Source organism: Balaenoptera musculus, chromosome 5, assembly GCF_009873245.2.
Source record: "Balaenoptera musculus isolate JJ_BM4_2016_0621 chromosome 5, mBalMus1.pri.v3, whole genome shotgun sequence".
NCBI lineage: Eukaryota > Metazoa > Chordata > Mammalia > Artiodactyla > Balaenopteridae > Balaenoptera > Balaenoptera musculus.
Window position 1 is genome coordinate 130,308,496 of NC_045789.1, and position 72,089 is coordinate 130,380,584.

Below are 72,089 nucleotides of genomic sequence, written 5' to 3' on the forward strand. Positions count from 1 at the left end.
GCCCTACACTGATAATTACTGACTTGTCTCTGGGTAAGTGTCTGAATCTACTCAGCTTTCAATCTTCTCCTCTATACCTGAAGAATTCGGATTAGATAAAAGGATTTTAGTTTAAAAGGGAAAGGGGTGTGGTATTTCACAAAGTCCAATAAGTAAAACAAAACAGGAAAACTTGCTTGCCTCTTGGGCTCTCACTTCCACTGTCCCTGCCCATCCTCCACCCCTCCCCCACTTGTCTGTGGGTAACCTTCAGGAAACCCTGGATGCACCTTGTGAAAGTCTCTGGAAGGAATGGTTTCAATGGACTGCTGTAATGCCTAACTTTCTTATTCTCCATGAGATGCCACAGTATGGCTATCGATCGTCATCGTCAATTTAACGTTTATTGTTTTGCTACATCATTCATAATTGTATTATTGTTCTCATGAATATAACGCATTTAGAGTAGATAGCAGGCATAAAGAATAGCAATTTTGTACTTAACATTCTCAGAGATAGCTATCACACCTCAGGACATTAAATCAAGAAAGTATTGCATTTTTACCACTTAGCAGTCAAATCATATTTGCCTGTAACTTTAAAAACAGAAAACGTAAAGAGACAGAATAAAAATTTCTCTGTCTTTGGTTTGAGATATAATTCTAAAAATCCTTTCAGCTTTAAAATTCTGATTTTAATACTAAATCAACTGGTCAGTGAATACTCTTTCTAATGTATCTTTATTTAATAACATTAAAAAGAAACAAACTTCTTAACAATGTTTCAAAATAAACCTGATACTTACAATACTTCACAAGAGCCCTCTCTTATCTAAGGGAGTTTATTTGATGTTCTTATATTAACAACAAAAAGGAAGGAGGAGTTTAAAATGGGGCTAAAATGACAAAAAGTTTAAATATAAAATTGTTAACCAATTGAAATATCTTCTATATACTTGCAATAAAACATGGAATTTAGCTGTGTATACTGCCACCTATAATTCACTGAAATATAACACATTCTTCTCAGATAGAAGGAAACGCACAGATGTTCCTGAACACAATAAAAATTCTACAGGGGCTGTGTAACCATCAGCAATTTAATACAGCAGCACCATATTAAAATGATGTCCTTAAATGCCATAGCCTTTATTTTTTCCTTTATCCATTTTATTCATAATTATTAAAGTTGAAATAAAACTCTAACAGCAATAACATTTCTGCCTTTACATCTAAAGCTCACCTTCATATGTGGGCAAAATTTAAGAGCACAGAAATAAATAGAGGAGTCCTTGTTACAGTCTCTGATCTGAGAATCAGATCTCATGTTCCCATGCATGTCTTTATTTTAAACATAAAAACAGTACATAAGTTATGAGAATGCCAGCTAAACCCAAACGACTCACTTTAAGGAGGAAGAAAAGGAGCAGTTTTTTAAAGGGGCATTCATTTTAAAATTGTAAATAAATTTTCTCATCTCAACAGAGCTTATTTCAGATGTGCTTTTAAAAAAGAATCAGGATAACGAATAATAGATTTTAAAAATAAATCATATGTTCTAGGTTGATATCTACTGACTTTCTACCTTTCTGAGATAAACACAATCTTAAAATATTTTAATTCTAGAAGAAATACAGTGATCAAATAAGGAACAATATACTAAAACATAAATTAGAAACAAAAAACTTTTAGAAAAATCCTAATGTGAACTTCAGTAAGAAACAACCATAAAACAACCAGTAACTTAGGTTTTTTTTTTTCCAATCAGAAGAGATTATCAAAACTATCTACACATGTTAGAAACAAGTCAGCATTCCAAAAGGACTCTCCACTTGGAATCCGAAAAACAGGTCTCACTATTTAAGGACTCACCAACTGAAAGAAGCCTCTTCCTAGAGTTTCTAGAACCTCAATACCGAAAATTAGGACTATTTTTTTATCCTGCTAGTGAAGATTATACAGAAAGGCTAACAATCCTAATTCCCCCTCTTCCCACACCAATGTCAAAAGGGACTCACCTTGCAATAACATAGATGTCCAAAACTTTCAAGCCTGGATTTCCCCTTCTAGACTCTCCATCTGTTGCCACCATCAGCAGTTTCAGCTGACGGATGCTACCTAGCAGTAGGTCCCGGGTACTCTCCACTGGACGAGCTTCCCATTTCTGCCGTCCCTCAGATACTTGTTAGGGGATTTTTTTTTTTTTTTTTCTGCTTTCTGGAGTAGACCTGAACAACACAACGTTAAGGTCTTTTAAGAAACCTATCTGGATGGGTGTAAATATTCGACATGTGCAAGTATCTTAAATGGAAAAGGAAGTTATGAAAAGGATAGTCTCACCAACGTGCCCTCAGGAAAATAGAACATAAGTACTGAGAGACCGATTTCCCATAAATGCCTGATTTGCATAAGGCGGAAACATCTCCTGGCCAATGAACAGCCGCCATCAATCCCACTCCATCCTCAGGCCAATGAATTTACAGCTTGGACTCCGGCAGGACTCCCACTCTTTGCGCTCCTTGCTCGTAAATGCGTCCCGCTTCAGACCCTCAACAGACATCCCTGTAGGTTGCTGCGGTTTGTGTTTTCCAATTGTAATCCTTTGCTATTCCCAAATGAACTCAATTCCTGGTAATTCAAGCTTGCCACAGTTTACCTCTTTATTTAGGCTGCCAAGTACTATTACAGATCTAGTTATTCCATGGTTTTATATTTTGAGTTAATGCTCAAATCCATCTGGAGTTCATTTTTGTATGTTGTATAAGATGAAAAACTTTAACCTTTCCTTTCACAACAGACATGGAACTTTTCCCCTGTAAATCAAGCAAACATATAGGGTCCTTCAACTTTGATCTATCCTGTTTCACTGATATGTTAATATATTTTCTTATACGACAAACATGGTTTTAACTACTCTGCTCATTTTTTTCTTACGTGTGTGAACCTGTGTGTGTACCTTATATTTATACTTAAACCCTTTCATTCTGGTCAACTAATCCCGGTTTTATTAGCCTGTGAAAAACCTCTCAGATTACTCTTAATCCTGCATGTATAAAATAATTACTAGCCTAATTACAGAATTATTTCTAAACTCCATAATATCTAAACCACAAACAATACAGGTCTGTTAGTTATGAAAAAGGAAACTGGGGAATAAGAAAAGAAAAATATATGTATACTATGGTGATCAACAGTCCTTTTTTGGAACTGATATTCCTTCATTTCAGGAAACTGAAGAACAGAGAAACCAGAAGCAAGATGGTGTCCCCAGCCTTCCCTGGTGGCAAAGTGGTTGAGAATCCACCTGCCAATGCAGGAGACACGGGTTCGAGCCCTGGTCCTGGAAGATCCCACATTCCGCGGAGCAACTAAGCCCATGCTCCACAACTACTGAGCCTGTGCTCTATGAGACCACGAGCCACAACTACTGAGCCTGTGTGCCACAACTACTGAAGCCCATGCACCTAGAGCCCATGCTCCGAAATAAGGGAAGCCACCGCATTGAGAAGCCCGCGCACCGCAACTAAGAGTAGCCTCCGCTCGCCACAACTAGAGAAAGCCCGCACGCAGCAACGAAGAACCAACACAGCCAAAAATAAATAAATAAATAAATTTATTAAAAAAAAAAAAAAGACAGTGTCCCCTCTGGCTGAAAATTCAGAACATTGCTTTGACTCTATCAAGTCAATCAACCTTTCTTTTTAACTTAACCCTGAAACACTTCTAAATTATATCTCCTGATTCTACCTAAGGCAGCAAATGCCCTCCCATATCAGCCATATTTACTTTTAACATCTAACATTCTAATCGCAGAAGACTCCTTCTTAGCTTGTCATTCTGACCTCATAAAAGGAATAAAACAATTCAGAATACTGGCCATTGTACTTACTCTGGTCATAGTTATACAGTCAACATAGTATATATGAAATAAGATGAAAACTAGAAAACAAAGAACATTATAATATGGTACATCACTTTTGAATAGTAGCAGTTCAGAGAGAGAAGGAATGCATTTCATGAGTTGTAAGTGAGAGATCAAGTGTTTTGAACACACTTGTAATGTACAGTGGATTTTCCATTTTAAGTAAGGTTTCTTTGAAATAACCAACTTAAAAGACCTTTCTCAAATACAGATTATTAAAAGTATAGCCTTTGGAATTGAGTATAATATCTTAGACATATTTTTAAGATGAATAATAGTGGAAAGTTAAAAAGTCAAGCATTCATTCATTTAGTCAGCATGTCTTTATTAAGCATTGATTATGCAGCCAACAAATCTATCAAAAGTGTGACTGTTCACCTGAATGTTTGTTAGGTTCCTTGGGCTTAAGCAATACTTCTCTCCCTTATTCTGCCCAGCAGAATGAAAACATGTTCTTGTTGTATTAGATACTTGGTTAGGTAGTCTAATCAGACAAGATTCTAAAAATATTTTGAGAAAAGCAGCTATCATCACTTCACCATTAAATTAGAAGCAGCAGCCAAGATTCTCAAGTATATATGCTAATGAACAAGCAATGATATTAGGTTTTATCACACTTCTAAGGCTGAGCATTGGCCATTAGCCCAATCCATACCAAAAGTATTACTCAGGTGTGAATGCTAAATGAGGATCTCACCCATCTCTGCTGACCTTAAATCTGACCAAGTTCTTGCGGGTGAGGATGGGGAGTAATAAATCCAATGAAACAAAATTGAAGCTGCCTGGCATCATAGATTTAAGTAACTAGGTCCAAAGTCAGGATATTGGCCTGTAATTGAAAAGCTTAATTTGCTGTTCTTATGATCTCCGTAGAAAAGCTTTTTGCTATCACTATTTTCACTTCTTTACTGTGCAAGTTCCTTTAACCTGCTTCAGATATTTCTTTCTGCTAATCTGTAGTACTATTGCCCTTAAAATCGTTAACACAAACTGCCCTTTTCTGGACATCTTTGCTTAATTAAATGTTTTTATTCTAGTCTTTTCTTTACTCCCCATGCACTCAGCATTCATAGTCATTATATGTTTAAATGTATTTTCCATGCTGTTTAATGCAGTTATTAAAACATTTTTATGCATATTCTTTATCAAATTGAGGATGAATTCTGGAGAAATATATCCATGATTTACCTTGTTTTCCATTCTTTCAGTATCCCTACAGCTGTGCTCCTATCACACGAGCACCAATGCATGTTTTTGTTTCTAAAAGTATAAGAAGCTACCAAGGAGAATACTAATAACAGCAATGCTAGACAGAAGTATAGCAAAGAGGAGAATGCTGAAGAGAAAGTCAAATACATTTGAGGCTTGAGGCTCAGAACTGGTCATTCTAATAAATTCATTCTACTTTAAGTGATTTTCACCAATTCGTTTTTAATTTTGAGAATTTTAGTACTCATCAGCATGAACACAGTAGTAGGTACTAAGACTCTATGTCAAGGAATTGGAGGAAAAATCATGAATATGTCAAATAAGAGTCCTTTAATCCTAAAATTTTGATAAATATAGAAATTAAAAAATGGTATTTTACAATGAAACACCATGTTTTCATCAAAATGATTTTATAAATCTACACATAAGTTTTATCATATAAATTAAAACTTACAGAAAATTTAAACTTACCTAGAAGAAAATAAAAGTGTTAAAGCAACATGATTATGAAGAAAAGCTCATTGATTTTTATGTTTTGATGCTTAATTAAAATTTAGTTAGATTGGTCTTCTTCATTTATTATTTGCATTCTCTTTAAAATGATAATCTCCTGCAAAATAAGGACAGTGTAAAGTTGTCCTCAAAGTAAATACTTTAGTTTGTGTTTCATGAAGAAAATAAAACCACCAGGAAAATCAATACTAATTATTCTCAATAAATATCTTAGTTAAGGACTATCTCATTCAAAAAAATCTTGCTATGATAATAGTTAATATTTATTGAAAGTCTACTATGGGCTGAGAATTTTACATGTATCATTTCAGTTTAAGCCTCACAATGACTCAAGAAGGTAAATATATCATCATATTCTAACAGATGTTTAGAGTGTTTAACACACTTTGACAGTGTTTCAAAGGAGTTAAGTAATTTGGCCAAGTTCAAATATTTGGAGAAGCAGGGATTTGAGCCCAATTTGGTTTAATTCTTCATAATTTAATGTATCATCACCTGCCACAGTTGGGTGCCTTCAGAAATGAGTAAGATATAGAACCTACCTTACAGGGCCTACATTACACATATTCTGAATAATTGGGCACACTTCTAGAAGAAATATGATATTTTTCTTCTGTCAGTACTTATTACCAAAACAATAATACATATTTTACTTACAATAAGTAAATACGATTCCATAATCACCTTCCTTTGGTTATTTCTTTCCATATTTAAAAATGTTTTTAAGTCATTTCCTTTCATTTCCTGCTGGCACAAGATTGTCACATAAATTTAATTGTTTAATTTGCAGCGATTTCAAATTAAAACAATTTTTCAGAGCAACATTGAAGAAATTAGTATAAAATGATGGTAGAAATTTTGCTTAACAAAACACTGTTTCCCTTTTAAAGACAAGTTCAGAAATATATTAAAAAAACACTAATATTTGCTTTGTGTAAAATGGGTACACTTCTTAGTTCTTCCTAGCTGTTAACAATCTCTAATAAACTAAATGAACAGGCCAACACTTCTTGGGCCATTGATCAACATGGTGTGTTTCAGGAACGGATAAAGCAGAGGTGCCTTCCTTTTGGACATGTTTGTTTTATCAATTTCCATTTTCAGTCATTAAAATCCCTATGATTCCCATGCCAGTCACTTCAGCATGAGAAAGAGATGGATGGTTTGTAATCTCTTTCACTTGTAAGAAAATGTATTCAAGTTTTGGTTTCCTAATAAAACCTCAAAAGAAAAAAAAAAACCCTCCTCAAATATATTCATGAATTCCTTCATGGCTCAACTCAATAAGGTACCAGCCATTTTGACTAGCATAAAATCAGTACTTCTGTTAGTACAAAAACTGGATGAACTCCATTTTAATCTCTAAATTAATTCATTTTTTGTTTTATCTCCTAAGTAAATTCAATCAGATAGGCTAGGAAAACATCATGGTGTAGTAAAACGAGAGTCAACCTGAGCATCAAAAGGCCTGGATCCGAATTTTGTATTAATTTGGTGAGATATTTAAATTCTGAACATCCTAGTATCCTTACCTATAATGTTGGGATGATATTACCTGTAGACATGGGGGAAAATACCACAACTTATCTAAGAATGCTTGGCATATACTAGCTGTTTAAAAACCATGAGTCACTTTCACCTAAAAAACCCCAAGAAACTGCAATCAAATAAAGCATTTTACAGTATAGCATTGCCAAGTCTATTTAAATAAGACATCATAGAAATCAAGTTTCGTATAGAAAGAGTTACAGTAACTAGCCAAACTGAGAGAGATACCTTTTTTTAACTGAAGTATCTGCTTTACTATTTGTTCTGTTTACTATTGTAATTCTAATTACTAATGTAATTCTCACTCTACGTTTCATATTCTTTCCGTGGTGCCTGTCTCCAATAACGTTTTTCAAACCCTTCAGAAAATAATGCTATGACTTGTAACCCTAATCACAATTTGAGTAATCTCATTCTGTATTCATAAAATCAAGGGGCTTCCCCTTAAGAAAACAATTTATACTTTCCAGACAAACACTACTATTATGTTGACTGTATCACTGTCAAATAAGAAGCAAACTCCCCGGGGAAGAAAAAAGAGACATTTCTAGACATCTTTTCTCTTACTCATATAAACTTAATCAGGGCTTGCAATTAATTTTTGAAATTGTTCTATATCGACCTTAATGTTTAAAGCTTCATTTCTACCTCTGGGCCCCATCAGTAAAACCCATACATCATCCCTGTTAGCAAAGCAGCTGGCTTTTTAAATGTGATGTCTTGTAGTTCTTATTTACAATCCTAATCACATCATTGATTTCAGTAATCTTCAGTAAGAGTAATTATTAATGCTGTCAAAAGCAGAGGCTGGGATTCAATTTTTTCTTTTTTTTTTTTTAATAAACCTGGATCATTAAGATTAAGCCTAATAATGTGACTCTAGAGGCCTCTGGGTAATTAGAAGTTTCCTCTGGTTGAGTATGTAATACAGTAAGGACAACGTCTTCACTTAAAATTCTACACACACCCAAAATATTTAGTTATATAAGCCACAAATGATTAAATAAAAATGCTAGGAGTAGTCACTCATCATAACACAGAAGTAACTAAATTTTTTTTCAGACAGGCACCACACAAAATTTTATCTGATGGAGTATTTTTCTGTAATTTAAGACGGCCATAGATCTATTTTGTCTACTAATGCCAAAAAAACTAAGGCACGTGACATTTTTACTCACTCAGGTGTGTCTTTAACACACTAAGGATTAAACAATGCTCTAAAACAAAAGACAGGATAAACCAATATGAAGAGGATAAGAGACATTTTGGAGAAATCAGATATTTCACTATCCAAAGCAACTTTTAAGAAAAGGATAAGATGAGGTAATGCATTTTGATTTTCAGAAAAAGAGGTCATGATGTAATAAAGATTGTCATTCTGTATCAGATCTCTTCATTTACATTTTGAAAGAAGGTGTGGAACAAAACATAAGTTTCCAAAGGACTACCTATTTGTCACTAAAAGACACAATATGTGAGGGAGCCGACAAGAATGTTACTGTGCTCAATGTTGATCACCCACCCCATACTCAGGAAAAATATATGTATTTGGAACCAGTATCAAACACCGTTGCCTAATTTAAAAATACTCCTGGACTTCTTACTGATCAATATCTCTTATAGAAAGGATAGGAGTATAGCATCTGAACTGAAACAGTATTATTAGAAAATGATATCGTGAGCATTTAGGATGTATAATTCATGTTGCTTTCATTTGCTCAGACCATTGTAAAAATCCATAAATCATTTTCTTGTTCATGTATTGCTTAAGTGCAATTTGTCATTTTGCATTAAAGGGCTGCTTCAGCTCATCAGTGCTTTTAATTCACTGTTTAGAGTTTAACAAAATGCTGGCCCTGTCTGATAACCGAAAAGACACTGAAATGTGAAGCCACACCAATATTAACAAGGTTAAACAAAATGGAGAAGAACGGTTCTACTTCGAATATCAAGTAACACTTACGAGCTAGTATTCTCAGCCCGCGAAACGTGGGTTGGTTTGTTCTGTTGGGTCCAAAGGATTAGAACACAGTAACAAAAGAGTTACCTGAATGTTTACAATAGCATGTATATGCTATAAATCTTTTCCAGAAACTCTAGTCAACACTCACTCTACTGTAGATGAACAAGAACGACCAGTGTGGCATTGGCTCCAAAGCCTTGCCTTCCCACCTCTTAAGTTAGGTTACATTACTACAAATAAACTGATTTCATGGTTACCCATTCGAGATGCAATACACTCCAGATACTTTGCATTTGCTCTCTGCACTGTGCTTGCTGGGAATGACAAGTGCCAGAAACCACCCAGCTCAACCCTGGCAGGGGCCTGGCATTTGAAAGACTCCTTATTGACAATTAAAATTTTTTTTCTTGCATTTCTTAAAAAAATTTTTTTTTCCTCTCAAAGCTCTGGGCACACTGCAATAATAAGAGGATTTAGAAACAAATTGCTTTCAAGTCAAATTAAATCACTGCAAACACTCATTCATCCAAACGCTGGTTAACAAACTTGTTTCCCTCCCGCCTTTTCCAGAAAAGGGTAGGGAAGAAAGCAGCCCGGTTAGCTGCTTTCCAAGTTTGTAACTATGTACATAAAACGCGACGGTGAGATCCTTAGCGCCGCCCTCCCCATTCGGCTGCCCTTAGAGGACAATGAAATAGACGAGGGTACATAATCACTCACACACCTACCAGGATTTTTTATGAAAATTGATTTTGATAACCCCCCTCCAAATAATAATAGCCACTTTCCCCATCTGCTTTAGGATACGATTTGTCTGGGCCCAGATGGTTGGCGCTCCTGGAGGGGGCGTGGGGTGGGGGGAGGGTTATGTTAGGAATTGGTTCTCCCGGCCGGTTTCAATAATTGGGGGGGAGGGGGTCGAAGGACGCTGCATTGCACTATATTCTGCACTTCAAAGAGGTCGTCCACCCCCCCCGCCGAAGCTGTTATGTATGTAATCACGGCCTCACTAAATTCTGGGGTCCGCCGAGTGAAAAAGGAGGGGGGGGGAATCTGCTGGATTGACACAGCAAGGAAAAAAGTACACGGGTTTCATTTCAAAAGCATTTTTAAAAGGCAGATTTAAAGTGTGGTTTTATTTCGTGGGTGACGGGGTGGGGGTGCTGTTTAAGGTTCCAGAGTAAGGAGGCAAGTAAGGCAGTAAGGGTGCTGATGCCAATGTCTGAATCTTGGCCCGGGACAAAATGCTCCTGCAATTGCCCTTGGCCAGAGCTACCCAGACGGAGGCGGACGGCCAGGCTCGCGTCTGCTCTCCCAGGCGGAAGACCCCGTCGTCACCCCGCCGATACCACGGCGCCTCGGAGACTAGAAGTCAGAGGCGAGACCTCTAGAGGACCCCGGCCGGCGTCGCCGGCGCGAATGCAGGCCTCTGCGACCCAAGAAATCCTGAAGAGCCCCCAACAGGCCAGCCCTGTCGACTGAGAGCTCCAAAGCGAAATTCTCCGGCTTGCCCTGTGCTGCTTTCGCCGCTAGGAGACGCCTGTAACCCACGTTTGCGGCGAGAGTTCCCCTTTCAAACACAACTAAAAAAAAAAAAAAAAAATGCAGCTCAAGTGTTAACAGTGGATGTAGTGATTATTTACAGGCAAATCTGGCCATCTCTCCACGTTCTCATCTCCACCTCGGGAAGCTCTCTGGCTCTCAGCGAACGTCCGAAGTCGGCTCAAACTTCATCTACATCTTGAGAGCACAAACCGTCTCCCGCAAACAATTTCCGGCTCTGCATTGTCATTCAGCCGCATGTCTCTCACACGCAAACACGCGCGCTCACGGGCACACACACAAGTGTTTCCGTATGTACAAATGAAATATTAGAAAATTACCGTCATTTAAAAAATGCTCCAGGATTCTGATGAGTCAGCTTGAAGACCTCAAAACATGTCATTTCAATCCTGCAGATCTAAAGAAAAAACAGGGAGGGGGAGGGGTAGAAAATACAGATGCAACGCCGTTATTAATATTCAGATACACTATAATCTCCTTTTCATTGATCCACAGGTCCTTTTATAAACTGACGCTCCATTCGCAGCCGCAGACGTGATGCTAAAATCATTTCAACTGCAGCGGTTTTCGCTTGGCTTTGGCCAATCGTCAATTTACTGCAGCTGGAAAAGGATTAGCCATTTTTGCTGGCATCCTTTCCTTCTAACCGCTCAAAGGCAGGACCCATCTCCATGAAAGAGCCAAGGGGGGCGGGGGGCTAGGGCAGCAGGCACGCGCTCGCGGGACTCGCAGGGGCATGCCTCAGTCTATAATCACGCCCATGGCCACTCGCCCTCCTTAATTCCCCGCCAGGAGGGAATGGCAACGTACCTCGGGGTCGGGGAAACGACTCTCCTTTTCCCGCAGGTTGTGGCGGTGTTGCTCTCAGGTCATTCATTACCAGGAAGCCCCAAGGGACCTTCCCATCCTGTGGCATAAGAAGGAAACTGAACAAGGGCTGCTTGCGTTTGAATAAACAACCCCTTACAGCCCACTAATTAACACACAATTATGTTTCGTGGTTGTTTTTTTTAATCTTTTCTTGGAGAATTAACATTCAATCCACTCTCTCGCATTGAAGAGTTCGCGCTCTATTTCAACTTCACAGGAACTGGGTGCGTTTCCGCGTCGCTTTGCCCCCGCGCCTCGGGAGTGAGCCCTCGGAGCTCGTCAAGCGCATCCTTCGGGACCCGGGAGGAGGTGTGGAGGGTGCCCCGTTGGGGCTTACACAGAGCTGTGCGCTGGACCAGGAAGGATGGATGCGAGCACCGTGAATGTGCAAGCGCGTTCGCAGATACCCGCAGCGGCACACACTCTGGCCCCGCGTGTGCAGCGACCCAGCCCATGCACCCACCCCCGCCTCCGCCCGCGCCCGCGCTCGCCGCCGCCCAGCTGCCCTCATCCAGCGGTCTTGCCCCAAGCTGGGCAAGAATCGGTGCTCCGGTCTAGCAGAGGGCGGCGGGGGGAGCTCTCCAATTGTCAGAATAAGCAGAAAAAAGCCTGTGCGCGCCGCCGCGGCGTCGCACTTGGCCGGGGGGACGCGCAGGGATATCCGCGGCGCCTTGCAGCGAACAAGCCAGAGGCCCGCGAGGCCGGCGTTAGGCGGACGGGCTCCAAAGCGGAGCTCAGACGAAACTCCTCAGTCATTGATCAAAGCGTTCACAGCTCAAACCGGGTCCCCAAGCGCATTAATCTATTTGGTAAGAATATTGTGGATGTACGTTTAGGAAGGGAAGAGGTAAGTCTAACGCGGCCGCACGTCTATAGGAGCCGCCAGCCCTCAACCCTGGGCTTGAATCCCGCGGCTTTTTCAGGACCCACCTAAGCTTCACCCCTTCCTACACGGCCCCTTCAGACCCTCACACTTAGTTTGACACAGGCCTTATCGTATCTGTTTTTTAAAAGTCCTGCCAATCTCCACCAGAGTCCCTTAATTAGGTAACCCCTGCCAATTAGTGGCCCCTCTGCAACTTTTTCCTGTTCTCGGTGACTTATTTCCACAATCAGTAGCAAGGAAAATACCTTAAAGGAAAAAGAATGTTAGCGTCATTGGAAACCCCGCTCCTGGGAGAGGATACCGCTGCTGCTATTATGTTTTCGCATTTGCTGATGCAAACCGGGGAACCTCTCTATTCCCTCGCCATTACCTGCGGCCGGGGACTGGGAACTTTCCGTGGCAGAGTCCCAGCTAGCGCCTCGGGACCTGCCGGGCTGTGGTCGCTCTCACACTCACACTCACCCCGGCAGCCCGGGCGCGGGTTGCATCCCGCCCGGCCCGGTTGCTTGCGTGACGCGCCTGCTTGACGGTCAGGTTGGCCAATTAGCGGTGGCTCGGTGGGTGGTGCTCCTCAGCGATTGGTTGGCAGAATGAGGGCGCTGCGCAAAAACAGAGAAGCGGAGCGCTCGGAGCTCAGAAACTGCCAGCCGAGATCGCAGGCTCTGGGGCTGAGGCAGGAGGAGGGAAGGACTGGAAAGAAGAGAGACAGGTTAGAGGGAAGAAGAGGCTTGGGAAGGAAACAGCAAAAAAGAAACTGCTCATCACACAGAGAGGCAAACGACGGTGGAGATGAGGACAGAGAGAGACAAGACTATGAAAGCCAAAAAATACAAATAGAGCGAAAGAGGAAAAAATGCCAAGAAGAACATCCATCCGGAGAAATGAAGAGAATGAAAGTTTTATGCTGCAGAACCGTTCTATGCTTTTTCGGCACAAAATTCTCTCGCTGTTTTTAAGCTCTTTTGCATTTGCCAGCCGTTGACATTAAGAGGCATGTTCAGCGGTGCCAACAGCATCTCCTCTTCCTTCTCCTCTTCCTCTTCATCTTCCTCCTCCTCCTTTTCCTCCTCCTCCTTCTCCCATCAGCAAGAAGACAAACCGAGGACAGTCTTGAAATATCGAAATTTCCTCCTTGGGCTTAGCCAGCACCGCGTTGCGCCAAGACTGTCGGAATAAAGGACGCTGGCTATTGTATTCGTTTATTAATTGGTCGGTGGGAAGATTACAGATGAGGAAAGGGGACGCCTGTCACCCTTCCTGCGCTAAGATTGAAAAATTAGGCTGAACTGGGGGAAACCCTAAAATGAAGCAAAAGGAATTAGATTTTTAAGGACAGAAAGCCACAAGACACCCACCCCCCCCCCCCACACACACAGCGCACTTTTATTTGTATTTTTTATTTGGGATTTTTTTTTTTTCGTGGTGGCTGGGGAGGTGTTTGGGTGGCTGGCTGGCTGCGGGAAGCTGCTTCCTTTCCCTTTGGAGATGATTGTGCTATTATTCTTCGCCTTGCTCTGGATGGTGGAAGGAGTCTTTTCCCAGCTTCACTACACGGTGCAGGAGGAGCAGGAACATGGCACTTTCGTGGGGAATATCGCTGAAGATCTGGGCTTAGACATTACAAAACTTTCGGCTCGCGGGTTTCAAACGGCGCCCAACTCTCGGACCCCTTACTTGGACCTCAACCTGGAGACCGGGGTGTTGTACGTGAATGAGAAGATTGACCGCGAGCAAATCTGCAAGCAGAGCCCCTCCTGCGTCCTGCACCTGGAGGTCTTCCTGGAAAACCCCCTGGAGCTGTTCCGGGTGGAGATCGAGGTGTTGGACATCAATGACAACCCCCCCTCCTTCCCGGAGCCGGACCTGACCGTGGAGATCTCTGAGAGCGCCACGCCGGGCACCCGCTTCCCCTTGGAGAGCGCATTCGACCCAGACGTGGGCACCAACTCCTTGCGCGACTACGAGATCACCCCCAACAGCTACTTCTCCCTGGACGTGCAGACCCAGGGGGATGGCAACCGATTCGCCGAGCTGGTGCTGGAGAAGCCGCTGGACCGAGAGCAGCAAGCGGTGCACCGCTACGTGCTGACCGCGGTGGACGGGGGAGGAGGAGGGGGAGGAGGAGAAGGCGGAGGGGGCGGCGCGGGAGGGGGCCTGCTCCCCCAGCAGCAGCGCACCGGCACGGCCCTACTCACCATCCGAGTGCTGGACTCCAACGACAATGTGCCCGCCTTCGACCAACCCGTCTACACTGTGTCCCTCCCAGAGAACTCGCCGCCGGGCACGCTCGTGATCCAGCTTAACGCCACAGACCCAGATGAGGGCCAGAATGGCGAGGTCGTGTACTCCTTCAGCAGCCACATTTCGCCCCGGGCGCGGGAGCTCTTCGGACTCTCTCCTCGCACTGGCCGACTGGAGGTGAGCGGCGAGCTGGACTACGAAGAGAGCCCGGTGTACCAAGTGTACGTGCAAGCCAAGGACCTGGGCCCCAACGCCGTGCCCGCGCACTGCAAGGTGATAGTGAGAGTGCTGGATGCCAACGACAACGCGCCGGAGATCAGCTTCAGCACCGTGAAGGAGGCGGTGAGCGAGGGCGCGGCGCCCGGCACGGTGGTGGCCTTGTTCAGCGTGACCGACCGCGACTCAGAGGAGAATGGGCAGGTGCAGTGCGAGCTGCTGGGGGACGTGCCGTTCCGCCTCAAGTCTTCCTTCAAAAACTACTATACCATCGTGACCGAGGCCCCTCTGGACCGAGAGGCGGGGGACTCCTACACCCTGACCGTGGTGGCTCGGGACCGGGGCGAGCCTGCGCTCTCCACCAGTAAGTCGATCCAGGTGCAAGTGTCCGATGTGAACGACAACGCACCACGATTCAGCCAGCCGGTCTACGACGTGTATGTGACCGAAAACAATGTGCCGGGCGCCTACATCTACGCGGTGAGCGCCACAGACCGTGACGAGGGCGCCAACGCCCAGCTAGCCTACTCTATCCTCGAGTGCCAGATCCAGGGCATGAGCGTCTTCACTTACGTGTCCATCAACTCCGAGAACGGCTACTTGTACGCCCTGCGCTCCTTCGACTACGAGCAGCTCAAGGACTTCAGCTTCCAGGTGGAAGCCCGGGACGCCGGCAGCCCCCAGGCGCTGGCTGGCAACGCCACCGTCAACATCCTCATCGTGGATCAGAACGACAACGCCCCTGCCATAGTGGCGCCCCTTCCGGGGCGCAACGGGACTCCGGCGCGCGAGGTGCTGCCCCGCTCGGCGGAGCCCGGTTACCTGCTGACCCGCGTAGCCGCGGTGGACGCGGACGACGGCGAGAACGCCCGGCTCACCTACAGCATTGTGCGGGGTAACGAAATGAACCTCTTCCGCATGGACTGGCGCACCGGGGAGCTCCGCACGGCGCGCCGGGTGCCGGCCAAGCGCGACCCCCAGCGGCCTTACGAGCTGGTGATCGAGGTGCGCGACCACGGGCAACCTCCCCTGTCCTCCACCGCCACCCTGGTGGTGCAGCTGGTGGATGGCGCTGTCGAGCCCCAGGGCGGGGGCGGGGGCGGGGGCGGGGGGTCAGGGGAGCACCAGCGCCCCAGCCGCTCCGGCGGCGGGGAGACCTCGCTGGACCTCACCCTCATCCTCATCATCGCGCTGGGCTCGGTGTCCTTCATCTTCCTGCTGGCCATGATCGTGCTTGCCGTGCGTTGCCAAAAAGAGAAGAAGCTCAACATCTACACGTGTCTGGCCAGCGACTGCTGCCTCTGCTGCTGCTGCTGCAGCGGTGGCGGCTCGACCTGCTGCGGCCGCCAAGCCCGGGCGCGCAAGAAGAAACTCAGCAAGTCGGACATCATGCTGGTGCAAAGCTCCAACGTACCCAGTAACCCGGCCCAAGTGCCGGTGGAGGAGTCCGGGAGCTTTGGCTCCCATCACCACAACCAGAATTACTGCTACCAGGTCTGCCTGACCCCCGAGTCCGCCAAGACCGACCTGATGTTCCTTAAACCCTGCAGCCCTTCGCGGAGTACGGACACTGAGCACAACCCTTGCGGGGCCATCGTCACCGGCTACACAGACCAGCAGCCCGACATCATCTCCAACGGAAGCATTTTGTCCAACGAGGTAAGGCTGAAGCGCCAGGACCACCATCTCTCATCTCCTCCATCTGAAAGCCTCCTCTAGCCCGGCCCTTGTATCTCTGGTGCACTGTGTATTTATTTTTAGGATATTAGCTCACTTGTATCTTTGTGGAGGCAGGAATGGGGAGTCACCTCTCCCACCCTTTCGTGTGTAACTTAAACTTCGTGTTGTCCCTAATTTTCTCGCTCCACCCCTCCACGTTTATTTTCATTCCCCTCCTTTGGTGCTTTGCCACCTTGGACCTTCCCTCTTCCCTCAGGCATCTTTCCTTTAAAATCCTAACCCCCCCTCTCAGTCTTTTCCCTTCTTAGAAATCTGGGGGTAAAGGGGAAAGTGGGCGGGGGGAGAGGAAAATGCGGTGGAGGGACCTTCTGGCGCTGGCAAAGGTTTTATTTTTCTCTTTGCATTTGTCCCAGGCGTTAATAAAGTTCATTGTTTTGCTTTGTTTATCGATGCTTTCAGTCGCGTGTAAAAGTAAGCTATAGATTGTTTAACTTTGCACAGTTGTCTAAACTCGAATGCATGTTTTAGTGAATGAGTTATCAGATCTTTGTCCTTTGAACTCGGGTTGCAAAAAAGCCTTCAGTTCTGCTCTAAACAGCATTTACAGACGCTCTTGAAGCCGAACGCCCACACAGTGTGAATTTGAATGAAGTTGCTTTGGCACAAACCCCTGTAAGAGTAAAGTTACGAAAGGCTTAAACAATTGTTGTCTTGAGTATATCTTTTAGGTAATAATTACCTTCTTGCCACCGTTTTGGATAAATCACTGCTGTTGGCTTTCTTCATCCAAGAATTTGGCTTGTCAATTCCGATTTCTTTTTATAAGATGGAGAAGTAGTGAAGTCGAAAGGAGGGAGGGAGGGGGAGAACGGAGTTGATTTCTGTAAAAGAAAGTTTGGACCGGAAAAGGCGTGTGGGTGCTGGAGGCGGGGAGGAGAATGCAGGGGGTGTTTGCAGGGGGAAAGGAATTAGGGCCAGGAGGGAAGGGAGGATTATGAACTCCTTTCTTGGCAGGTTATTTCATTTATTTTGAGTCTTAGATATTATTAATTGACTTTCATGAGTATTTGTACAGCTCATTTGTATCTTAAGCACATTTTGAAAATAAACAACAAAATAATTCCATAAAATATCCAAACTTTTTGCTTATTGAGCGTGCTGTTTTTCTTGTGTCAACCGGTATGCACCTAAACACTTTTTTAGGCCACTGAAAAAGAAAGACTGCAGCATATATAACTAGGTTGACCCTATTGGAGACAATAGTTTATGAGCCCCAGCTATGAGGTCATTTGCATTCTCTCCTTAAAACACACACACACACACACACACACACACACTTAAAATTGGCCTTTTATCTCTGCATTTTTTTTAACCTTTACTGAAAATCTAGATTGATGTGTCTCTGCATATCTTCTTGCCTTTACCCAGCAATCACTAGTCTGAGGTTTTAGGGCAGCTTAGAAATTCATAAAAATGTACACAATTACTTAAGCTAGAATTAGTTCCTAACTTCAAAAGCAGACTGTTAGTTAAACCCTTAGCATTCAAATGCTCTTGATTTATTTATTTTTTTTCTAGACTAAACACCAGCGAGCAGAGCTCAGCTATCTAGTTGACAGACCTCGCCGAGTTAACAGGTATGGACTCCTTTTTTTTTTCCTAGCTTGGTGTATGGACAAATTACTACCTACTAAAAGTAGGAATTAGATATATTATTCAATATCAAAATAGAAAATGATAAAGTATTTCCAATTAGGGCAGGACATAAATACTGATTACGTTAGGTTTCCTAGACAATAAACTTTAAAAATATTGGTGTGTTTCACTTACATACAACCACTAAGTATACTTGAATATTTTGTCAGTTTACACTCCTACACTGCTTCTGATAATCTTCCTAGCCATTCCAGGTATATACATATATATATCTTCTATGAAAATGATATAAACATATGCTTAGTTCCAATCACAGAATAATGGCTCAACTTTACATGCCTTAAGGGCTCCAACTAACTGCTAATGTTTAATTTTAGAGAGTTAGGCTTAAGGTTATGAAAACTAGCTTTTAGCAGAAATAAAGCCACCTGAGAGCTCTAGGCATCTGCAGCACCATCAGTGACCATGTGGTGGCAGAAGAATGTTTTCTGTGTTTCTTCACCTTTTTTATTCTAATATTCACATTTTTGTACTTCTAGTTCTGCATTCCAGGAAGCCGACATAGTAAGCTCTAAGGACAGTGGCCATGGAGACAGTGAACAGGGAGATAGTGATCACGATGCCACCAACCGCGGCCAGTCAGCTGGTAAGTGTGATCAAAGGGCAATGCTGACTTTTATAGTGTTTTTCAAAAATCAATCCTGAAAGGATGATGTTTAGGTAATTTTTAGTGTTAGTAAATCTACAGAAGAATGGTGCCATCCTATGTCGACAATTGTATACTCGAAGAGGATTGTAATATTTAATGTTCCTTCAGAGAATGAAAGTTAGAAATTCATTGTGGAATATGTTAGACTATGAAACCTTTCTTTTTTTATGTAATGTTCTTTCCTGGAATTATATTGCATACAAAAGCCATAGATTTCTCACCGGGTCCAGTCCTCAGTCTTCAGTCAATTACGATATTATTAGACTTGCTTACGGATGAGGTAACTGAAGATGAATGAAGTTGGTTGACCTGCACAAGTTCACAAGAGGATGAGTGGATGATCGGGGACCAGAATCCAAATTTCTCCATTTCCAGAGCAATGCATTTTACATGTCAACGAATATTGAATGAGAGAAGGAATGGTGATTAAAATCATGAATAGGTTGAAAGCAGGATTTCCAGTCCCGGGTTCTTAGGCTTCAGGACTCTAGTTAACATTTGATAATGTGTATTTTCTGAAGCATCCTAGGTTTCCTCATATTTTCAATGGATCCATGTTCAAAAGTTGAACTCTAGGTATATTTGTATGCGGGCTTAATGGTATTCACGGATGGGGGTTGCAATGTGATATGTATTTTTTACTTTGTTTTTCTTTATCTTACTTTACTTTTTCTATATAAATTTACCCTTTAAGTTTTATAGGATCCTGATAACTCTAATTACTAATAATTAAAGAAAACACTTAAAAGAAATAAAATATGTACCTTAAAATAATGAAAACAATTTCACAAGGTTTGGGTTTTCTTTCCACTTAATTTGCATTTCAACTATGAAGGGGGCATGTGGATTTTGTTTTGTTTTGTTTTTCTTTTTCAATTGAGTTTTGTGTTTATCCGACACATAAAGAAAGGCAAAGGCAAGCTAACTTTTGTAACTTCTAAAATGCCCATCATTGGACTGTCTCGAGGTCCAACTTCATTCACTTGAGCTTTGAGCTTTATTTTGGTTAGTGATTAAGTGCAGGGTGATAGGGTTCTCATTTTCAAGGTACCATTGATCCTCGAGAGCACCCATTCCTTAACACGCTCCCTGGGCCTCTGAACGGTGCTGAGGCAGTGTGTCAAAGGGCAGTATCAGCCCCACGGTCGCCTGGCAGCAGTGGTGGCCGCAAGCCTCTCACTTGGCTTATGTGTGCCGTGTCTGAGGCTGCCTTAGCCTTGGGAAACGCAGGCAGGAGGAGGGGAAAGAAAGGCTGCTCAAGGGTCTCTTTATATTGCTGCAAGTCATTAATATGCAGACCTAATGAGACTTGAGAACTGCCAAGAATCCCCGGAGGTCCCTGCCCCTTGCGGGCCTTCACGCTAAGTGAACAGAGCATCTATTTAGTGTCTGGGAACCTGACAACAAACCAGATCTTGCCAGAAGTTTATATTTGAGTACAAAGTCCCTTTCATTTTTGGCCTATATATGACATATGATTTATTGTTATCTTTTAGAAGGTATATGTTTAGAATTGCTCATTCCTATTCCTTTTTCAGAGTTTCTAATTTAACAGTCCGCCTTTTAAAACTTTTGAAACAAAATGTTTAATATTAAAAAAAAAAGAAGAGTATCCACTGCTGCATGTTTCCTTGGGTGCGTTTTATTCCTTTCCCACTCCCCCCTACTTTGTTTTTTTAGTTTTTTGGGGTTTTTTCTGTAGCACTCCAATCTCAATGAACATTTCAATTAGTTTAGTCCCCTCAGACATAATGAGCCACAATAACCTAACCGAAGAAAGAGAAATGAATAAACATCTGCAAAAAGTGTTCAATTTGGAACATGGATGGGAATATTCTTATCAGTGCGCCTTCCCACTAGCTCTTTTATTTCACAGGCGCTCAATGTTGCCATTTTGGTAATGTTTCTTTTAAATTATTTGAGATGTCAAAACATTAAAAGGAAATTTTAAATGCTAAATTGTATTTGGAAAACATATTTAAAAGCAGGCAGTTTTTCTTATCAAAATGGCAAATTCTTTTTTCTATCTTTAAGTTCTTAAACATGTAAAAGTATTACAGAATTAACAATCTACTTCATTAGGAGTTATAAAGCTGCCACCACATGCTGGGCACAATGATAGCTGTTTTCGAATTGTAATAACACACTCATATTTAGAAGTAATTATACCTCTGTGTGCTGAATTTAAGTCAGATTTAATATGTCTAATTTTATTGTAAAAATGATTTTGAAGTGTTTACCTTGTAAAGTATAAAACGCTAAATGAAGAGACTTAAGATGCATATACTTAATGACTTTTTCCTCTCCATTCTTTGTTGTGTACTATAAACTTTACACCAAGTAGCTACAGTATTTCCAAAAAGTTAAGCCTATTTCAGGTAAATAAGTACATCTGCTTTATTTCCTTCTAAAACCAGGTATTGATGATCTTCCAATTTTGTAATATTTAGAGAATATTCTTCATAGCACATATATTTCCAGGTTTAGAATATGAAAAACTTTTGTGCTAATAAGCAGATCCCACTGAGCTAGGTTATAAAGGGGGAAAGTTAGACTATCAGGGAAAAACAGCACTGAAAAGAAATAGATTCTGAATTCTTTAGTTTGTACCTCATTTCATATTACATTATATACACTGTTTAGCTTAGTGCTTCACCTGTTTAAACTTCCTAAGTTTTTATTTATTCCCACTTTCTTTTTCTATGTTAACATTAGCTTGTATTTATTTATTTGGATATTCCTTCTATTTATTCTTCTATGAATAGTTTTCCTTTTTGTTCTTTCTCCTCCCTCCCCCCCTTGCTTTTCTCCTTTCTAAGCCATTTGCAGTCACCAATCTTGTTCATAGAAGGGCTTTAAACACGGAGGCAGCTGCACAGAGAATCACATAAGCTTTTTCAGTTTTCCACTGCACCTGGCTCCATGTGTGAAATTCTTCGGCTTGACCACTGCTCTGTGGCACTTACTTTCTATAGCCTTGTCAAGGTGCTTTCCGTTTTTTTCAGTGCACTATTGATGTATTGGTTAGATATGGCAGAAGTCCAAGGAGATGTGGTAAACGCTTACATAAACCATCCCAAGGGGAGAAACTGATTAATCACAGCTTAAATAGCAAAAAAAAAAAAAAAAGATAAAAAAACAATAAAATGAACTTAAAACCAATATATTTTCAATTTTATAATACCATTAGATTAAACGATAGAATTTTTGTCTAATTTAAATACTGATACAACATTTTTAGTTGTATATTCTTAAACAGTTTAATATTATTGGAGGTAGATCTAAGGCAATCTATTTAATTGTGGGAAATTTTTTTCCATTTATTAAATACTTACAACGTGCATACTAGGATTAATTATTAATTTATTTTTAATACTTGTGCCTTCTTAAAATATGTATTGAAGAAGAAAACCCTAATAAATGATGATTCAGTTAATGTTACTTGTTATATTTACCTGAAAATTTTCAAGTTTCTCTTCTTGTAAATTTTCCTTTTAGTTATAAGGGAACTTAGCTTCTAAATGTGTCAATTTCTTAACTAATTATCATGAGATTTATACATGACACATGGTCAAAACTTGGCTATAAATTTAAAAAATTAAGTGATTCGTATTATTGGTATATTCATACTAGTAGATAAAAGTATATCATGAAATGCATTAAGCCACTGCACTACTACTACAATGTCAATAAGAGAATTCTTGGTTTATCATAAAACACAAATTTCCCTTTCCTGACTCCAATAAGAATTTAGATACTGGCAATTAGTTTCTGGCTTTATAAATACAGTAAATTCATACCATTGCCTGCATAAGCAAAAACTTTCTGTTAAGGTTTCTGGTGAAAATGTGAGCTACAACTTGATAATGAGGAGACATTTACAATTGGAAAAAATGTAAGACAAATGTTAAGAGAAAACGGACAAAAATATGAACATTTTGAAAGATAAGTAAGGAGAAAATTTTGATGTGCATGTTTTGAATTTTTTCATGGGTGAATTATGTTGTTAAATCTCTGCTCTCAAACCAAATTTTCCTAAAAATTATAGCAATTTTTATGGTTAGAGTTAATATCTCTAATTGCTCCAGTGTTAAATAATTAAAGGAAGACTCGAAATTTCCTCCAAAAATTGAGTGTTGATTTTTTAAATTATTTATCATATTTGGAAAAAAACCCACATTTTTTCTGAAGGCTTGGTACATGAGAGAAGTGCACATGTAATTTTATAGTATTACATTCATCAGAAAACAGCACAAATTGAATACAAATACATTTTTGGAATCAGTTTGTTCTCAGTGGTAATATCACTGCCTCTGACTGTACGGGATCAAGTTACTTGCCAGTTAAAAAAGATGTATTTTAAAATTTGTCTGAATATATCTTTGCATAACAGGCAGTCTATCACTTCAGCTGTCATGCCTTGTAGAACAGACATTTCTGAGAAGTGGAAAAAAATAAATAACTAGGATAAGAAATTGTAAATAAAATATGTATGTTGAAATGTTTCTTAGGAATTACCAAAACTCAGGCTCGGCCTGTATTTGTCTGCTATACAAATCCCACAGGTTCTAAGTAAGGGCATTTGAACAAGAAGAAAAAAAAAAAAAAGTTAAACTTATTTTCTCTTGGGACTTCAATTTGAGCTGTTAAAAAATTCCGAAAACAATGTGAAAGGTACACATTTTTAAATGTCCCATGTACTGAAATAACTGGCATTCCTGTCCTTTGTGCAGTCATTTATCACCACAAAACTTAAATATGCCTCTGCTTATCTGGTCATTAAAATAATATATTTAATGGGATTCATGATATATGAAAAAAGATACAATAATTTTAAAATAATTTTAGTCAATGGCTCCCTAAGCTGAGGACCAGTAAATGGGCAAGACATATTTGGTTCTCAAACTATGTATCTAAGACAATGAAAAAATACCATTTTCAGCGAATGTTTCTAAAACTTATTTGAAATTTATTGTGTACTATTTATATGATTTTAAAAAATTGTTTCTGTGTCTGATATTTTCCTCATGAGAAATTAGTACACTTGTTTTATCAGTAAAACTGGTGAAACATCTACATGCAGAATGTGTGCCATATTCCCTTTCCCTGTAGTAATATAAAGCTGTGTTATCAACTATGGGGATCCCACTTTAAAAGGAGTAGCTCATAAATTTATTAAGAACATTATTTACAAGTGTTGTTCCCCTTTCAGGCAAGTAACAGTGTTCTTCCAACAGAAAACTTTATCATATTCCTCACTTTTCTTGTTATGCACATGGTATGTTTTGTTGTACAGGTTCTCAATTCATGAGGACTTTACTTCATCACCTAAGGGAATTTTAACCAGCCTCTAATAAGTCAAAGAGGCAGAAAAACATACACTTCGAGAGAAGAAAATGGGCACAATTGAATATAAACTACCCATAAAACAAATTCTACTAAAAGTACCCTCTAACATAGGCAAACATCTTAATGATAATGCTGAGAGACTAGATTATTAAAATTTTTCTCTGTGATTATCATTTTCAAAATTATATGAATACTTGGGTACAGTGCTCAAACAGATGTGAAAGATTGTTAATGGTCTCATGAGGTATATTTGCAAGGGTTTGATCAGTTATGTGATGAAAAACTGTATTAATATCAAATTTTGCATTAGTACCCATCTTTATCAGGATCCAATAAAACAAGTCTATCTTAAAATTTGAATCTTTTTCATCAGCTTCAAATTTAATGACATGAATTTATTTTTAAAATATATAATTGCTCATAATTTACTATTAATGGTAGTTCCACCTATCAAAAAGGCCTTTTATTCCTTATCACACTATAAATAGGGAGCATTTAGAGTACAGTGCCTCAGAAAGAGAGCTCTCTGGTTCTATAGCTTCTACCTAGCTCGTATGTCAGTGTGCATCAGGGATATTCTCCTTCCCTTCCTCTTTTTTTTTTTTTTTTTTTTTTTATGTACCTATCTCCTCACAGGAATAGGAAAACTGAACTTCCATGGTGTCTAGAGAAAAATTGACATGTTTTACATGCTGTTCTTAGTCTGATTCCTTATCTCGGCTTCAGCTCATGTTTACATTCCTCAACAGTTCACTGATCAGTAATTTACTTCCAGGCTTACGTATCAATTATCAATGGAATGTTAGAATTGAAGTCAGACTTAGCATTATACATAGTTTAATTTAAAATTAAAAGTCATTAGAAAGTGAGATTAATATATGATAAGAAGCTTGGTGTTATTTCTTAAAACATAATATATGTAATTAACTGTTCTTAACTCCAAAATACTTGAGGATAATCTGGAGGGTTAATAATTGTGAAAAATTGATTTCTTTATATTATATAGAGAGCTGTTAAAATATACACACAAAGTAAATTAGTACTAGTAGAATACCGTTAGGAATTTGCAAACTAAAACTTGCTCAAGAGCTCAAATCACTCATAACATTTAAAGAAAAAAAAATCAAGTGTGTTCATGACATAAATATTACTCTGTTGGCCAAAAAAATAATCCCTAGTTTTTCCACACCAGGCATTTCATGCATTTGAGAGTTTCTGACGTTCAGACTAATCACACTTTTGTTATTTCAAATTGATCCTGTTTTTAACCATATTTAATAAATGCGTTGCTCTGTTTAGAAACACGTTAAAATGCGATTTTGTTTATGTACTTATTTTTTGACCTACTGCTAGTTATCAAAATGAATAACAAATAGTATTCTATAGTGCCCCCAAATCGTTATGTTTTCTTAAGAAAGTGAGTGAGCTTTCTTGAGTCATAAATAACGTGTTTAATATTCTTGTCAATCTATGGGAGACAATGAAACTTGAAGATGTCATTTGAAATCTGGGTATTCTATCTAGGATTAGTAAGCAAACAGTTCTGTGTTGTCTAGGACAAGTGTTTTCCAATATAGAACAAGTAATAAAGTATTTGTCAATAGCATCTGCAGCTGACTCACATTGCACTTGTTACCTTGGTTTCACTAATTACAGTCATTTGTTCTGGGCTTGTCTAAGGTGGTAAATGATAAGTGGTTTGTAGTAATATGGACTATGAGAGTGTCACTGAAAAATAACTTTTAGGAAGTCATTTTCTAGGAACCTAAGAAAGCATGCTCTTGGCCGCTCACGAAATCTTATTTTATTCTTGTTATTTACTGATGTATCAGTATGTATGCCATGTTTCTGTTGAATTTCACTTTTTATTTCATGTCCAGATTTTGTAATCTAAATGTCATCACTAGTACTTCCCATATTTCTTCCATTTTTGTCTGTAAGAAAAAAAATATCAGATGACTTAACGTCATTATAGATTATGGATAACGAAGGCTTTCGACCGGTTTTTTCTCTGTTATGAACTTCACGAGAGATTTTCAAAAATATTCATTCTCACTATTTTCTAGTTATTTAAATAATCTAGAGCCAACATTTCCCCCCCCCCCCGATATCCTGAGTAGTTTAGAAACATCTATCTGAGAGGCCTCTTTGCCAAGAGTCTTACCCTTTATAAAATAATGTAAAGCGATTTTTGGCTCCTGTCAGGTTAAAACAAGAAAAATTTGTTAAGATACCTTCACCCATTACTCTTTATGCTGCCTGTAACTTTTCACTTCTAAGTAGCTGGTCATGTTGGTGAAGGCTCCCTCCGTAGCTTCTGTGTTTTCTGCTCACAGGTATGGATCTCTTCTCCAACTGCACCGAGGAATGTAAAGCCCTGGGCCACTCAGATCGGTGCTGGATGCCTTCATTTGTCCCTTCTGATGGACGCCAGGCTGCTGATTATCGTAGCAATCTGCATGTTCCTGGCATGGACTCCGTTCCAGACACCGAAGTGTTTGAAACTCCAGAAGCCCAGCCTGGGGTGGAGAGGTCCTTCTCCACCTTCGGCAAAGAGAAGGCCCTTCACAGCACCCTGGAGAGGAAGGAGCTGGATGGACTGCTGTCTAATACACGAGCGCCTTACAAACCACCATATTTGAGTAAGTATTCCGTAAAAGGCTGTAGCAAAGTATTCCCTTTCAGGAAATAAAGTTCAACATGCCATTCTTCTTAGTAAAAATAGAGTTCAGGTTGTTTTCAGAAACAAGGATAAAAGTGACTCTTGGATGCAGACAGCACTTTACAATAGAAAAATGGATATACTTAACAAGAAGACAAATTCCTGGGTTAGGACATGGTTGTTGGCAGCAATCAAAGATAATTTTTGATGTTGTTGAAAACATTTTTCAAATGATCTTCCTATTTCCTTTGAATACTGCTCACCTGCTGACTTGATTTCCATGTGTTTTGAAGGGCTTAATTAAGGTGGAAAACCATCTCTTCACAGTTAAGTCACCGAGAGATCTCGTTTTCTTATTGATTACCAGCATTATCACTTAATCATCCTTTTCCCACAATGACATTAAACACGTTAGGCTAAATTCAGAAATCACTGCAGCCATCAGTTTGATCATTCTACGTGATTTAGTAATATGTTGGCATGGATACACGTTGCTTATCAGAATCAGAGGAACTACATGATGAAAGCATATCAACACAGCAATATTATTCATTTATTAAAAATAGTAGGTTCTTCTAACATTGAGACATTGATAATTGTAGTCAGCTCTTTCGATATTGGGGCCATAGTCTCGAAGTGGATAATTTTATACAACCACTCTGAAAAACAAAAATGCTTTGAGATTCTTTAGTATAGATTTATTAAAGTAGCCTAAAATCAAATTTTAATAAATAAGGACTATGATTCAGTCTTTGCCCCTCAAACTAAATTCTGGATTTAGAATTTTATTCATTCTTTCTGGATTTAAAGTTTTACTTATTATCAAAAACCAAGCTTTTCCAAATTTTACACAACATATTCTCACTGGTGTTTCACTTAAAGTAAGATTATACATTATAGAAGTACATTATCAATAATTTCAAGGTAAAAATTCAAAGGGCATATGATTCAGAGTAATTCAAATTTGTATTTCTAAATAAATACAAATATTTCCTGTTAGCATATATTAACTGGTAAATCTACATCAAATATAGTGAAAAATCAGTTCAACCTCTTTAACTCTTAGTGAGTACCAACCTTGATGAAATTTCACTTACATTATAGAACTGAAATTTTGAACATCTACAAGTGTCTTTTCTCTACTGACTAGTTTTTCTTTTTAATTTTAAGAATCATGGTAACAATTTTTGTTGATAAAAATATTGATGCTACATATATTTTAACACAAATTTCTCTACTTTTTAAGAATCTAGTATTTCACTTAGATCCCTGATTTCAGGGATTATAAAATATGTTGTCAGATATATGTGCTGCTAGAAATCAAAGAATGCATCTATTATTTTACCAAGAAAATTAAGATTTGTTTGCATATTATTCCAGATGTGTATTATAATTAATTAATTTTGAATAACAATTTCCGTCTTCTGTTTTAGCCAGCTCAGCTCATACTGCTCAAAATTTAGGGTTTGGGATAAAGTGTGGCCGGGATGAAAAAGAAGCAGAAAAATAGCTATTTTGTTGTTTTTATTTATACTCTCCTCAGTTCTTCATATAACTTTAATCATGTCTGACTTTTTTTTTAACTTCTAGTGTTTAATGTCATCTTAGTCTCACACAGTTATCTTTAAAATTACTTCCTAGCTCTAATTTAATAGGCATAGTCAATTTTATGGTTAATCTAACTGTATAAGCTAAACCAAAACCCTCCATTCCTGACAATTTTGCCCCCCAAATTCACATGGTGGTAGTTGTTAATACGTGTATCATTTATCATCAGGAATGGAAATATTCTCATCCTCTAAATTGAAAAGCACGTCCCTTATGTAATTAAAGAAGCTAAAAATTAGCACTAATTACCTTTATTTAAAATCAGAATGTTTAAATAATTATTGAGGAAGCAGTTTTTCTTTTGCTAAACATGCATTTTGTTTTTTAATGAACATAATGCACATTTTGATGTTAAGAAAAGTAACTGTATATTTAGTTATTTTTGTAAAGCCCTAAAAAAAGCCTAATGAGGCTACCACTGTCATTTATAAAATGATGACAGAGAAATGGTGATACGCTTAATAATACAAATGAGATCATTGTCTACACCCAAGAACTTTCCATTTCTACACCTCTGATTGCTAAAGTTAAAATTAAAAATTGTAAGAAAACAACTTTTACGCAAAAGTGCGTGTATGCACGTTAAAAACAATGTACTTTGTGTTTCTAAAAAAATACCTATATACAATTATATTTCTTCTTTTTTTAATATATAAGAAAAGATCCATGAAGAGTATACACAATGCATTTAATGAAATGGAACTTATTTTTTTAATCAGGAGAAATTTTCAGCATATCTCTTAAACCTTGTCTCATTAGTCATGAGCTCTTTACAAGCATGCCTCCTCTTATTTTTGTCATAATGTTGTATATTGCTAATACTCTGATAAGGACCAAAGGGATACACTGAAAGATGGAGGAAATAAATTTAAACATGTAGGATATGGTCATATAGTCAAAATATAGTGTTTAGATTTATCTTAAAATGTTAATAAATTTTAGCTTAGCTTTAACTTTAATTTTTATTAAAGTAATAAAAAATATGAAAATACTTTAAGTCGTAATAAAAATCAATAATTGTTTTCAACACTTATTAAAATGAAATAAAAATATTCTCTGGAGTTTAAAAATAGTTATATTTTTCATTCAGGATTCAAGAATTTCTTTAAAATTACTGACATGTTATTTTAAATTACTGAGTCTTTCAACTGACACAGTAAGTTATACATAAAACATCTAGATAGTCTGAAAAAATAAAGATCATAAAAATATTTCAAGTTCAGGAATATAACTGGTAAAAGTTATAGCATTAATGTAATTTAGAAAAGCCCAAAAGTTAAAACAACATGTTTAATATTATTTTTGTAATCATTCTTGCTTATGATTTTGGCTTCACATTTTGAACATTATCTCTTCAGATTTTTTGTCTGGAAACAAGCATATCTTTCAGTTTAAATCAGCCTAAACAATACAGTACTAAAGGTATGAGGATTTGCTATTTGGAAACCTGTTGATTTCTTGTCAAAAACTTAGTCATTCCCTAAGAATTGAAGACAATCATAAGATAAATGGCCAATGAAATTTCATCTAAAATGTATGTGTGAAATCTTTCTTTCATTTGCTTAAAGGGTCATACAATAATAAATTATATTGAATAAAGTGAAAAAAACCTACATGGGCATCATGATTTTTAAATCCTAAATCCATGAAATTTTCTACAATCATAGGACTGTAGGAAACCATCCATTGAAAAGTGTTACAATTAATTCTGCTTTCATAGCATACAACATTTAGACTAGTCCAGGTGTGTCAAAAAATCAGCTATCTCCTGACCTAACTTTGTTTTTGCCTACTTTTGAGCCCTTTTGAAATTTCAACCCAACTCATACATATCATAACGTAAGAAAAGATGTCAGAACTTTGAAACATTGCATTTAAAATGCTGCTGACACTTTAGACAGACTTCTTGTCAGTAACCCTCATTTTAGGAACATTCTTTTTGGCATCTATATTATTTCTACCTAACACTTCAAGTTTTTACTTGTTTGAAATCGTAGAGTGTGTTTTGTTGAGTCACACCTCTTCCAATTCCTTCATTATCTTAGTCGGCCCTCTAAGTTTTCATAATTTGTTGAAGTCAAGATAGTATAGGAGCATATACAGTATTCAAAATAAAATGACTTTTCTTACTGGTACAGATTACACTCATACTTATGTACCCCTGTGTAGTGTTTTCTCTGGAATTTGTACATTCCTCTAACGTCATAAGCATAGCATCACTTTATCAAATATTAAATTCCACAGAAAGTATTTTTATAGGTGGCCTTTTAACATTTTTGTCTGTTAGGTCCATATGTTACTAAATGAATGGACATCTTTTTCAGTATTTTTTCCTTTTTTAATAGATATGTTTGTTTCTGTTCACTTTTTCTCCAAGTTGTGCTACTTTTTTTTTTTAAATAATATCCTATTTCTGAGATTTTTGTTCTCTCACTTGTCTTTATAAGAATACCTCTAGATTTGTGAGTCTAACTAATTTTCTTACTTTTTTAGTTTATCTCTTTGTGACAAATCTCTGGTTTTTGAATCACACCAGTATTTCTATTTTTCCATTAAATTCTTTTATTCTGTAATTATGAATTAATCTCTTGTAATCAAAATAGTTTACTCACATCAACTCTGTGAGCAGGAAACAAATGACAACTCAGGATCAGAAAAAACCTGACCCCAGTTCATATTCTCCATATATCTACTGTTAGAATTAAATGTTCACTGAATTTTGCAATATTTCACTTCTTTGAAAAATGGTAATCTCTTCACAATTTATGTGATTACTCCAGTTAACTGGTGCAGCAGCTGACTGGCACCTTTGTATACTCTAGATAAATGAGATATCATAAGACTATCTTGTTTCTTCTCCTTTAGTTGTTGAGCAATGGTCTTCCTCAACTAATAGGATTTCAATGAAAGCTATAAAAATCTTTCTGAGGTGCAGATATGAAACAGAACTGTTCATTTTACATCTATACATCTGGCAATTTCTGTAGGCAATTTGTGTTTTACTTATTCAGACAGCAGTGCTTCTCTGTGACTTATCACATATCATTTAAATTTGTGCTTTTGGGTGCATTGAAACTAGTTAGTATCCAATACTCTCTTGGCATACTTAGACTCATTACCCAGCCATGCATATTGTAAAAGCAAAATAATTATGTGATAGAAAATGAATTAATGGACGAATGAGTGTTTTTAAAGCACCCAAACTTTCTTTAATGCTGTCATCATACTTTAATTTACACACACGTCTACACACAGTTTTTGATATCTCTAGGCAAGCTCTCTTCTTTTCTTCCAATTAAAAAAACATGTTTTACATTAGTTGTATTTCTCTCTAGATAGTACCTACAAGGTTTTATGAGGGAAGATAGATATTGAACTCATTCAAAATATTGAAATACACCTAACCAAGATGTTTTGTGAAATATGACGGTGTTTTTCAGTACTTTAAGATTTTAAACTTCTTTTGATTTATTCAAAGGACTTACTTCATATTCTAAGGGGGAATTAAATTTGTTTTTAATTTCTTAACTCTCTTAGAATATTAATTGCCCCCCTTTCTTACCAGGTCTGTAAAACAATCTTTTACATGTTTTATTTACTAACAGCTTTCATACTTTAGCTCTCATCCTTCACATTTTTATAAAGCTAATATATATACATATATACATTTTCTTCGTTATGGTCACTTATATTTCTTATTTAGTTCCCAGGTAGGAGTTATTTATTTGCATGTTATTAATTACATTTTTGAGTTCATGGATACATGGTTAAATAAGACATTTAGGGTCATATAGAGAAGACAATTGGTTAAAGTAATTTATATCTTTTTCAGTGTTTTACACTGCTTAGTAAATGATTCTTCATCTACATAAAGCAGTTTATTTTGTGCACACTTTGCATTTTATTGAATTAACATTTAGCATATTTATATTATTTATACACCTCATTTTATATTACAGATCATTTTCATCCTCTTTCTTATTTTGTACATTGGAAGTAAATCCATATAAGCATTTGTGCATCATGTGAGCCTAACAAAGGAAGATTATCAATTAAAATATAAACAGAATTATTCAGTGAAAAGGAATATCTGCTTGGGATTTTTTCCTGCCTCATCATACTGAAGATTTTTGGGTCAAAATTTAAATGCATTAAATTATAAAGATATTGTAAATAAGTCTGGAATATACAAATTCAATTGCTTATAAATATTATTAAACATTGTTCAATACTCAACGTGCCAGACTTTTTTTGAGTGAGTCTGCGTCTTCTGAAATCCTTTTAATAGGAATTAATATCATTTAGACAATATAGCTTGGAAACTGTTTTGGACTATAAGGTTCATTGTTCAAGATTAAATAATACTACTGAAACAGGACTAAACTCAGCATAATGTGAGTCCATTTAATGTTTCCTAAATTATAATAAAAATCTTGGAAGTTTTATATCTAGATCTAATAAGACTCCCTAATTACTGTGTTAGTGATTTCTAATTAACTACATCAGTTTAGGTGGGGACAGTATAGAAGATTTGAAAGATTAAACCCCAAAATATAATTACATACAAAAGGACACAGATAAAAACAAATTGTAAGCTGGAAAATTTACAGATAAAAATCAGGATTTTATTTCTGATTTTTTAATTGTTACAGTATATGACATTATATTTATACATTATGTCTAGGCACTTAACCATATTCTTTTTCCTAGAGATACATTTTTTTTTAACTGTAGGGATTGAAAAGATTATATGTGAAATTTATTTCAATAAAATTTTTATAACCTGTACTTTTAAGTGTTGTCTAAATTATCAAAGATAGTTTTTAAATCATTGAGTTCAACAAGTGATTATAAATATATTTTCTGTGTTCTATTTTAATGATTCTGTTGTATGGATACAGTTGTGCATATATGCAACCCATAGAGAAGCATTATGTTTTTAATTTAGTTTAATTTTTAATTATATCTGTCAATTAACCAGAGAAAGAACAGACAGAGATTATGCTTAACGTAAGAGTAAATTTATTTAACTAACGGCTACTTCATTATCGGAAGCTGTTAACATGATAATATGGTGCTTTTTGAGAAACAGATAAGTGATACAATCAATTTTGGTTGTTCCTTTATTTTTTTGGGTCTTGGTTGTACTTTTTGAGGACGAGTTCATATTGCATAATATAACAGAATTAACCATGACACTGTAGAGGAAATAGATTTCTGTATTATGAGGGAGACATTATTTTTATTGCTTGTAAAAATGTTGTAATCAGTAGGGCTTTTTTTTCTCTTTTAATGTTGGTGTTAGCTGGAATCCTACACAAGATTCTAATATTACTTGTGTTGGATATTTAATTGTATATTTTACACAAACTGGAAAATTGACATTAGTTTGTCATCAAGTGTTCCAAGGTTCATATTTATGTCAATAACTATGTTTCAGCTGAAAATTGGATAATTACTACATTATTCCATAAAAAGCATATCTGTAAATGTTTTTGTCAAAATAAGTGTTTGGAAAAATAAAAAAGTCCTAAGCCAAGAAGTAATACATAAATAAAATCAATATCAAACATATATTTCCTGGGTTAAATTTTGAATCACCCTGGATAAAGAAATAGCCAGGGCAGAAAGCTTCTCTCATACCTAACTAAACATCACTGGGCTTTGTCTCAAAGGGCAACATATTGGTAAAAAGTTCTGAGTCAAAAATGGCAACAGTAGATAAAGTAAATGTAATAAGTTGTCTTGATGATGTACACCTGATGGTGTGTTTAAAATAAAATACTTCACATGTAGGTTTAATCAAAATGGTGGTAGAAGTAATAGGTCCATAGATATGAGAGTTAACATTATAGTTTGACAGGTGCTATCATTTTGTTCTTAAAAAAATATGTAGAAAACCTCGAAACTGGCCTGTAAAATTAGTATAAAATTATTGTACCTTTTTCTTTCACTATTAATAAATCTGATGCCAGAACCAATCCCCTTGCTAGTCACTAGTAGTGTGGTTTTAAGGTTTACTTGCCATAGAATTATTCATCAGATGATTACATTGGAGGTCATGAAATCTAGATCTGTTTTGGTGAATATATATTGATTCTTGACTTACCTCAATCTTTTTGGTAAGAACGATGGTAATAGGGAACGATATTATGTACAGCACATACATTCTACTAAGTTATATTTTTAAACATTTTTTAAATGATGGATAATTTCAAGCTTATTCAAAAAAGAGAATAGTTTACTAAACTCTCCGCTTAAACAATTACCAATTCTTGACAAATTTGTCTCATCCAAAAGCTAATACACTTCCTCTTCTTTCATATTTTTAAAGCAAACCCAGAAACCCTACTGTTTAATTCATTAATATTTCAGCATGTTTATTAAAGATAAAGTTGAACATAACCACAGGAATAATATTCCTCCTAAAAAAAATTTTCTTGCTATCGTTGATTGGTTATTGTTCAAATTTCCATAATTTTCTCATAACTATTATTTACATTTACAATTAATTTGATTCATGATTAAAATAAGGTTTGTTGATAGCAACGCATTTTTATTTTTTATTTTAAAACTTTTGATTAATGTACAGTATGCATATAGACAAGTACAAAAATCACAAACGTATAACTCAAGAAATTTTCACAAAAGGAGCACACCTCTGTAATCAGTGACCACATTAACTGGGTACTGTGTTCAGTAGCCAAAACATTACTAGTATCTCAAAAAGTCCACCATTCTGTCCCCTTTCAGTTACTACCACCCAAAGTGTTACCACTGTCCTGGGCCCTAACCAAAGATTAATTTTTCCGGTTTTAAAAATTTATATAGTTTGAATAAATGAACTAGTGCAATATATTTGAGTTTAACTAAAATGTAATAGCTGGTTAGTCTCTCTGATAATATAAGGAAAGCAAATATCATAGCTAAAACGTATCAGTGTGTAAGCTTAAAAAGATAATTTAGTTAGGATGTGTTCTCCTTGGATATGATTTCTCTTACTATCTTTGTAGTTCTTATCATGTCTAGTATTTCAGAAATGCTTGATACTTGTCGTTATATCTTCTCTTTGATTGAAACATAATCTTCTGTTAACTTAGTGGTGTTTTACAGAAACAAATACTTAAATATGTTGATTTGAATACCAGATTATAACAAAAGAGTAGAAAAATTGAAATGTGTCTATTTCACATTTCTTTGAGCCTAGATTAGAGGACTGTGGCAAATTGGAGACTATGGTGCCTAAAGGAGACTCTGAATAGAGATTAACATTGTGGAAGATAACGTATCTGAAGAGACTCTAAAGGATTGAGGGACTGTGAATTAAGAAGAAAAGGGGAGAGGTGACAAAACAAATGTTAAGTGTTTAAACAAATATTACACAGATAAACATCCTGACCATGACATTGGTATTTGCTCCTAAGAGAAATGGAAGCACATTACCTAGAAAGCTTTACAAACTACAAACGTATGCATATGCCAACTGTAATTTGGTGGAATAGCACTTTCTAGCCCTGTGATGTATTCCCACAGAATGTTTTTCTAACACTGGGGCTGGTTTGAAGGAGTGAAGGATGGGGCTCAGTTTTACTAGGGGAAAAGGAAAGGCAATTGAGAAAGCCTGGATTTTTATATATTTCCTTTCCTTCCTGTTTCTACACGGATGACTTCTTATCTTCGTACTTTGGAATTTGGGGAAGGAAACATTTGGTTTCTTAAATCCTTTTTTTCCCCTCTCACACACTGAATTGCAATGGATGATTAAATGTCTAGGAACAGAAATTTAAAAATCCTAGTTTTAGAAGAAAATATGGGAAAATATATATATAGTGCAAAAGCTGAGTATGAAAAAGTCTAGTATATTTTATATATGCAATAAGTACCATAGAGTATGTCTATTAAAAGTATGCATTACAACTTAAAGATTTAAGACTTCATATTATATATAATAATAATTTATGAAAGACATGACTATAGATTTTAAATATCTATATGAAGATATTTTAAATATTTTAAATATCTTTGTCAAATATTGAATCTCTTCTTTATTGAGTTGGCTTATTTCTCTTATAATAAGAATTTTCCATTTTGGTATCATATTATCCTCTGCTGAATTTTAAGGAAAATCCTTGGTGTCAGTTACTGTGAAGTGACTTACAAATAAAAATGCAGTAACCATCATTAGTGATTCAGGGTCAAGTGGCCTACTTTCCTTAAACCTAGTGGTGATATGTGCTTTCTTAATTATTTTGGAGGATATAGCAAACAGGCTATATATGATCATTATATCTTGGATTGATATTTTGGAGAGTAAATTAAAATGTAGCATTAGCTTGGTAAGGGTGGAGGCATGAATTAATCACACACTTAAGAAAGGAAAAATAATCAAATGGGGGAACGGTGTTAGCTAAACATTAATGCTAGATTTAATAATAGTAGTAGCTACTACTGAGTGCCTATTTTATAGGCATGAGAAGATGAAATAAGACACACTACAATTTCATAAATACACAACCAGTGTTACAAAGTGATAGTTCTTCTCATCAATTAAGGGTCATGAAATAAGCTCTATGAATTCCAGATTATAGTAAATAATTTTAGAAATGTTTTAGAATATTTTATGATTATATAAATATACTCAATTTTATATAGGCAAAGGGGTTTTGGGTAGTAGACAATGTAGAAATGCCTTTTATTGATAAACTGGAGTGAATTTTAACGCCTTTGAAGTTGAATTAAAGCTAAGGATTTGAGAAATCTATATTTTTAAATTATATTATGAAACGGTGGGAAGATAATTATTTCTCAAATTATAACAACAAAATATTGACTCTATTGAAATGTGATTGGGAAAGGTATTTTTTTTTAATGCAGGCTTACTTTAGAATTGTTTTTAGGCAAATACTTGACATTGAATAATTTTATTTTCGTCTCTCAGACTTAAAATTGACCTTGAAATCTAGAAACATAATCCTTGAGAACTTAAGTTGCTTGCCTTGTAGGAATTCTTCATAGGAATTGTGATTTCTTAATGCTTATAAAAGGTGTGCTAAAATATCCAATATGGGGGAATATTACCTTTGCTTTAAATAAAAGCATATACAAAGGGTATATTATATTGTTTTGAAATTAATTTTAAATCTATGTCTCTTTAAAAATCTATTAAAGTTTTTCACATTTCAACTACTTTCTAATTCTGAGGGGTAGATATCAATAAGTACTATTGTTTATAATACTATTCTTTATTGTAAAGTAGTGCTATGGTAGTTTGAAACTGTAAAAAGGTTTTTAACCAGCTGCTTTAAACAGACCTTCCCAAGCTACTGACAAAAACAGTGTGACCCACATTCAAGAAAACTTATTATTGAAGACGTACTATATTGTAGGCATGGTGGCCTTCAGTTTTGTTTGCCGTAGATCTAGATTATATAAATGTTCTCAAGGCCAGCCATATAGGAAAATGATTCTGGCTCATGAACTTATCACAGACTGATGTGAAAATAGGATCAATATCTTAATTTAAAATACAGATGTAATAACAATCAACTGAAATACTCCTGGAGATATCCAGGGGAAAAATAGAAATACTATGAGAACTCAGGTTGAGAAGGTGTAAAGGACATCAGATCAACTTCATTACTAGCCATCACACAAAGCCTCAGGCATCCTCATCCTATAAGGATACTATACCTCCTGCACAGATCAAAATAACTCGGATCAAGTCATCTCAGTGTCATCTGCTCTGGGCCGTGCTAGAAACATGCAAAAGCATTTTCAATTATTGATATCCCTCCACTCCATACCTCATCATACCTCATACAAACTTCCTTTGAAATAGTTTTGAAAAAATGAAGAAACCAACCTCGGACATATTACAATACCAGTGAAAAGTTTTCCTCTTCCTTTACAATGTATATGGAGTACAACCTGCTCGCCTACTTGGATTGTGGTGTCCTTAGTAAATATTTAAAAAAGACTCTAGTCATTACTTTCAGGATAGGTTTTCCTAAGCATCACTAATTTTATTCATTTTGACTTTACAATAGCTTGGAACACTTAATTTCACAAGACATCATTTTCTGATTTTGTTCTCAAAGTATGCATGTACTTCCTTTGGACACATAGCCTGCTACAGAATTACAAGAGTGGGTCTCTATACTGGTCCTCACATCAGAGAAGTGATGTGTAGTTAAGGGCTCCAGTTATAGAGCCAATCGGCCAATCTGCCATGGTTCAAATACTGATCGAGCCAGTTACTAGCTGTGTGACCTCTGTAATTTCTTTAATCTTCCCATAACTCATTTTCCTTATCTGTGACATAGATCCTCAAAAGCTCATTGTGGAGATTAAATTATTTAACATATTTAAAGCAGTGAGTGCTTGGCCCAAAGGAAGCACTCATTAGGTGTTCAGGGCAACCATATATTCAGTTAAAATTGGAACAATGACATCAGCCTGAGTATGGAGAAATTTTAAATTCTGCGTTTAAATAGAACTAATTACGCTTTCTTTTACTCCCAGAGAAAAATCAGACTCCAAATGTTCTTTTCATGATATATCACTATTTTACATCTGCAGTATATATTCTTTCACATAATACATATGTTTTAAAAGTACAGTATCCCTATTTTTCTTTTTCATCTGTGAAACCAATGAAATGGTTAGACGAGAACCAAAGGTATAATGCCCAGTAAAGACTAAGCTTTATTTGTTTTATAAGATGTTAGTCACGAAGCATGATTATAACTTTAAACATTTCGTATTCTCATTATTTTACTTAACTTGTGCATGTCCAATGAGTGGAGATATTTAATTATGAGCAGTAAACAGTAAAAATAATCTGACAAAGAATACTCTCTTTTGAAACAACTGATTTTTATTTCATATAGAAAGCAGCATATTATATTTGATGATTGTAGAAAAATAAAGACTATTTCTTCAGGTCAAAAATTTTAAAAAGTGATACAAATAGATGTCCATATCCAATTTGACTTAATCTACATTTTGACAATTGTACTAACACTTTAGAGTAAATTCTGGCCTTAGGCAAGATATTGTTACTCCAAAGAGTTCTGATATCCCTGTGTGAGAGACACAAATGCCCTAAAATTATCACAAAAAGTAAATGTAAAGAGTCTATTAGTGTGGAAAATTGGGTTTTTCTATAAGATATACCAAAGATATCTATGTCTGCCATAAATCAGTCTTTACATGCAGAAGCCCAAAGATTTTCCTGCCTCCTTTTTCTTCCCTAAAACCCTATTATCTGATAAACCCGATTCTTCAGTTAGCCTTATATTTATATTTTTGTACTTTTGTCTTTCACAGTCAGAAAGAACTAACAAATGATGTCACAAGGCCTTTTGAGAAATGCCTGAAAAACTGCCCAAATTTTACTTTTTTGTGTATGCCTTATTCATTGAACTCTCTCAGGTGTAATTCTCATGATTTTATGATTCTCTGTTTTCTGTCTTCTACCTTCCCATCAGTTCTGCATAGGTATCATGATTTTGTCTAGAAAACAGGAGGCCTAACAACTAAGTTCCAGTGCCCAGTTACATGCATTATATGTGCTTATTTCTTTTTATCTTTATGACTATTTAGAAGGAAGTCAGTAAGGATTTGTTACATGGGGTTTAATTTTTGTTTTTGGTTTACTAGCAGAGCATTACTGCAGTTGTCAATCTTTGTGGTAATAAGGGCCCGATGGAGAATGATAGGGGAAGGATCAGAGACATTTTGAAAAAAAATTGTAGTATTAGAATTATAAATGTAAGAATAAAAGGCAAAGAAAGTAGTTATCAAGGATGGTTCTCAGGTCTTGAGACTGGATGATTGGGAGAAGATTGCATCCCCAATCTCACAATTAACTGTGAGACCGTAAAAAACAAGTGTGCTTTCTTTTTTAAATTAAGATTTTTAGAAGTGAAAAGTAGACACTAGGGAAGATTATAACTGAAAAATACTGGTAGATCGAGATACAACGGGAGTTATTTTTGGATAGGAAAGATTTGATCAAATGTATGTGACATTTAATCACTTTAAATACGTTATTTTAAATGCCATGATTAAATTTGTCCCTGTGTCTTCACCATTTCTGTGAGTTGCAGACCAGATGTTCCTAGGGTGAGATTTACTTGTGTCTCTCTGTGAAAAAAATAAACCCTGAAGCAGTATTTTAGTTAAAAAAAAAATTCATATAAAAATCTTACATAAATCATATATAAATCTTATACAGTGTATTTAATATTTATGATTATTATATGCCTTATTTTTCTTTGTTAAAATTTGTGGAAAAAAATGTCCCATCTTTTCTCCGGGTTCCTGGCTTTAATTGCTGCTGACAGAACCTGAGGCTTGAGACAGTGGGATAGAACCACTTCCTTGAGCAGCTCGTATCACTGCTTTTTTTCTGTCACAATTACCCTTAGAATTGAGTTATCAACCACAAAACATCCAAGGCAGTCATTCTGACTGCAGAACACTTTGTCACTTTTGGAAGATTTAGGGTGATGGAATGCAAACTATTTCCAGATGTGTAAAGTATAAACCCTGGATCCTCGACTGGGCCCTGTGAGAAGACACAGGCGTACTTTCTTTTTTGCATTCCCCGAACCCAGTCATTTCTTCCTAATTCACCAAAATTAATGAAAACCCCTCTACTTCTCTGTCTGGCTTCCACTGTCAAATAATTAGAGAATTTATTTATATTCACAGACATTTGACTTTAATATGCTCCTCTTTAAAAATCTTGAGAGGCTTTCTGTTTCGGCTGCAGTAATGTTCACACTTTTATTAGCTTTAGAAGTTTTTTGTTTAAATCCTGCCTACATTTTTTAGTTTCATGCCATTCAGTGATTTGTAGGCTTCTTGATAACACTGTTTTTCCCAGGCCCTTGCACTTTGACATTCCATTCTCCCTCTGGAATGCTCTCTCATTGAAAAAACCACTCCCACCATGTCTGCTTGGCCATCTCCTACTCATCCATCAAGATTCAACTCCTTTTACCTTTAATGGGAAGCCTTCCCAGACAAAGAGATATATACAATCTTCTTGTAACTTCTTATAGATTTTATATGTAATTGCTATTGTTAAACTATCCTATAAAACAATTGTTAGCCCATTGGACTGGTAAATCTTTTAGAGAAGAATCCATGTGTATTCATTTTACAGTCTCAAATCCCAGAACTTTGTCTGGAGCAAAGTAAATACCCATAAAGCCATATTAGACTGCATCAATTAATCAATAAGTGAAACATCCTGAAACCAAGGAAGCGAGTGCACTTTTTTTTTCTCCTTAGTTATTTAGGCATCTTCCCAATTTACATAAATTAATATAATTATAGTAATCTCTGAATGGCAAAACAAACAAACAAACAAACCCCCAAAACCTAACCATTTCCACTCCTAACATACACTCTCCTGGATTTCATCATCTTTCAACCTTCCTTGATTTTCATGTTCTTTTCTTCTGGTCTTACATATATACTGCTACTAGCTCTTTTATTTTTTATTTATTTATTTTTTTCTGATTGATTGCTTTCTCTTTAGTAACTCCTTAATCCTCATATTTCAATATCACCAACTGCTAATTTCACAGTCTATTTCTTTTCAGTTGTCTGTCGCATATAATTCACAAACATATACATAAACATTAAGTAAAAATGAGGTAATCTTATACATGAACATAAAGTGGGATCCACCGTAGATATATGAGTATGAGCAGGAGATTGTTGTAATACGGGATAACTATGGCTAGAGGTAATTTATCTGGCTTCCTTTGGGTTTCTGGGGTTTTCATGTAACAGTTTTTAAGCCTTTGGTATTTTTGTTTATCATCAGTATTGCACAAGTTATTTTAAGATTTTTTCTTTATGGCATTGTGGCAACTAAAGAGTATCTCAGATGCTTTTTTAAAAACAAGGATAAAACATTTTTATTTTGTTCTGTGAGAACTTTATTACAAGACATGTAGGTACGTTTGTACTTTAGTCATATTTTAATAATGATGTAGATATGTTATATATAAATATACATTGTCAATACTATTTAACCTGGTTAATTATTTAAACAAATACTGGCCTTAACAAAGGTTAATTATTTAAAACTTGACCTTTTTCCTAGATTTATTGTGATACTTTTCATAGATAGTAAATGTATAACATGACTTTTATTGACTTTATTAGGTGGTTAAATATTTGCAGTAATTAGGAAAAACCCTAATCAAACACAAAGTTTAAAGTTATGGAATGTAATATAACTGTGTAAGGATTTAAGTCTTGTCATTTAATTAGAATATAACTAAAATGATTTTTAATGTTTAACAAGCATGGTAGTGATCTTATTTTAACAATTTCGCATTTTTGTGATGTTTTTAAAGCTGAGTTTGATTCACTGCTTATCGGTTTTCAAATCTCTAATTATCTGATTCTAGATTAAATTGAAAGGCCAAGAGGGAGGTAGTTTAATGAGTTTCTAGAATAGAACTAAAATTAGAATGTATATTTAGATTTAAATTTTAGAGTAAATAATTAAAAATTATGGTTCTTATGCAAAGAAGAAAGAACATTTTATCAAATATGCTATATCTACCTCACAAAAACAAATACTTCATTTGAAATCAAGGTTAAAATTTAATCATAATACAAAAAAATTTAAATGACAAGATTGTGTTCATCTATGATAATAGATAACTGATTTTTTACATTTTATCTCCTTTTGAATTCTTACATCTTAATTTTAAAATCATTTTACATGGAAATATGTGCAAAATTTATTATATGAACTACAGTTCTACAAATTAATTAGAGAATATAGTGTAATATTTTTCTACGAAACACAGCATAACATTCTCCTAGGTGGTAACTAGTATCATCTGTGCTATCATGTAACTGATATCTTGAGGATAGGGTTGCCAGATTTAACAAATAAAAATGCATGACACCCAAATGTTGCATGGGGGGTATGTATACTAACTAATTATTCACTGTTTATCTGAAATTCAACTGTAACTGGACACCCTGTATTTTATCTGGCAACCCCGCTTAAGAAGTTATTGGCACCTGTAGTCTTGGGTTCCTAACCTGTTTAGTGTGGGGATGTTTTTCTAAATACAGAAAACCAGTGGTTAGCTTTCACTTTTCAGTGTGTCAGCATTTCAACCCCCTTCTGAGCCTGCAGTTCCTGTTATTAATCTGCTATTTGCTTTGACATAGAAGCAACTGAATGATGTTAGGGGAAATCAGATCATCAAGTATATTAAATAAATAGCCATACTTCTACACACCGTTTCTAAGTCATGTGTGTTGTGTCTCTTTTTTGAAAATAACCTTGTAAAAATTGTGCTGTTAGTATTTTATTTACAAGCCCAGAAGATTTTCCACTTATTTTCATGGCTTAGCTATCTAAAGTGTTAGTTGAATTATTTTGAAACCTTATCACTATTTAAGTAGGCTATTAGTGGTTAATAAATTAGTTACATGGCTATGTATTTTTTAAATGAAGATCTTATGTATTTATTCTTAAGTTTTCCATATCTTTCATTGCTGGAATTTCTGCTTGGTTTTCATATAAAAGACAAAGTTGTGCATGTCACTAGTAGTTGGTTTAATATTGTGATACAGTGATGTTGTTTGTTGAAAATAAGTCTAAACAGGTATAACATCCCTATACTTAGAGGAATAACTAATGCCTTGCAGGAATTTTCCAAACCTTTACTTGGAAAATTAATGCTAATTTCAACCTTACAGGGAAGTAACTAATTTGATCTCCTTATAATATTGTTTTGAAGGAAACTACTAGAAATATAAGTATCTAAATGTCAGTAAATATTATCAGCTCCATAATTCTCAAAGAAAAAAAAAGGAACCATTTATTCTTTAAAGAAGCATATGGATGTCTTGTTAGAATTTAGAGACACATAATCATGGTATTTGTCCAAGTTAAATGAAAGATCTTTTGTCATTATTAAAGTAAGAGTTAATTGAGTGGATTGTCTTCAAAAGAAATTTCAAGGGTATTTCTTTATTGCCATGTAAAGAATGCAATTTTCAAATAGTTGTGGAACAAATCACAGTTTCCATACTTTAGTGCATTATGGTAAAGAATTCCAGAAATTTTTTCAATGATATTATAAACATGGAGAGTAATATGTGTTAGAGAGTTCCATTTCCTAAATATATGCCAATGTAGGGGCGGAGCATTTAAAAAGAATTCAATCTCCAGACTTGATTTTAAGATACCATCCAGGCAAGGGGGTTTTGTTTGTCAAAGAGAGCCTGGATGGTGGCCAAAGTGTTCTTGGTAGGGTCATGTCCTATTATATTTTTTGCCCTCAGGGAAAATTTGTTAGGCTTACAAGGCATAATTTTTGACATTTCTAGTTAAGTTTGGAATACATCCATTCAATCTACAAAATGCAAGTACATTGTCATGCTAAGTTTTTTAAAACAAATATTTTAATATAAAAGTTTATTTTTTTAGCATTTAGAAGCAGATATTTAGAATATTGACAATTTTTGCTTCTAGATGATTACCATGTGTTTTTTGATATCTTGCTTAAATCAATTCAGATAATGATAATAATCAAAGTATATTGTCTAATTAAAGGAGTTAATATACTATCACTGGTTTTTGTTGTAGATTTTAAAGCACTCTTAATTAAAGTACTTAATTAGAGACAAAGGTTTTTAAACCAAACAAAATTGAGTTACTATAATTACACCTACCCTGTTAATACATAGCACAGGGAGATCAGCTCAGTGCTTTGTGAACACCTAGAGGGGTGGGATAGGGAGGGTGGGAGGGAGATGCAAGCGGGAGGGGATACGGGGATATATGTATATGTATAGCTGATTCACTTTGTTATACAGCAGAAACTAACACAACACTGTAAAGCAATTATACTCCAATAAAGATGTTAAAAATATATATATTAATGGTAGTTGACAAGGTTGCAGTAACCCATAGAGCAGATATTTCTTGGTGAATGTACTATCGCCTTAATAAGAAGGTAGTTTTAAATCACACATATTCACATACACACAAACACATACAAGTATATAGAAATTTCTAAAAGCCTATGGATCTTCTATCTACAAGAAATTTATGATGTTTTGGGAGACTCACTTGCTCAAACAAAGCTATGTGAAGGTAATGGTATTCTGCCATACTTTTGGACTCTACTTGTAGACAGATAGAAGCCCCTATTTTCAAGGCTATGAAGTCTTTTAACTAACAACAAAATGTGGTTTAAAAATAAGCTCCGTTTGTAATACTAAATACTGTAATTTTCACAGGTGGTACATACAGGGCTTTGCACAGTGCATCAACACTGCTTGATCCCAAGGGTAACTTCCAGCTTATGAAATTAATTCTGTCTTTGCACACACCATTCTTAGTAAGCAAATGAAGTCCAATTCATTTCTATTTTGTGACCTCAAGTTCATATACAGTCTCCATCGCAACTAAAAAATAGCAGTTTTGGTAACTAGGTTCATGAGCAAGATCTTAGGGGTGCCAGAATTTCTAGAGCTAGAATGTCTATAAAGAGAATATTATGCTCAATATGTTTGTCTCCTATCTTAGAAATGATCCATTTATTGATGTACATTTCTAATCCACAAAACTACACTTGCCGATTTCTTATCCCTTAAAATACCCATGGATTTATCTTTTAATTTAATAGGCATTTAATAATTGCAAATTATGTTGTAAGTGTTGCGTGCATATATAGACTAAATTAAAAATAAACACTTGGCTTTACGATGTATTTCTTAGGTGAGTGGTCTGAAGTCTTGTTTGAGTCATTTATTTCAAAAAGTTTCCTTTCTAAAAAACTAATCAAGTTTACAAATGGGAATCACCTCCTCCAAATGAACTCTTGCTTTCTAGATATATTCTATAATCTCTTAACTCTGTCAAACTAGAATAAAGAGGCATATTGTTTGATGAGAGGAAAAAAGGAAATTTAACATGAGAATGCTGTGAACATTATGAAATAAATATAAGAATGCAAGTTTATATTGCTCTGAGCTACTATTATTAGACAGAAAGACAATCTATATTATACTAACAGAATGCTTTCAGTCTTTATAATTCATAATAAACCATAGCATATAATTTTTTAAATTATATACATATTTAATTTCAAGTATTTTTGCAATTTTTTGAGAGGAGGAAAACATTTACAATATGAACAATATACAACTATATTTTAAAAAGCGTTTATTAAAAGCCTTATAAATAATATATATAAAAGCCTTATATTAAAAATATAAGTATATAAGTATAATATAAGTATAATGAAAGCCTTGTATTAAAAATATAAGGGCGTTCAAGTGGGAAGATCAAAGACAAAGCAGCGACCCACTTTTAATAGTTAACACAACTATGCTCATCTCAGAACTTCAGGGTTAAACAGAAAAAAAATTCTTTAGAGACATTTTTGAAGAGAATCTTCAAAAATGGTTCAAGAATAAGACAGAGGAAAGTTAAAAGAACTGATTATTCGCTGGACAGATCTCTAATGGGGCTTGCTTTTAAATGATCTTTCAGTTTATGATGTGCTTTCACACAGGGAACAGAGAGTAGGTGTTTCTGACTCCTACAAGGGGTAATGGGCTTAAACTCTTGTACCGTAGGTTCACTTTATACATAAAGAAGTGTCCTGACCGTGAGGCTCAGGAAACATTTGAATGACTTCCCGAGCAGCTCACTGATCTCAGCTTCTAGAAGTTTTTCACTGTAGTGGAGAGTCTCGATCATCTGGGATATTTGAAGGCTGTTCTTTCTTTCAGTGGCAGAAATAGATTAGATCACTTCGTAAGTTTTATTTATTACTTTAGCTTCTGTGATTTACGCTGTCATAAAGTATAAAGAGTATTATGCTTCCTGCTACGCAAGTAGAGACATGTGAATATTCAAATGATTAAATTGTCATTTTAATATATTATACAATATTATTTTTCACCAGATTTTTATTAAACTATAGTATGTTGAAGAAATAGAATATCGCTGGTGATGTTTTTCAATTATGTTTTGCAACATACATATTTACAGGCAGTCTTCTTAAGTCATTCATCAGAATTTTTAAATGTCCAACAGTTTAATATCATACTTTACAAATTACCAAAGGCAATAACACGATTCCACAGTATAAGGAAAAATATGCATCATGGAACTTTCATTAAAATAGTATGTATATGCTGAAAATATACATACATATACATGTTAAATATATACACACATATATATGCTAAATTATAAAAGGTAGATATTTGAATCTCTTCTCCATTAATAGTAACTTTTCATCTGTAGTTCAGGCAGTAAGATAAATGTCTTAAATGTAACATTTATACTTTGAATAATAAATGCAGTGAATGAATAAATAGAGGTAAAAACAAACAAACAAACAAACAAATAAATAAATAAAATAAAATTCCAGTAATCTGGAATCACAGTATCTGCAAAGATAGTCACAAAGTTGTTAGCAGCAGTTATCATTTTTTGGGTATTTTTGAGTGCTTTTATTCTAATTTGGTTTTTTCTGTGCTGTTTGAATTTTAAATTTTTAATGAATTTTATTTTATTTTTGAATTTTTAAAGTGAATATGTGTAATTCTACAAAATATATATATTTTGTAAATACTTATAAGTACAGCTTTTTTAAAACATATAATTAAGGAAGAATTGAAATAGTTAAAAAAAAAAAGGAATGCTAATAGTCCTTTTTCTATTACTTTTGACTTGAATGAAAATAAAATATTTTATTCATATCAAGTGATCAAATCCCTATACATGCTGATGAATAGCTAAGGAAAAATGCATTTGCGAAATGAAAAGAAAAAGCAGAAATTCTCCAACTATGCTTTGATAATTACAAAACATATACAGAATACATCAGAAAGCATGAAGATTCAATGTATTTGACCCATACTCTCTAGCCTGAAATGCTTAACAAATGCATGACCATAATCGTTAATACTGTGGAATAATTGTCCTTGGTACGGACTCTAAAATGTAATAACGTCAATTTTTCTCTTATATTTGTGTGCTACTTCCAACATTAACCCATATATCCCCCAAAGGACAATGATTTTTCAGTATTCAGACTCGCCTTTTAAAAGCCTTGAAACAAAATGTATATGACTGTGACTTTAGTAATAATATATTTTATTTTCTCTAGTTTGTCTAGCAATTCTTAACATTTGGGAAATTAGCTTTTGAAATAAAGGAAATCTTCCCTCTCCATTCTAATTTGTTCTGACCTTCAACTTCAGCCCTTACACTTGTCCTATTCAGATTTGAATTCCTGAATTAACAGATAGATGGGAAGAGGTAAATGTAACGAAAGGTGATTATATTATTCGGAGAACTACTGAAATAGGTGCAATTTAAATAAAAGCAGCACACATGTAAGCCTAAGCAGTAATAAAATATACCTTTTAAGATTGTATTTATATTTCAGATATTGAGTATATTGTATGCTAAACGTCTGTGTTCTTGTAACAGTGAACCACTTTAATAACCAGATTTCTTTCTGTATCCTAATTAAATCAAATGAACATATAATATCTATGCTAATAACTTTTTTATAAGTAATCTTTTAACCTAATTAGAAATATTTTACTCATTTAAACATGTGTTAGGTTGACTAATCTCTGCATTTACACTAAGAAGTAGCTTTTCAGTGTATTCATTTTTTTGCACATAATGAGTTAGTTTATAGGTTGAGTATAGGTCATTCCTGAGTTTCTTTTTTATTTTGAACTAGTAGAATGATGTTTCCTAAAAATCAGTAGTTTCTGATTTATACTGTTTAAGACAAACTTCAAACTGTAATATCTCCAACTTATTTTGAAAAAAATTATATTATTTGTAAGATGATGATATTTTCTGGGTTTTCCAGAAAAGCACAAGATTACACCTTGTGTAGTTATTAATAGGGCTCCCTTTCAGCTACACAATTGTTCAGTTTAGACAATACGTTATTTGATCACTATAATTATTTGTTGCAATTCATTTTATAAACCCGAGTTTCTGTGATGGCTAAATATTTTAATTTACTTGAGAATTTTAAATCCTGATTGATATAAACAAAATGTAAATCATTCATATTTATCAAGTTTATCACAAAGCAGAGAATTTGAATTCAAAGGCATAGGAAAATAAGATTTGACTCTTTTAAAAGTGAAGTTTCTATTTGCTTATATAATAGAATACTCTTTGTAGCATTATGACCAGGTAAGTTATAATAGCTACCATGTGACCCCCTGTTATAGCTAATTCATTTTATAATTCATGATATTATATGATATTATAAAAATATGATTTGATTATTTTCAGTACTGGTTACTACACAGAAGATGTATATATTCATTTTCACTTTGATTTCTGTCAGTGGTGGTACCTGACTTTTACAATTTTAATTGATGTATATTTGCTAAAAGGTGAACTAATGAAGAAATGCTTGATGGTCTGGTCAGAAACTGAGTTTGTGAGGAAAAATAAATGAGAGAATCAGGGAAAATAAAGTAAGAAAATATATAACTAGAAAATCTACTTGAAATGAGTGGAAATACCGTAGGAGAGGAATTGAACTCATCAGCATGTTCTTACATTCGTAAAAAACAACAAAAAAAGTAACTTTTCACCAGTTTGAAACAATTCAGTTATGCTACTTAGTGTTGTTCTTATTTTTTAATGAGATACACATATATGTGTTTTTTAATCACAATTGAACCATCTTGATTTTTAGCTCATTTTTATTACACATCTCTTATGTCCCAGATACTGATCTAGGAGATGCAGTTTCTGTTCTCATTGTGCTCATGGTCAAATATTACAAAGATTATGAATAAGTGGGAAGAAATATCCTTTATCATTATAAATAAAATACTTAAAATAATAAATTCTGAATGATTGAATCTGGACATCCTGCTTCATAATTCATTTTATAAGACTGGACCACGTTCAATAATATCTTTTTCTCCCCTTTGCCTATTCCCACCTTAGAAGAAAACTGATTCCTTTCAGGGGATAAATTTACCTTACAAAATTATAGGCCATAAAAAGATTTGGTTTTTATATAATTCTAAAAAAATTAGATAAAATAAACCTCAAAAATGTGAATCATCCTTTAATTTTTAACTACATGAACACTTCCTGGTAGTTTTCTCCTATTATATGTAGATTTAATACATGTAACTTAGAGCTTGTTAAATTAAATATATAACCACTTATCATAGATATTCTAAAGACTTGTTCTAGAAATGTAAGGACCACAAATTTTTCCTCTATTCTGATTGTGCATAAATAGTGAAGTAGAGATTGTTTTGTAGATAACTTTAAAAAGTTAATCGCATAATTGAGGGTTGGTATATAAGGCTCACATTTCCCATGCAAACTGATTTGTATAAATGTCAAAATTGTCATTTTCAGAAACCCAAACAACAGAATGACTGTGACTATTCAGAAATATCTTGCCACTACATGGGTCCGGTATGGGGATACGACTTGTTTCCAACCGTATTTGCTTCTTTTACAATACTGTGCAATTCTAAACACCAACAGTCAGGCTGTTTCTCTTAGAGTATTTTTCTTTTCTTTTTCACAGCACGGAAAAGGATATGCTAGTCAATTCTACAGGACTTACCTGAAGCAGCATGATTTGCACAAAGTCGACCAACAAAAGCATCAACTTTTCAACTTCATTATCTTGGCCATCCAGTTAGTTGTGTGTAACTGAGTATTAGATTGCCAGCGGAGTCATTACGGCCAATTATAGGACCTAATTGCTCTCAGCAGGCCTGAGAAATGAGTTGAAATGTGCAGAACTGTAGAAAATTTAGGCAACTGATTTTGCCTCTCCGATCAGTGTGTGCCTGTTTACAGCACTATATATCTTTCTCTCTCCAAATGTCACTGAGCCCTTTAGATGTTTATATTCACCACGAGAAGCCAGTTATAAAGATAAAGGAAATTTGTGCATTATAAATGCAATATCACTGTTTTAAACTTGACTGTTTTATATTATTTTTGTGTGATCAAGTGTTCCCCAAACTATTCCAACTTTACAAGAGAGATTGTGATTATGTTCTTTTCACCTGTGGGTTATAAAAAATGTTGTATTCTGAAGACCCACAAAATATCAAAGACATTCTGTAGTTTATACACCGTGTTGCAAAGTGTTTACTGTACTATTTCAAAGCTTCTAAATAAATATAAAATATATATATTATATTATATAATTTTTCTAAAATGTGGTACAACTTAGTTGGTTTTTAAATGGATTCATACTGTCCACATCATATAATAAAGTAAAAGGTAATTCAGGGTCCCAAAGATAAACTTACTAAGAAAAAAATAATCATTAATAGTTTCCTTCCAGTTTTCATATCTTATTCAACCCTGTTTTTCCTTGTTTAAAAGAAAATGAAGCTCTAAGCTGCAAAATTTTGTCAAGAACTTGTACTGATTTTCAATGCCAAAGATATAGCTGTCGATGTTATCAGAGGAGCACTGAACATGTACTATCAAAATATCTAACAATCTACATTATTTCGATTCTATTTCTATGGCTTTGAATTTAGAATCATTTAAAGATTTTATAAAGAATCTATAAATTCACCTGTATCTGTTGTTAGGAAAAAAAAAAAAACACTGGGTGTCTGTACATTCTGTGGTGTAAAATATGTAATTGAAAATTACTATTTTAAATGAAGTCTTCAATCATATAATTCACACAAAGTTTTATTTTACGTAGTTTTACATAGTTTCGTGACTTCTAATGACACACGCATATAAAATCTATAACTCTATATGAATATATAGAGGTACATAAATATCTGAACTGGTAAAGAATAACTATAAGCTATAAAGGATCTCTAAATTTAAAACAAATTACATAAATTTGGAGATAGAAACATGGTACATTACTCTTTTAGTGTTATATGTGAAAATTTTATAGCTTAAATGTAGTCAGTGTTTTATTAATGAGAAAATTCTTCATGAGTGAGCCTTGAAAAGTGAAGTTTGCCTTTTACGTTTATGTCAACAAGGTTAATTATTAAATTCAATAAGATGCATTTTCCTTTCTTTTACGTATTTTCCTTTTATTATACTGTTTGTTGCTTGTTGAAGTACAATTAAGAAAGAGAAAAATCAGAGGATGTGATAATCTTCTAAGCAAAAACCGGATCTGTCACAGTTCCCCTCTAAAAACTCCCTCAACATTATACCTAAATGTTTGCCAAACCCAAATTGCAGACTGATTTTGAAATGTTTCCCTTAATTTTAACAGATCTTATGTTCAATAATAGTTTGAATCATGCTATGTTATTAAAGAACAGACTACACTTAGCACGTAACAAATGTTTTCCACCTAATTTTATGTCATCTAAAAGGGAATATTTTCTTAGATTTAACATTAAAATGTATACATATATTCCTAGGTCCTTGATGTGTATATTTGAGTGATATCTTGGTATCACTCATTTTTCTTATCAGATTAGACATTAATATGTCATAATCCCAATTTATATATCAAAGTAATGTGTGTGATGCTCCAGTCTTTTGGGGACACTTTAAAAATAAATGAAACTAATTTGTCACATATGACACATAAAGCACACACACTCACTAGGTCCAGCAGTAAAATTTTCTTAAAATTTTGGCATTACTACATTAATATTTTGAATGATAGACTATTTTAGTAAGGAAACATTTTTATATAATTTAACTAGAAAAAAGTCTGTTGGTTGTAACTGCTTTTTAAACAAGAAAATTATTTTCTTGTTGAATCACTCTGCTTTAATTAAAACTTTTCACTCACCATTTTACAGCTATGGGGGAAACTCATATCCATCTGCCTTATTACATGCACTGAAAATAAGGTTATACTCACTTCCTATGTAACAGCTATATTAATTCATTTGACTTAAAGAAATTTTATTTAATTATTTAATCCTTTATATCATTGTGTATAATTTCCCTTGAACCAACTTCTCATACCATATATTTGTCTATTTGTCTTTTTAATATATTACAGTAACCTGTTATACTAATTTGCATTTTAGTTCTTAAATTTTATCATCAATCTACAAAAACAAAAAACAACAAAATTTTTACCTAATCTGTGGGATAAATAGAATTATTTAAACAAACGATAGTAAAAGATTAGCTATTAATCTATCTATTGCATCCAGAATAAGTCAGAAGTTACAACAGAGTAAGGATATGATTTTATTAAACTGGCCAAAATGTTATCTCCCAGTGAGGGGAACCTTGAGATGGAAAGATGCAACCAATCAATAATGAAGTTTTTCAAACAAACATTTATGAGATTTGTATGAAAAGGAATTTTAGAATAAGTTTTATAATTAATCTAGTCATCCTAATATCCAATCTTCCATAATTTTATACATATCAAAGGAAAAAATATCCAAATTATTAGACAGTATTTCATCAATGAATTATTTCAGAAAATAATCATGACATTTACTTCTTGTTAACATGGCTAGTTTTAGAGTAGTAAAAAGTCAATATTTTTCTGTGGAAACAGTGTCTTGATGTTTCAGAGGTATGTCAAATGACAATTTTTAGAAATATTCCATCCGTACGTAAAATTCTAATTTTTAACTTGTGAACATAAGTTTGTGACATCATTTTAAATCAAATATTTAAATATCACATCAGAATTACTTTACAGATATAATGATGTCTGCATCATTATAAGTATATCATCTTTCTTGGTAAATACTAAGGAAATATGCATATTTTATTTTATGAAGATATTAAATGCAATGCCTTTATCAAACATTGCAAATTAAGTGCTATGGTAGAAGATTTAAAGATTTTAATTACTTTTTCTCCTGTTTCATTTCTTAATAGCGTTATAATTTGCTGTCGGGTCATTTGTAATGTAGAAACCCTCCTGCATCTCCTGTAAGAGGTGGAAAGAAAATCCTCACAATTTTTGACATAAACTTTAATAACTGTGCATTAATTGTACCATTTTACCTTCCAAAAGTATTTACTGGAGTAAAGTTCATCTTTAATATAATTACTCAGTCAGAATGTTGCAAGTGTTAAGCAGGGTAAAGAAAATTACTCACGTTACTGACTGATAATAGCACTGTTATTTGTCATTGCATGTGGTTTTTTTCTCCCCTTTATATTTCTGTGTGTATGTTTAATACCCAAGGAATTCAAAAATACTGAAAACACTGATATACTTGATAATTTTTCTGAAAATCTTATATTTTTCATATTGCAATTTCTTGGGTTATTTATCTTTTTCAACTCTAATTTTGTAGTGGTAAAGGCTTTGCACTTAACATCATTTTTATGTTCCTTTTTAACAAGGAAAAACAGAAAATGACAAAATTCCATATTTTTTATGCCATGGAGTAGTAAAATTATTTTATATATTGTTAGCATTTCAAGGAATATCCCTCTGCTAGGTCAAACAAAAATCCTTAGACAGTAATTTGTGAAACTACTGTTTGGTAGAGTATTTTTGTTTTCTTCTAAAACTTGGCATAGGTTTTAGATTATAGCATTCTTTGAGAATGCTGGTAGATGGGTGCCGCCAGAGTATTGCAGGCAATAATATGACTAAAATTCTAATACCTTTAGTGTGCATGCATGTATTTCTAACCACTGCTATTTTTTAAGTATTTGTAAAATTAGAAAAATGGCTTTTATTTCTTGAAAACTTGTCACATGCTCAGTTTGAAGTTTTACACTCCAGATATTTTTGAGTTGCATGAAAATAATGCATTAATGATGCAAAAATATTGAATTTTCACATGAGACTCAAAAATTTCTGAATGATAGAACTCAGACTTCCAATACATCCATACATCCTTGAGCTGAAAGTAAGCAGTGAATTTCAGCTCTAAACACATTTTTGAGACAGTTATCTGTGAGTGAAAACAGGGTATTATAACAAAAGATGAGTTTAAATCTTAACTATAGTGTTTGTTACTGTGAATGCTATAATGATACCTAAGTAAAATGAGTGTAAATGTAATATATTATTTTATACTGCTGTATACATATGAAATAAATAAAACTAGGATACATATTATGCCATTTTTCCATGCATGGATCTTCCACTTACGCCTGTGGGAGCTTTGGATAAAAATCAGTGGCAAAATATGGCTCTAAGTTTAAAAACAACTAATGCTGATTTAGTAATTTTAATCTTAATATATCAGGTCTAAGGGGACATCTGTTCAAAACTGTCTCATTTGAAGCAACATATGCTAGGTTTAAAGGATTTCACTATATTTATAGTTTTGAAAGTAGGCATTTAGTTCCATATGATTCTCATGATACCCACAATGAATATTTTATATATATATATATTTCCACCTGATGTTATATTTCTTTTTAATTTTTTAAATTGTAGTAATACAAAGGTCCACAAAGATTAATACAAAGGTTTTATATAGGATATGAGTGCCTTCAAGCAATAAAAGAAAAAACAATTTATCTAAGATTTAGAAACAAACTATTTCATATTTAAAGGTGATAGAAACATCAAAAAATCATATGGGTATCATTTCCCAAGACGAAAATATGAATTAAGGAATAGACTTTTCTATAATGTGAAAACATCCAAATGAATCTTATAGAAATTTACGTTCTGAAATAGCTAAAATGTAATAGAAGAAATGTATGCTTCTTAATCCCACGTGTGGTTCGTATAAATTATTTTCTTGAGTTCAAACCACACATATCTGGACAGAGGTTCATTTTATGAAGCAAAAAAGGAGAAGACTAGGTATTTGAACAACAATAATGCCAACACTATGGTGGGAAAAAACTGAATAAAATATACAGGAATGATAGTTCTCAATGAAATGTTAACAGCTATAACCACAAGTTGCTTTGGTTCCCCTGTAGACCTGTATCTCCTACCCCTTATTATTATACTACCTTCTGGGAATCATATCATGGACTCTTCTATTTAACCCAGATTATGAATTTTCAGAGCTAAAATTAAATTTATTATATTACAAACATAAATTAAATTTCGCCAATGAGGGGATGTAACATGGTAATATCTGCCTTCAAGAAAATTCTAGTTTGCTTTGGGAATGAAAGAAATAAGAGGAGAATATTAAATAATAAAATAAGCAAATAATTAAGTGATCACATTTGTGGTCAAAACCCAACAGTGGGTCATGAGAGCAATTCAATATTTTAAGACGACAGCATAAAATCAAAAATAAGTAAATGGAATAGGAAAAAATAGCATAGAAAAGTATCAAAACTCATTACTTATGGTAAAAGCCAATAATTCTTTGTAAAACATTTTTCAGATACATGTGTGAAATAGGTCACCATGTGAAATGTATTTCTTGCTGTGAACATTGTCCTAAATGTTAGAAAAGCACTGCACAATATGATCTCTATTTCAAATTTAAACTTTTCGAATGCTGTGAAAAGACAGGCAAGATCTTTTTGAAAAGTCACGTCGCATCTGAATTGTAATCTTTACCTTTGCAAAATATGGAGAAGTACACTTAGTTGTAGAATTTTTGTGAGAATTAGGTGAATTGATGCATGTGAAATGCATAGCACAATGTTAATGCACCATTAAGTGGCATATTTTATTATTAATATTGTTTTCCATTACTTTATTCTTGGTTACCTAAAGTATGGAATACAGCCTGAGAATGGAAATAATTTGTTTCTCAAAATTCCAGACTGCTTTAGAGTTGTATTTAAGCAGTGCTAATTTCAAAACCTCAAGATGAAAAGAGACCTGATTTTGATATCCACTCATCAGTTCAGTCCATGTTTGCCTCTCTATTTATTGGTGGTACAGAGTCCAGGAAGTCAAAATGACAGCTGCTGAGTTCTAGTCGTCTCCCTCAACTCTTTTTGGCAAATCTCAAGTTGCCCTCTATCCCCACTAAAGAAAAATATATATGTATGTTTGCACTAGGCCATATTTACCTGATTTTTTGACCTGACCCCAATGTGCTTTCTGAATATCATTCTATTTCCATGCAAATAAATGTGGGTTGGAATTAACTGCATATCTGACAGAATCACATTTTTTGCATATGACATTATAAATATTATAAAAATGAATCTGGGCAGTATTTACTATCTGCTCGGTGGAAATTGGATTTCTTTTTTAATGGTTCTGATTATAGACTTCTTGAAGTTGTCCTTTCTTAGCCTGGCAGACCCTGTTCTCCAGAGCTGTCCTTTGGCTGTGCAAAAAGTTTAAACATTTTTCTTTTTTCTCTTTAATCAATTGGAAGTTTTATGTCCTTGTCATAAAAAATAGGATTTAAATTTATCAGTTAAAATAAGGCAGTTCATATTCAACTATGACTAAGTTAATGTTTCTAAGGGAACATTTATATTTTAAAGGAAATTTATTAATCCATGTGAAAATTTCTATTGAGAATATTGTGTAGATGAAGTTACTTTTTGTCTTATTTCCTCTTAACTTATGTGCTTTTGAGAGCAGTTGATAATCATTGGGCAACTCCTCAAGGAATCCACTTAGGAGTAAGGACCATTTAATTAACATTGCCATCACCTAGTCTGGAGCACAATTCCCATTCCCTCCCCTTCCCTTATCAGTGTGAGTGACTCTTCTCTTAATCATGACAATGGGAAGAATATGATTGTCGACAGGGTGAATTGCATAAACCTGAAATTCTGAATTTTATTCTAAAAATGTGAGACTGTCATTCTCAATTGTGTTTCCTAATTAACAATGGAGTGAATGGCAACTTTCAAAGTTTTCTGGCAATTCTTTCTCTCAAAATTGATATCCGTGTGTCTGTATGTGTGTGATGGGTAGGTATTAATCAACAACAAGGGAAACTCATATGGATGAATACATGAAGAGAAAGAATTGTATTATAGGTAAACAAATTCTGTGCCCTTCCGTTAATTAATGTTTAGAATATCAAAATGCCTGGTTGAAAGGTAATAATATTTGATTGTCAACAAGCTGGCTTGGGCTTTTCCACACTTGGGTAATCAGTGATCAACTTTTTTTGACATTTTGTGAAAACCACCCTTATTTATTACTGGGCTACATAGACCACAAAGAGACAGCACAGTGGTTACAATAAAATACACTGAGTAAGGATGAATTAGAGAGAGAAAGTGAGAAACGAGAGAGGGAGAAAGAAAGAGACTATGATCATCTTCCTTCATTCTGTGGTTTTAAGAGACTGAGAAGCAGATTTGGTTTCTGAAGTCCATGTAGTCATATACATATGTAAGTTAAAACACGGAGGAAAGTAATAAAAATAAATGATTGTTGAGTAATTCTTGTTAAAATATGACAAAGAATGAAATAAAGTGATGCAGTATGCCCTAGGAAGTAGTAAAAAGGAGAAGAAATACATAAATTTTATTTCAAAATATAGTAATACCAAACTCTTTCATTGAGATGCCTGAAGAGATGCTTCCTTTGTTTCTATTGTTTCTTTGACAAAGATGTATGGATTCATGTGCCCGTGTTTGCAAATATTACTCAGTTCAAAGATGTCTCAATGATCCTAAGATAATGTACTTGTAATTATAGGAACCAGAACAAGGGAAGAATTGGCGATACCATTAGCAAATCATGTGGAATCATGTGACACTGTCATAACATTTCATAAATCTATACGACAAGGCTGTAGCACTGTGATTATCAGTTCAGGGTATTGCTGCTGAGGTGGGAAGCAAGTTTTCAACTGCAAATCAGTTACATGGAGTGAACAAGGTGTACATAGTAGGCATTTTAAAATATTAGCCTTTAGATATTAGCATTTTAGATATTAGCACAGAGTTTTAGTTTAAGATGTAACATTTCCTTTAACACTCTTAATAGAAGAGTCTATTCCAACATGAGGTATAACAATTGAAAGATAAAAATAAATGCTGCAAATTACTAAGCATTATCCAATTTAGATTTAATAAGATAACTCATAAGGACAGACCGAAAGTTGTAAATCTCTAGCTAGACAACAAATGAGCACAATTAACTTCAGATTGGACTAGTAAAAATGGAGGGGGAAGGACAGAATTGAGAGACATGTCAAATAATAGATAGATTGAACTTCCTCTAGGATTAGATGGTCAGCTGACTGATGAGGGAGAGGGAGAAGTTATCACTGAGATTTTTTTTGCCTCAGTGGATCTTGCTGCCTTTAAGCAAGACAATACAAAAGAAAAAAAAAAAAGGTTTGTGGGGAAGGTAATGTTATTTGTAGAAGAGCTTGCTAACTTTCTCCTTATCATTCAAGCTTTGTTAAGCTTGTTATCCAAATGGGACCTGATCTGCCTTATGTATTAACATTCCCAGAGAATTCTAGACTTTTATCCTTATGTCACATGAAAGTCTCTCTACTGTATTCTACTTTATTCTTTGTGTGATAATTGATTATTATTACTATTTAAATTATACTTCTTAAGTTAATATTTTCATTAATTATGTTTATTTGGAAATCATTCTATAAATATGTAATACGTAAATTATAAATATTTTTAAAGTTTTTTTTTTCCTGTGTAACTTTGGCTACTGTATATGCCAAAAATGGGCTTGACCAATTTAAAGAGGATACAGATTAAACCAAACCCTCTGGCTCTTTTTTGTGACACATACATGACACTTACATAATGAAGAGGAAGCCATGTAAATAAAAATAAATAAAAGACATAATAAGTGTAAAAAACTTATTTTTTAATCTTCCTTTTGCATTTCCTTTAGCAGCTATTTTTGAAAAAGTCATAACACTTTCATGTTTTTGGCCCATATTCATAAACTATTATCTGACCTCACTTAGCAATTAATCTTATTTTCTGTTTTGTTTTGTTTATAAGTGGGCCCTGAAGAATAACAGAATTTTAGTGCAGAACAGAACCTTGAAAATATTCTGGCCCTATCCTACCTATGAAGATGAGACAAATACAGACCAACTGATGGAAGAACCTAACCATAAACCTAACTCTTCTTATCCAGACCCTTTCTCTTAACTCTGAGTTCTGGGTCTAGGGCAGGATATGCTTCCAGTCTCTGTGTTTTATTTTAACTTGAAATCCTAGGAGTAACTATACTTAAAAATAAACAAATAAGTTATAGCATCTAGAACTTCATTTATGTTTTAAAATTTCAATGTTCTCCCTGTCACATGCTCATTGGTAAGGACGATTCTCGTGTATAAGACACCATGAAATTTGGACTAAGAAACTAGTCAGTTCTGACTGTCCTTTTGTGATTTATTTTTAGAATGTTGTTTTAATATATGCATTTCTATTCACCTTAACAACATGTTATGTAGGCAGCGAATAAGCAAAACTAGAGTCAAACAAATATGAGTACATCTCCCAGAGAAATCATATTTAACAAACTGCTGCTTCACCAAGAATACGTCTGAATAACCTGATTTTACAAAATTCACATCATCCCACCCAATAAGTTCACCCAATGTAGCTCAACTTACTTCAACTAATTTCGTCAAATACTGAAAAATAAATAAGGTAGGAAAAGGGTAGTTTTAATTATCAACTATCCACTCTATTGATGAGGGAGAGATTTCCACCCTAGGGTTATAGGATAGAGAACACATGGCGTCTGAAGCTGGACAGACAGGTGAAATTGACAACAATCTATTAGTCACATGTTCTCACAGCTTGAGGGGGGAGGACACCACACAAAACGCAGGGCCACAGTGGGGTTACAGTCAGGGACAGAATGAAAACCAGGGGCTCTGTGAAGCAGGCTGTTTTGGTATCAAAAGGGAGGGTTTCTCCGTGGTTCCTACTGGAGGATGTGATTGGCCTGTTTGAATTCAGTAGGTCTGGCAAGGAAATGCTACTCCTTGTTATGTCAGATGTCAAGGCAGCGCATAACATTTGGCCTTAATTTTAGCCCTTAGACGGTAATTGACTCCTTGATGCCTTGCCATCGATTTTTATGTTGGTGATGAATTGAGATTTCTAGGGAGTAGAAATGCCTCTTTCGGATGTGAAATAGGCACTTGAGGAGGAAGAGGGCCACGTAGTGAGGTGGTTTTCAAAAACATGAACTTTAGAGGTGTTCGTTTTATAGCCAATAAGGGAAATTGAGGAATCTCTGTGGCATTGTAGAGGGAGTGCTTGTGGCTTCAGACTAATCCATGCCTGTGGCAATAGCAGGGGGTCCATTTGCTCTCATTGAAGGGGGCATTATATTTCTCAATTAAACTGACTGTCTGAGGGTTAGTGGGGACATGGGAGGTGCATTGAATAACTTCTTCAAGAGCCCAACTTGTCTATTTTGAGCAGTGAAATGAATGCCTCGGCCGTTATCTATGATCACTGGAATTCTGAAGGAGATAAGGAGTGTTCCGATGAGGACTTGAATTGGGGGCTTAGTACAGGTGGTGACATCTCTACCTTTATTTATAGTTTAGGTCTCTGTGAGACAAGAGATTCCCAGAGTCCTTTATCTCAAAGAGAAGTTCTCTGGTGGTCCAGTGGTTAGGACTCCGTGCTTTCACTGCCATGGCCCAGGTTCCATCTCTGGTTGGAGAACTGAGATCCCGCAAGCTATGCAGTGTGGCCAAAAAATTAAAAAATAAATTTTTAAAAAAGAGGGCAACTCTTAAGTAAGAGTTAATAAAAATGTACTGTATAGTAAATGGGGTCATGTACTGGCCTGGGTCTCTGGTGTTAAGATGATTGTCTGATGTGTGGCCAACTGTGCTGGCTCTTAGATCCTGTCGTTTATCAGGGACACCCTGGATTAGGAATGGAAAGCAGCGACATTCCACTGAGCTCCATCATATGTAACGGTAACAATGTGATCTGTAAAGTGTATGAAGTCCCATTAATGGTCACTCAGCTGCTCCCAAGGGACTCTCCAGGTTGCCAAGGGGTCTGGGAGATCGTTGACCCCCTCTAGCACCGTGGCATCTGACAAGGGACTGAGGAGAAGTGAGGCTATCCCATCCTGGAGGTGGATATGTCAGAGGGTCCGAGTTTGGGCCCAGCCTATAGAAAGGAGGCCGTGGTCACTGTGCAGAGATGGTAGACTCCTGGTTGCTTCCATAACCTGAGGCATAAGGGCCAGCTTGGAGTGGGAGCATAGATTTCCAGGGTTTGTGAGAGACTGTTTTCAGAAGAGCTTAGCACGTGGCCAACAGTCACCACTCTAATGGTATATAGCACAAGGCCAAGGAGGGCAGCTTCCTGTATGAGACTTCATAGGAAATTTATGGCCGTCATAGGTGGTCCAGAGACTCCAGGAGCCATGAGAAGAGGTTGCTACAGTCTCTACAGTGAAGGAATCCCTGGGAATCCCTGAGTACACTTCAGGGAGTAACAGCGGATTTCAAATTGGACAGACTCTCGACCATTTTGTTTGAGGGTTCCCCAATAAAGGTGGGCTGATTTGCAAGTAACTGCATAAATGGGCTTAAGTAAAATTTGTAAATAAGTAGTATGTTGCCTCCAGATCTCCCGAAGACCTAAAAGATGTTGGGTTGTATAAACATTGTATGTGCTGAGAAGGATCCATTGCTGTTTCTTTCAATGTCGGGATGGGGCAGCCCTCAGTGTACCAAAGGATTTTCAGGAATTTAGCAGAAGTTACAGGGCCTACCACTATGTAGAGGGCAATGGCCCATCCCCATTTTGTGAGCCTTTGTGAGAATCTGTATGTCCTAAACACATGTGTCTAACAAACCTCCTCAGAAGATGTCATCAAGGTAATATAATACCTGTGCTCCTGGAGAAGGGTGCATGCAATTCTTATCTTAGCAGCAAAGACTTTGTGTGATAGCAAGGCTGCTGAGGTCCCATGGGTAGGCTGGTAAAGGTGTATTGTGCTACTTTGGAGGTGAGGGCAAACTGTGGCTTAGAGGTTGTTGAAATAGGCATTGAACATAGTAGCCAAGTCTATAATAGCAAGTTCGGTACTGGTTGCTGATTGGATTGAATCAGTAATTTAAAAAAATATTGGGCATTGAGTGTGGGAGTCTTACTGAATTGAACCACAGCATTAAGGCTGTGGTAATCCACCATGAGATGCCATTCATTCTTGCCAGGTTTAAGAACAGGCCAATTTACACTGTTAAATGGAGAAGCAGGGGAGATAAACACTCTTTCACTTATCAGGTCTTATATAAATTTTTAATACTCAAAGGCCCTCTGTCCCTTCCTTCCTTCCTATTTCCTTCCTTCCTACTTCCTTCCTTTCCCTTTTATGTTTTTCCCTCGCCACTGGATTCATTTGATGGTGGTAGTGATGGGGGGAGGGGTTCTTTCTCTCCTGCTCATATTTATAATTTCTTTATTCTAGAAAGTCTCAAATCAGTATCATCAGTATTGTAGCCTCACCCAAGGCAACGATTGTATTATAGAATTTAAGGATCCCCTTCCTTTGCCATAGGGATGTCATGGGTGTTTTTCCCTATAATCCTGAGAATTAAGATCTTTGTTGAAACAGAGAAGCAGCTAAAACAGTGGCATAGCAGAAGGCTTCTGGGCCCAAAACCCAGGGGTCAATTGCTCAAAATCAGCCTCTGCTATATACCTATGGGCTTCCTCCTTTTCCTTTTTTTTTTTTTTTTCTCTTTCTCTCTGTACAATTTTCTCCTAATATTTTGGATTTATAGTCATGTAAGGTACTCATGGCTTTCAATTTCTGTCTCCATCTGATCACCCTTGCAGCAGACCTCAGGGGCTGTTGAGAGGAAAGAGTTTGGAGGCTGAGCTGCCCACTTGTAGACAGCCAACTCCTCCTCCCGGGAGTGTCAGGCAAAGTCCACAGAGTCAGGGCCCACCTCCAGTGAGGTCATTTTGTCTGAGGTGTTCGCTGGGTAATCAAACCCTGGGATCAGATTAACCCTTTGGCCCACAGATAGCCAGCAGCACGAAGACCAGGCACATTGACTAGGAGGGCCTTTTTATTGGAAGAACAGTTGTGTCATTGCCTCCATTGTTTTGGAAGGGGCTGGTACCCAATGCTCTTTCCACTTCTCATTATTATTATTGCTTTTTATCAGTGCCTGGGCCACAGGTTGCCACAGATATGTACCTTGATACCCTTGGGGGTCAGGAGACTACACAGGACAGCAGCAAGGGAAACAGTAGCACAGGTAGCTACCTTGCCTAAATAATTCTTGTTAGGTGATTTGGGTGTCATGCTTAAATCTCCCTACGGTGGTGATCTCCTTTTCCACAGAATTTACAATGAGCCATCCCTGGGTTCCTCTGAAGGGTGTACAATCACAAATAATGTCCATATGCCTGCCCCAAGCAGCTAGGGATGGTTACCAAATTAGACTCAGTGGCCAGAAAGCTCTAGCTTATCCTTGGTAAGGGGGACTCAAGCACCAAATGACCAGTTAAGGGGCTACTTTGCCTCGTTTTTTAAAGGCAGAAGTCCCAGAGACCATCTGCCAAAGACAGACTGAATGTGACAGAACATCGTGCATAGGTATAGTCAGCTAACAACAATTCTTGTTCTCTTGAGAACAAAAGCATTTTCAGGGGACTTCCCTGGTGGCACAGCGGATAAAATTCCACACTCCCAATGTAGGGGCCCGGGTTCGATCCCTGGTCAGGGAATTAGATCCCACATGCATGCTGCAACTAAGAGTTCACATGCCACAACTAAGGAGCTGGTGAGCCACAACTAAGGAGACTGCCTGCCGCAAATAAGACCTGGTGCAGCTAACTAACTAACTAACTAAATATTAAAAAAAAAAACCAAAAACTGGCATCAAAAATACTTCCAAGTTGGGGGGGGCCTTCAAGATGGTGGAGGAGTAAGACATGGAGATCACCTTCCTCCCCACAAATACATCAAAAATACAGCTACATGTGGAATAACTCCTACAGAACACCTACTGAATGCTGGCAGAATACTTCAGACTTCCCAAAAGGCAAGAAACTCCCCACGTACCTGGGTAGGGCAAAAGTAAAAAGAAAAGACAGAGACAAAAGAATAGAGATGGGACCTGCACATCTGGGAGGGAGCTGTGAAGGAGGAAAAGTTTCCACACACTAGGAAGCCCCTTCGCGGGCGGAGACTGCGGGTGGCAGAGGGGGGAAGCTTCGGAGCTACGGAGGAGAGCGCAGCCACAGGGGTGCGGAGGGCAAAGCGGGGAGATTCCCGCACGGAGGATCGGTGCCAAGCAGCACTCACCAGCCCGAGAGGCTTGTCTGCTCCCCCGCCGGGGCGGGCGGGGCTGGGAGCTGGGGCTCGGGCTTCGAAATCGGATCCCAGGGAGAGGACCGGGGTTGGCTGCGTGAACACAGCCTGAAGGGGGCTAGTGTGCCACAGCTAGCCGGGAGGGAGTCCGGGAAAAGGTATGGACCTGCCGAAGAGGCAAGAGACCATTGTTACAGGGTGCGCGAGGAGGGGGGATTCAGAACACCGCCTAAACGAGGTTCACAGGATGGGCGCGAGCCATGGCTATCAGCTCAGACCACAGAGACGGGCATGAAACGCTAAGGCTGCTCCTGCAGCCACCAAAATCCTGTGAGCAAGCACAGGTCACTATCCACACCACCCCCCTGGAAGCCTGTGCAGCCCGCCACTGCCAGCGTCCCGTGATCCAGGGACAACTTCCCCGGGAGAACGCATGGCGTGCCTCAGGCTGTTGTAACGTCACATAGGCCTCTGCCGCTGCAGGCTCAACCTGCATTCCAATTATAACTACTGTACCCCTCCCTCCCCTGGCCTGAATAAGCAAGAGCCCCCTAGTCAGCCGCTGCTTTAACACCCTCCTGTCTGGGCAGGGAACAGATGCCTGAGGGTGACGCACACGCAGAGGCAGGGCCAAAATCAAAGCTGAACCCCAGGAGCTGTGCGAACAAAGAAGAGAAAGGGAAATCTCTCCCAGCAGCCTCAGGAGCAGCGGATTAAATCCCCACAATCAAGTTGATGTACCCTGCATCTGTGGAATACCTGAATAGACAACAAATCATCCCAATATTGTGTCGGTGGACTTTGGGAACAACTGTAGACTTGGAGTTTGCAGTCAGCGACTGATTTGTTTCTGATATTCATATTTATCTTAGTCTAGTGTTTAGCTCTTGTTATCATTGGTGGATTTCTTTATTGGTTTGATTGTTCTCTTTTTATTATTATTATCTTTTTAATAATTTTTTTCTTTTTTTCTTTATTAATTTATTTATTTTCCTTCTTTTTTCTCCCTTTTCTTCTGAGAAATGTGGCTGAAAGGGTCTTGGTGCTCCAGCCTGGTGTCAGGCCAGAGCCTGTGAGGTGGGAGAACCAAGATCAGGATACTGGACCATCAGAGACCTCCTGGCCCCAAGTAATATCAATTGGCAAGAGCTCTCCCAGAGATCTCCATCTCAACGCTAAGACCCAGCTCCACCCAACAGCCACCGCTTCCAGTGGTGGACACCCCATGCCAAACAACTAGCAAGACAGGAAAACAACCCCACCCATTAGCAGAGAGGCTGCCTAAATTCATACTACGTTCACAGACACCCCCAAACCCACCACTGGACATGGCTCTGCCCACCAGAAAGACAAGATCCAGCCCTACCCACCAGAACACAGGCACCAGACCCTTCTACCAGGAAGCCTACACAAGCCACTGAACCAACCTTACCCACTGGGGGCAGACACCAAAAACAACAGGAACTATGAACCTGCAGCCTGTGAAAAGGAGATCCCAAACACAGTAAGTTAAACAAAATGAAAAGACAGAGAAGCACACAACAGATGAACGAGCAAGGTAAAAACCCACCAGACCAAACAAATGAAGAGGAAATAGGCACTCTACCTGAAAAAGAATTCAGAGTAATGATAGTAAAGATGATCCAAAATCTTGCAAATAGAATGGAGAAAATACAAGAAACGTTTAACAAGGACCTAGAAGAACTAAAGAGCAAACAAACAGTGATGAACAACACAATAAATGAAATTAAAAATTCTCTAGAAGGAACCAATAGCAGAATAACTGAGGCAGAAGAACGGATAAGTGACCTGGAAGATAAAATAGTGGAAATAACTACCACAGAGCAGCATAAAGAAAAAAGAATGAAAAGAATTGACAGTCTCAGAGACCTCTGGGACAACATTAAATGCACCAACATTCGAATTATAGGGGTTCCAGAAGAAGAAGAGAAAAAGAAAGTGTCTGAAAAAATATTCGAAGAGGTTATAGTTGAAAACTTCCCTAACATGGGAAAGGAAATAGTCAATCAAGTCCAGGAAGCGCAGAGAGTCCCATAAAGGATAAATCCAAGGAGAAACACGCCAAGACACATATTAATCAAACTATCAAAAATTAAATACAAAGAAAAAATATTAAAGGCAGCAAGGGAAAAACAACAAATAACATACAAGGGAATCCCCATAAGCTTAACAGCTGATCTTTCAGCAGAAAGTCTGCAAGCCAGAAGGGAGTGGCAGGAAATATTTAAAGTGATGAAAGGGAAAAACCTACAACCAAGATTACTCTACCCAGCAAGGATCTCATTCAGATTCGATGGAGAAATTAAAACCTTTACAGACAAGCAAAAGCTAGGAGAATTCAGCACCACCAAACCAGCTTTACAACAAATGCTAAAGGAACTTCTCTAGGCAGGAAACACAAGAGAAGGAAAAGACCTACAGAAACAAACTCAAAACAATTAAGAAAATGGTAATAGGAACACACATATACGTAATTACCTTAAATGTAAATGGATTAAATGCTCCAACCAAAAGACATAGTCTGGCTGAATGGATACAAAAACAAGACCCATATATATGCTGTCTACAAGAGACCCACTTCAGACCGAGGGACACATACAGACTGAAAGTGAGGGGATGGAAAAACATATTCCATGCAAATGGAAATCAAAAGAAAGCTGGAGTAGCAATTCTCATATCAGACAGAACAGACTTTAAAATAAAGACTATTACAATAGACAAAGAAAGACGCTACATAATGATCAAGGGATCAATCCAAGAAGAAGATATAACAATTGTAAATATTTTTGCACCCAATATAGGACCACCTCAATACATAAGGCAAATGCTAACAGCCATAAAAAGGGAAATCGACAGTAACACAATCATAGTAGGGGAATTTAACACACCACTTTCACCAATGGATAGATCATCCAAAATGAAAATAAATAAGGAAACACAAGCTTTAAATAATACATTAAACAAGATGGACTTAATTGATACTTACAGGACATTCCATCAAAAAACAACAGAACACACTTTCTTCTCAAGTGTTTATGGAACATTCTCCAAGATAGATCATATCTTGGGTCACAAATCAAGCCTTGGTAAATTTAAGAAAATTGAAATTGTATCAAGTATCTTTTCTGACCACAATGCTATGAGACTAGATATTAATTACAGGAAAAAAACTGTAAAATATACAAACACATGGAGGCTAAACAATATGCTACTAAATAACCAAGAGATCACTGAAGAAATCAAAGAGGAAATTAAAAATGCCTAGAAAAAAATGACAATGAAAATATGACAACCCAAAACCTATGGGATGCAGCAAAAACAGTTCTAAGAAGGAAGTTTATAGCAATACAATCCTACCTCAAGAAACGAGAAAAACCTCAAATAAACAACCTAACCTTACACCTAAAGCAATTAGAGAAAGAAGAACAAAAAAACCCCCAAAGTTAGCAGAACGAAAGAAATCATAAAGATCAAATCGGAAATAAATGAAAATAATGAAGGAAACGATAGCAAAGTTGAATAAAACTAAAAGCTATTTCTTTGAGAAGATAAACAAAATTGAGAAACCATTAACCAGACTTATCAAGAGAAAAAGGGAGAAGACTCAAATCAACAGAAATAGAAATGAAAAAGGAGAAGTAACAACTGATACTGCGGAAACACAAAGGATCATGAGAGATTACTACAAGCGACTATATGCCAATAAAATGGACAACCTGGAAGAAGTGGACAAATTCTTAGAAAAGCACAACCTTCCAAGACTGAACCAGAAGAAATAGAAAATATAAACAGACCAATCACAAGCACTGAAATTGAAACTGTGATTAAAAATCTTCCAACAAAATAATGCCAGGGACCAGATGGCTTCATAGGCGAAATCTATCACACATTTAGAGAAGCACTAACACTTATCCTTCTCAAACTCTTCCAAAATATAGCAGAGGGAAGAACACTCTCAAACTCATTCTACGAGGCCACCATCACCCTGATACCAAAACCAGGCAAAAAAAGAAAACTACAGGCCAATATCACTGATGAACATAGATGCAAAAGTCATCAACAAATTACTAGCAAACAGAATCCAACAGCACGTTAAAGGGATCACACACTATAAGTGGGGTTTATCCCAGGAATGCAAGGATTCTTCAATATATGCAAATCAATCAATGTGATACACCATATTAACAAATTGAAGGATAAAAAACATATGATCAACTCAATAGATACAGATAAAGCTTTTGACAAAATTCAACACCCATTTATGATAAAAACTCTCCAGAAAGTAGGCATAGAGGGAACTTACCTCAACATAATAAAGGCCATATATGACAAACCCACAGCCAACATCGTTCTCAATGGTGAAAAATTGAAATCATTTCCTCTAAGATCAGGAAAAAGACAAGGTTGCCCACTGTCACCACTATTATTCAACATAGCTTTGGAAGTTTTAGCCACAACAATCAGAGAAGAAAAAGAAATAAAAGGAATCCAAATCAGAAAAGAAGAAGTAAAACTGTCACTGTTTGCAGATGACATGATACTATACATAGCGAATCCTAAAGATGCTACCAGAAAACTACTAGATCTAATCAATGAATTTGGTAGGGTTTCAGATAACAAAATTAATGCACAGAAATCTCTTGCATTCCTATACACTAATGATGAAAATTCTGAAAGAGAAATTAAGGAAACACTCCCATTTACCATTGCAACAAAAAGAATAAAATACCTAGGAATAAACCTACCTAAGGAGACAAAAGACCTGTATGCAGGAAACTATAAGACACTGATGAAAGAAATTAAAGATGATACAAACAGATGGAGAGATATACCATGTTCTTGAATTGAAAGAATCAACATTGTGAAAATGACTATACCACCCAATGCAGTCTACAGATTCAATGCAATCCGTATCAAACTATCAATGGCACTTTTCACAGAACTAGAACAAAAAATTTCACAATTTGTATGGAAACACGAAAGACCTCGAACAGCCAAAGCAATCTTGAGAAAGAAAAACGGAGCTGGAGGAATCAGGCTCCTTGACTTCAGACTATACTACAAAGCTATAGTAAGCAAGACATCATCATTTTCAACCACATTGCAGCTACTTAGTAGCTTGATCTTTAAACTGAAGTCTTTCAGTTTTTGGAAATTTTTCTGAATTATTCCTTTCATCATTTTTTACCCTATTTTCTTCATCTCTTTCAATTCTTTATTTGTAAGTTGAAACTCCTCCACTCACCTACAAATTTTCTTCACTTCTTCTTCCATATTTTCTGTATTTTTAAAATCTACTTTCTGTGAGATTTTCTCAGGTTTCTCTCCCAACATTCTATTGAGCTTGTTATTTAATTATTGTATTATTATTTTAAATCTAAGAGTTCCTTTTGTGTTCTGAATATTTCCCTTTTAAGCTATTTTGAACTTTTTCATGTATGAAATATTTTCTCTTATTCATCTCAAGGTGTTGATGATGGTTTGTATTACATTTTATTTTCCCTGAATAGTGTTTCCAGGAATATGGTAGAGATTTTTTGCAAATGCCCTGTGATACTTGGCTGTCTTCTCAGAATTAAGAACAGTACCCAGAAAAGCTGACAGCTCTGTGCTTCTTTGGAGGGCTTGTGGCATATCTTTATTTGTAGGGTGATCTGGCTGGACCATATAATTAAGGAATCACCAATATCAATATGTTAGCTATATTTTTTCTTGGTTTAAGTACCAAGATAAATGTCTTGGGGGTTTCTGCCTGGAGGTATAAGCTTGGGCATTTGCATTCTGAAAGCTAATTGAGAAAAGATGCAAGATCCAAAGTTTTTTTGGTATGATGATCTCACATTAAACAGTGCCTGTTGCCTTCCAATCTAGGAATCTCTCTTTTAACCTCCTTAAAGAATAAATCTCCAGTCTTCTAACCAGAGGGGATAATTGATCACCTATATGTGCACTGTCCATGAGGGCAACTTGGAAGTCTAATTGCTTCTTTTTTTTTTTTTAATTAATTAATTTATTTATTTATGGCTGTGTTGGGTCTTCGTTTCTGTGCGAGGACTTTCTCTAGTTGTGGTAAGTGGGGGCCACTCTTCATTGCGGTGCGCGCGGCCTCTCACTATCGCGACCTCTCTTGTTGCGGGGCACAGGCTCCAGACACGCAGGCTCAGTAATTGTGGCTCACGGGCCCAGTTGCTCCGTGGCATGTGAGATCTTCCCAGACCAGGGCTCAAACCCGTGTCCCCTGCATTGGCAGGCAGATTCTGAACCACTGCGCCACCAGGGGAGCCCCTAATTGCTTCTTAATGACATTTCTTATCCTTCTTTTT

At 36.1% G+C, this 72,089-nt stretch overlaps 1 protein-coding gene across 2 annotated transcripts; it reads left to right on the top strand.

Moving 5' to 3' along the window:
• Window positions 1-13,850: 13,850 nt before the first annotated feature.
• On the top strand, window positions 13,851-53,270 carry PCDH10 (protocadherin 10). 2 transcript variants are annotated; one of them, XM_036852025.1, is made up of 5 exons: window positions 13,851-16,568; window positions 18,168-18,226; window positions 18,785-18,891; window positions 26,640-26,945; window positions 51,190-53,270. In XM_036852025.1, the coding sequence occupies exons 1-5, from the start codon at window positions 13,938-13,940 to the stop codon at window positions 51,207-51,209; spliced, it is 3,123 nt and encodes a 1,040-aa protein (XP_036707920.1). In that variant the 5' UTR covers window positions 13,851-13,937; the 3' UTR covers window positions 51,210-53,270. The 2 variants fall into 2 exon arrangements, with proteins under 2 accessions (XP_036707920.1, XP_036707919.1); XM_036852024.1 differs by lacking the exon at window positions 51,190-53,270 and adding an exon at window positions 32,533-32,745.
• The last annotated feature ends 18,819 nt before the right edge of the window (window positions 53,271-72,089 follow it).

What these genes read in the sequence shown, in the direction of transcription:
- PCDH10 (XM_036852024.1), top strand. Translation starts at nt 13,938, where the DNA reads ATGATTGTGCTATTATTCTTCGCCTTGCTCTGGATGGTGGAAGGAGTC. An exon ending in AGACCTCGCCGAGTTAACAG is followed by an intron (nt 18,227 to 18,784) that starts GTATGGACTCCT and finishes TTGTACTTCTAG; the next exon opens with TTCTGCATTCCAGGAAGCCG. An exon ending in CAACCGCGGCCAGTCAGCTG is followed by an intron (nt 18,892 to 26,639) that starts GTAAGTGTGATC and finishes TTCTGCTCACAG; the next exon opens with GTATGGATCTCTTCTCCAAC.